At 35.3% G+C, this 55,727-nt stretch overlaps 1 protein-coding gene across 1 annotated transcript; it reads right to left on the bottom strand.

The window, feature by feature from the left end:
* Nucleotides 1–2,961: 2,961 nt before the first annotated feature.
* Nucleotides 2,962–37,169, bottom strand: LOC123529995 (sodium- and chloride-dependent GABA transporter 1-like). Its single transcript, XM_045310663.2, has 14 exons — nucleotides 36,611–37,169; nucleotides 33,583–33,717; nucleotides 27,870–28,014; nucleotides 22,956–23,126; nucleotides 22,193–22,325; nucleotides 21,285–21,419; nucleotides 20,048–20,151; nucleotides 19,353–19,477; nucleotides 10,473–10,585; nucleotides 9,209–9,346; nucleotides 8,362–8,464; nucleotides 7,680–7,780; nucleotides 6,884–7,054; nucleotides 2,962–6,490 (listed from the first exon to the last, which is right to left on the bottom strand). The coding sequence occupies exons 1-14, from the start codon at nucleotides 36,903–36,905 to the stop codon at nucleotides 6,365–6,367; spliced, it is 1,995 nt and encodes a 664-aa protein (XP_045166598.2). The 5' UTR covers nucleotides 36,906–37,169; the 3' UTR covers nucleotides 2,962–6,364.
* Between the last annotated feature and the right edge of the window lie 18,558 nt (nucleotides 37,170–55,727).

The raw sequence follows: 55,727 nt of genomic DNA, 5'->3' as shown, positions 1-55,727 counted from the left end.
GATGTATATTTTCATATACTAAATCACCCCGCTTTTGATTTTTTTAATCATTGATGAAATATATTATACCATTGAATATCATACAAATGACCAGGCCTTTTGCCGATGTTAATTTCAAGCAAGAGTGTTTGATAAAGCTCATCTTTATTTATCAACAATAATTGCTTTAACGTAAAACACATGACTGTCATAACTGTTTAGACCTAATACAAGTTACAAGCAGACTGATGAGAGAGAGAGAGAGAGAGAGAGAGAGAGAGAGAGAGAGAGAGAGAATGTCTTGCATAACTAAGAGACAGTGGATCTGTCGTCTGATCTTTCCTGGATTTAAGACTTATAGTCTTATATAAGCTACTGATACCAGGTTTTGTAGGTGCAGCGAGATCTAGCAGAAACTTTACTTAGGTTTGAATTTTAGGGTATCAAAAGTGTATGCTTTGCTGTTTTGTTTTAGGTAAGTGCATTTGGTGCAGTCTATACGCAGTATTATATATGTATGTATACTATGGATGTAGGTTTGAATTTTAGGGTATCAAAAGTGTATGCTTTGCTGTTTTGTTTTAGGTTGGTGCATTTGGTGCAGTCTATACGCAGTATTATATATGTATGTATACCATGGATGTAGGTTTTTTTTTTAAAGGTGTGTGTGTGGGGGGAGGGAAGTGGATTGCGACAGCGGGGAAAATTATGTCATTTTGAATGCTAAAGCATGCAGTCTGCTGAGTTTGATATAAAGACATTTCTGTCAAAAACTGAAGTTCCGCAAGTCTTTTACCTGAAGAAAAGGTAATATTATAACAGACTTTTATTATAAAGAGTTAAAAGTGATAAATGTTATTTCCCTTTTTGTCCATGTGTTTGAGAACAGCTGTTTTCAATAAAATGGTCATGTTAGAAAGTGCTGTATCATTTCTGTAGGAATTGGGTACAGGGATCTTCTTCCTAAAAATGAAATTTGTGAATGCATAGTCCTTATTTCTAGATGATTTCATCTCTAAATGCCCTCGTCGAAAGTCTGATGAAAAATGAACACATTATATCGGCCTTCCTCCAATGTGGTTCTGTTGTTACGAGTTTTTATCAAGGTGGATTTTACCATCGTTATTTCTGCTTTTTATTAGCCAGTGCTTCAGCAACTGGCTATAGCTCTAAATCAACTACCAAGCGTTCAACCCCGCGTCGTTTGAGTTTCCTTCTATTTCAATGTGACCGCATCACACAAATATTCTGGACGTGCAAAAATAGTCCCATATTTATTTTTATAATCTTGGTATTGAGTGTGTGAGCAACTGAGGACTACAGTTTAAAACAATAATTATTAACTTTATATTCATATTCGAAATATTCGAAATCACTCCGCCCTGGTTAGGGTTTAGGTGTTATTGATGGGTTAATTATTGTAAATTGGCCAATCTCCATGCGGGATGCAGTATACTCTAGCTTGTCAATATGAGGTTGCTATAAGGGAAGAATACCTTAAATTAATCGTTTTTGTCCTTCGAAGATAGATACGAGGGGCCTACAGGTAGTTGAGAATACGTCTTGCGCATGTTAGCATTTTACTAGAGGGAACCTCCACAGTCGTCAAACATGACAGACCAAAATGCTCAGGCGCTGTTGATTCTTCAGGTAGTTAGTGGAAATATGCTCAATTACACCTAGCTTTAGATCATATAGCTTATGATTATTGATTATAATGCATACGTTTAAAGTTCCACTCGTGTTGGTCATATACGAATGTAAGTCGCTGACTTCGAATCACGTCCTCTTACGAATAATTGAGAAATACATAGAATATAACAAATCCACAAGGTCACGTCAACACGCAAACACGAAAATTGTTGGCAGTTGGAATTACTTTCATGGAAGTGTAGTGGATGCATGCACGTTCAACCTTCATGGGATATAAAGATCAACATACAATTAATAAGATATTTCGTAAATATCATGCTCAGTACCACGATTTTTATGTCAAAGTACGAATGATAACAGTATTAAGTTAGATTAGTATCATACATAAGAACATAATAATTCAAACATTCATGGATCTACTAGAAGTTCAAGTATCCAAATGTAAACGAGTATAAACGCTACATGTAAAATTGTGATAGTAATAATCACGTCGAGTAAATGTACTTCACGTATAAATTTATTTTAGTGAATGTAAAAGAACATTGTACATAAGATCTAAATACTCGTGCATTTTTTACCGCTTTTTATGGGATTGAACCATTTAATGTTGTATGGTCATGTACTCTGATTATTACTATTTTATGAAAACGTACCATTGCATTAGGTCATTTTTCCATGTGAATGTGATTAAATATGTGAAGATAAACAAAGTAAAGTAATTGTTTGTTTTTGGTATTGTATTCACAATTGAAAGTACCATTCAACGTTGTTTTGCAGTTATTGAGCACCATTACTTCCCGTTTCCGACTTTTTAATGTACCAGGCAGGTAGGCAATCTTTAGCTATTATTTGACCTATTGAGCGTCCACTAACCGGTGGTCTCTCTGCAGTAACAAGACCAGCCTCTGACGGGATTAGAACCTTAAATCTCCCGCGACAGGAGCCTTGTCCAGTTGGGCCACCGCAGCTTGGGTAGGTATTATGCATAGGGTAATAAATAGGAGAAAGGCTAAAATAAAATTATTTTTACTAGAACAGTACGTGTGGAAGAGTATGTAATCAGTTTTGCATCCAGAAATGTGCACTGGTTCTTTCGTGGAAGGATATTTCGCTCATAAAGTCGCGAACGCGAAATATTTCCGCTGCAAAACACAGCTAGGCCGTTTTATCTCTTTTTACTGATCAACCACGTTTTAGAATATGTTTCTCTCTTCCTCTGAAAAAAGTAGAAGAGTAGTGGCAAACGTCATTGCATTCATGCGTCATAATTTGTTTCCAATGTGAAATGTGATGTAAATATAGTGAAAGATAAAACAAATAACAAAAACATCGATTAATTTTGTTTTATGCGTATAAATGCTACGTTCACAAATTGGAAATGTATCCATTTTCAACAATGATTTTACACACAAAAGGGCTTAATGCTAAGCAAACATAAGGGCTCCTATTACCGGACCGCTAAAATTGTCTTTGTGTCCAATTGACTAAAAAGGATTTATTCTTTTGACGACTTTACATAAGGCTGAAATCATTAAGCTTTCATCAATGCTACATGTGGGGAATTGATCAATAAATGCGCAGCACCATGAGAAAACCAACATAATGCATTTGCGACTAGCATGCGCATCCGCACAGTCTGGTCAAGATCCATGCTGTTCGCTTACGGATTCTCTAATTGCAATTGGGTTTGAAAGCGAACAGCATGGATCCTGACCAGACTGTGCGAAGCTGAAACGAGCAGCTGTATGTTAAAATCTTGCATGGAATAGAATAATTGTGACTAGTACATAATATTGTAATACAATAGTATTCGATATAATGTCAATTCCGACAAAGAAAGAGGAACCCCATTTATTTCATCTTCAAATTTTGAAATGTACTCACTTAAAACCCCATTCGAATTGGCCGTTTTGGGAAAAAATTATATTTCATACAGAGGAAATTTAACGACTTTACAATACAAGAGGGCCATAATAGCCCTATATCGCTCACCTGTTATCATTGCACTTGAGGACAAGAAGGTCCTCAGAAAAAATATCTAATCCAAAGGACAGTAACGACAAAGGAAAGAAATTTAACCAAAAAGAAAAAAAAAATTCTTACAAGGTACAGATATGTCAAAATACACCTAAAAATTGGAGGTACCATCCATGTTGTACCACAGAAAAGTGGTCTCGATTTTTCCCTAAGGCCAATAATAAAAAAAGTTACTAAAATAAGCTATTTATAGTTACGTAAAAGGGAAGTAATTAAAAAGAAAATTATTGTAAGTGATCAAGAGAAGGATCTGCCAAATAAATCTGTTGAAATAAATGAAATTTCAGATCAGTATCTTCATTAGTTACGGAGATATACCCATTTTAATTTGAAATAAAGGGAGGTAATTTGACATAAAATCAGTCCATAGTTATCTACTTTGATTGGCTCAGTCCAACTAATGACAACAATGAAATTTCAAATAAGTCCTATAAGTACTTGCTGATATAAATCCATTTTGACTACAATCAGGGGAGGTAATCAGATATAAAATAACTCTAGAACCTACGATTGGATCTAATTTGTCATGGAATCCAAGATTTATTGTTGTTGAAGATATTTTGGAAGTTTGTATTAAATTAAACCATAAATGAAGTCTCTATATGGCTGCAAAAGCCAAAATAGCCAATTTTGGACCTTTAAGGGGCCATAACTCTGGAACCCATGATAATCTGGTCAGTTCAAGAAAGGAGCCAAGATCTTGTGGTGATACAACGTGTGTGCAAGTTTGGTAAAAATCAAATCATAAATGAAATTGCTATTGTGCAGACAAGGTCAAAATAGCTAATTTTGGCCATTTCAGGGGCCATAACTCTGGAACCCATTATGGGATCTGGCCGTTTCAAGAAAGGAACCGAGATGTTATAGTGATACAAGTTGTGTGCCAGTTTGGTAAAAATCAAATCATAAATAAAGCTGCTATTGTGCAGACAAGGTCAAAATAGTTAATTTTGGCCCTTTCAGGGGCCATAACTCTGGAACCCATAATGGGATCTGGCCAGTTCAAGAGTGGAACCAAGATCTTATGGTGATACAAGTTGTGTGCTAGTTTGAATAAAATAAAATCATAAATGAAGCTGCTATTGTGCAGACAAGGTCAAAATAACTAATTTTGGCCCTTTCAGGGGCCATAACTCTGGAACCCATAATGGGATCTGGCCAGTTCAAGAAAGGAACCAAGACCTTATGGTGATACAAGTTGTGTGCCAGTTTGGTAAAAATCAAATCATAAATAAAGCTGCTATTGTGCAGACAAGGTCAAAATAGCTAATTTTGGCCCTTTCAGGGGCCATAACTCTGGAACCCATAACGGAATCTGGCCAGTTCAAGAAAGGAACCGAGATCTTATGGTGATACAAGTTGTGTGCAAGTTTGGTTAAAAAAAATCATAAATGAAACCACTATCGTGCAGACAAGAAATTGTTGACGGACGACGGACGACGGACGAAGGGTGATCACAAAAGCTCACCTTGTCACTATGTGACAGGTGAGCCAACAAATATTTGGAAGACACCGTTTACTAAAAAAACTCATAATTGATGTCAGTGGAACTATTAATAATACCAACGACAAAGAAGAAGAGAAAGACCAACCAAAGACAGCTTTACATTTCATCTACCAGAGTGTCAAGCAGTTACTACGTTCACCCCCTTATAAATTTATATTTAAATGTGGACTGCCCTAAACGATGTTTTTATGATACAGTTACAAAGAATGATCAAATTGGAAAATGAGACATTTCTGACGTTGACTCGGAAATTATAAGCATAGAAATTTGGTACGTCACCCACCTTCGTTGTTATAAACATTTTGACATTTGGAAAAGGAAGATGTATACTGTAAACCCCGCTCACTGCAATATTTTATACTCCAGTATTCACAGAACTAAATGAAGTTTACAACACTACCAACCTTTGTCTCGATAGAAGCCAGCTACACACCAAGTTTGGTGACAATAGGTTTACCAAAATTAAAGATATTGAGTGAAAACTATTATAAGTTTTTAGTAACAATGACCTTGACCTTGACCAAAGTGACCCCAAAGACAATCCCAATCTTTGTCTTGATATAATCTATATACACAACAAGTTTGGTGACAATATGTAGACCGATACTAGTAATGAATTGAGACTATTTTTCTATTTCTAACAATATGACCTTGACCCCAGGTCATCTCAACCAAAGCTACCTACACACCAAGTTTCGCCACTGTATCTCATTCTTAACTTAAGATATAGAGCGGAAAACGATTTCTATTTTAAGCGACAGTATACCCGAGTGACCCCAAATACAATCCCAGTCTTTGTCTCGATAAAATCTATCTACACATCTAGCTTCGGGAAATATACCCAAACTAAAGATAATGCGCGGAAACCATTTTTCTAGTTTAGAAACAACGGCATTGTCTTTGAATCCAGCGGCTCCAAATGACACCCTAACTATCATCTCTACTTGAAACTACCTACAGACCAAGTTTGGCCACCTACTTTTTTCAGTAACAGTGACATGACACCAGCTGCCCCAAATGTAATTCCTACTGTCATCTCCAACTAAACTACGTTCAGACCGAGTTTTTCCATAATTATACATATATAAAAACATAAATGAAAATACTGCAAATTTATAAAAAAGCAAGCGTTAATTGTCAAATGTTCGTATAATTTGAACGTTGGTTAGTCCATTTTCACTCGTTAATTCAAATGACTTTTGCTGGTCCCTCATTTGCTTCCGTGTCGTGCTTAACAACTTCCGTGCCGACAACTTCTGTGCCGTGTTTTATCTGATGACTTTGCAGAACAGGTTTTATTGTTGCTTGCCATCGCTGAATTTTAATAAACAAAACACGTTTATATGAATTAAATGCCCGAAAGTTAGTTACTCAATGCAAAAACGTTAATTACAAGGGCGATGATTTAAATTGATTCTGATTTCAGCAGTATACTAGTAAATTTAGACATGATCCTGGATAAGTAATTATGACACCGATTGTGAGCAAGCCTAAAAATAAGTTAGCCCATCCATTCCAGGTCTAGACTTTCGTAGCCTATACATGAGTTATATAAGGACCTTTAATTTTTACTTTCTGAAACTTGCCCTAAGCTATATAACTTATAACACGGTAATAAATCACTAGGAAGCGGCATTTAATCGTATATATGAAATGTACATGTACCTGCTTCATCTGCCTTTACTAATACACATGGTATATACGTACCTCTCGGAGAGTACCTTTCGCCCTATACATAGTGTATGCGAAAGCTAGAGGGACACAAATCATTGACACCAGTCCCATGCAGACACCGATACCCTGGGCCCAGCCCGGATACACATAATCCTTGCCGTATGTCAGTGGTACAAAGTCAAACACCATAAACAGAAATATTCCCTAAATGATAAATGAAATAACAAAGTCAAATTCAATGAACCAGAAGCATTTCCTAAAATCAAAACTTATTTTCTAACATATTCAAGTGAAATACCAAAAACTGAACTATAAAAAGAAGTGTTTTCTAAAACGATAAACAGAATTATTTCTTGAAATGACTGTAATGATATGTAAATCTCAAAAACGATTAACTTCCCATCTCTACTCACAGATAAACAGATAAAAAGATAAAAGAACAAAATTATAAAATGTTTTTTTTTTTAAAAAATCACTTATCTTAGTAACAACTTCTGATCACTTTAGTCAAGACAATATCAAGACTAAAGAGTAAGTTGGGACTTAAGGATGTTTTTGTCATGGAAATAAGTAACTCGCTAAGTTCCACGTCCGGCTGATTTCGGCATATCATCGCCGCAAAGAATGTAAAATTCTTTCATGAGAATTAAACAGTTGTTTTGCCGGTCAGTAGTTCTACCGTGGTGCCCACCCGTACCTGACATGATATCCTGAGGTGCACCTGCATGGGGCCTTCTTCAACCAATAAAGCCAGAAAATCGCTAGTTTGTCAGTGGGAAAAATAAAACTCAAAATCAACAAGAACAGCAACAACCAACCAACTACTTACTAAGGAGACAACGGGAGTTATGTATTTCCAACACAGTATAAAGTAGAACGGTAAGCGCCTCCCTATCATCAACTCGATAGCATCCTGGAATTTAGACGACCCTGTAACAAAAAATAAAACTGTAAGTCCCCTATGTCTTTCTTGGTTTTGTTCGGTCTTTGCAAAATATGAGAATAGAGATGAACTTGCCATGGTTGCCATCTGAATTAAGCAGTCCTTTACATTAAGTAGCCGCGTACATTGTCATGCACCGGGCCTTTTGAAAGAAACAAGTGATAAATGAAGATTTTGCTTCCCGAACGGGAAGTAAGTTACTATATTTAGTATCAAATTTCCTTTGGGTGAAGAAGGAAAAACCCTTAGACTGTTTCTTGAACGGGAAATTTCCCCTACAGTGTATGTAGGTATTAGAACGTAGCAAATCTGAAAATTTCTAAAAGGGTCTTTAACCTTTAAAGCAGCTGAAGACAAAATGTTGTTTATTTAAGTGTGATTATGATGACATTTCACTCTATCAATAGATTGATATGTAACATGTTTTAGAAAAAAATCTAGTCTGAATGTCTTACAAGAGATGTATGGAGATGTATGGATATACGGTATAGTATTATAATGTGTTTTGTAATGACCCTTTCCACGATCTGAGGATCAATTGTGTTCAAGCATTATGAAGTATTTTTACCAAACACCCAGCTCACAACGACAGCTTCAAAGAAGACAATCCACAACAAGACAAGTCCACTGGAACAATAGAAGTCAAACAACTGAAACACGTACATCCCGCCCTGAAATTATTGTGCATGAATGAGATATTTTGGATACATAATATAAGGTGATAATACCTGTCTCCTCTTTGAGCATTAAACCTCATGAACTGGTAAATATAATACTCTACAAGATGGTATCATTTTTTTTAAAATCTGCATGTGTCCATATGTGTATAATAATGATAAGGCAGGTGTTTTTAAAATAGAACGTAGAAGTAAATGTCAACGTACTAGTGTTACTGAAAATTATGGACGGTACTTTATAATCAAAGGGCCATAACTCAGCAAAAACACATTCATCTGTAAAACCCGTAGTATGTATATACGAAACTGGACACATATATGAAATAAAAGAAGTAGCCCAGGCAAATGTTATAAAAACGACTTTTAAGAGGTTAAAACGACTTTTAAAGGCATGAACAAAAATAATCCGAGCTGGACTTACCAACGGTAGGCACATAAACAGCTAAGCTTTATATCAATTATTCATGTAAGATTTTTTTTCACTGAAATCGGACAACCAGAATCCTATTAAATCATTTAAATCTCTCTGACAGTACATGTCGTGTTATAAATAAATTGTAAGATAATAAATTTTCAAGTAAGCATTCTATAGCTGAACGAAAAAATACATTAACTGGCTGTCATAAGAATGCAACTCGAGGACTGAGCGCGAAACTACTGTAACTTGTTCTTTATTTGTTCTCAGTTACAATAGTTTCGCGCTCAGCCCGCGAACTGCATAAACCGTTTGCATCCTACCTCTGTGACCATACACAGTCCGAGTAAGAATGACCCGGCACAGTACACTGCAGTCAAGAGCATCCTGTTTTTCATGCCATATAACACATCCGGGAAACCGTCGAAAACTGGTGTCAGGAAACCTTCAACTGCAACAAACTACAACCCAATCTGACTAAAGTACTTGATCTTCTAAACGAAGATCTGAGAATGACCCATTCACATTCGTCTTCTGTATATTTTGGATTTCCAATATTGCTATTTTTATTTTCGCAAACCTATTTTGTTTGAACAAATCAGACGACTTGTTTCAACAAGCATTTGGCTGAACCATCGAAATAGCGTCAAATGTCAAAGAGTAAGAAAAATGTGCAGTCAGTTCGGGGCTCGAACCCGGGACCCCTCGCTTACAGGGCGTGTGCCCTACCGACTGAGGCCCTACCGACTGAGCTAACCGGCTTTCTGACACTTTACGTGACCAAGTCCGTAGCATGACATACGATTTCTCTCAAAATACGAGGGCGTAGCCGCGATGTGGTCGTCATAAGTTTTGTAAATATGGAAAACCCAGGCTAAATATAGATTTACAAAATGTTGTAAGTAAGGCTCTGAATGGCTAGTGAAAGGGTCGTCAGAATAAGGCTATCAATAGCACGTCTTCAGATCATAAGCGTAGCGTAATAGGAGATGTACTTTAGTCAGATTGACTACAACCAAGCTTATATCAAAATACACCTTTCAAAAACGCCAGAAAATCTGCATAAAGATAAAAAGCATATTTTAAATGGAGAATTTCAAAAGGAGCTTAGAGCTTTGTACTCAATCCTCTATGCTGTAATCTGTTATTCACTTTGTTAACAACCGTACAAATATATTAATAATATGAACTATTGTTTAACAAACACGTTTATGAACACAAATTAAATGAAATACCTAGAGCCATACAACTGTTATTTATAAAACGAATAAAAGAAACATGGGCACATCACCTATATCTTTTACTATTTTTCTCAGATAATCCTGCCGCCTTATTACATGTTAAAAAAGATATAATTCTCGATGATTTAATAACAAATTTAACTGACCGAAGACTACTTCACTGGCTACAATAATGTAATAGCTAAACAAAGCTTCGAAGGAATATGCCTTCGCTAATCAAAGTGCACGTGGCCGAATGTAACTGAATTTTATACATGCTTCTATCACAATTCATACTTCCCCACACGAAAAACAGAGCGCATTCTTCACATATTATTTTGCAATGTTTATTTTAAAAACATTTTACCTGACTATCGAGACCAACCAGTATGACCATTATGAAGAACAAGATCGCCCAAAGAGGTGATACTGGAAGCTGAGTAATTGCCTTCGGATACGTTAGAAATACTAAACCAGGTCCTGATGGAATGAAAGTACACAAATGTACATGTAAATATTCAGATTTCTTATATTTTATATTATATAGTTTTTTTTTGTATTCTCTCTGTTAAAGCAAGAATTAAAACAAGCTGCAATTGTTATTGCATTTGTCTGGAATAGTCGTGAGAGTTGCATTTGTCTAGAATAGTCATGAGACAAATAATATACATTGTATTTAGGTAAACACTAGACTGAACTTTTTTTTGAGGCCCTTAATGTTATCCCGTTTAGTATTCATGTAAATGGTATAATAGGGGTTGGAGAGCCATCCACCATTAACCATACAACACAGTTTTGTAGAATATAAATACTGAAATTGATATTTCTTTTACGATAGAATTTTAGAATCTATCTGAACAGCCTTAGAATGCAGAGCAGTTAGCATAAAACGCAACCAAATAAAACAATAGCAACCTCGACCATGCAAAAACAAATCAATGTTACTTGTAAGGCCAAAAAAAATGTATGTTTCCTGTGACATGCCAGAAAAAAATAGGGTGGGTAGGTAGGTCGATCATTTTTTAGGATAGAGCAGAATACGCATCTTTACAGTAGTAGAATTCCCTTGTCTTTGCTTTTACCTATTGTCTTATCAATACATATATGTCTGTACTAGATGGTAGATGCTATACACTTTAAATACACAGGTTTTTATATACCCTTTGGCTTTTAGTGAAATTATTAAATACATGCCGTCAGAATATTTCAACAGATGCACCTTTGGTTGTCCGTTGGTTCAAGCCTAGCTTAGAATCATGATTTTTTATGTGCAGGGGTGTAAATTTTTTTACACACCACTTGCCCTGCAGGACTAGTAACCACTAAAATCTACTAGCCCTTAGTGAACAGTCACTTGCCCTTATAATTGACATGTTTAATATTGTCACTTTTATGAAAGGAGTATTATACATGTACAATAAGTAAATTTTAAATGTAACACATAGTAGACAAATACAATTCTCTTGTACACTACATTTCCTTTTTAAGGAGGCATATTTGTTCTTCTTAAATTTTCTTTTCACAGCAGACATTTTTATTTTTCTTTCCTCTATTTTTGTCAGCAGCACCAGCCAGTTGCTCTCCAAAATAACTGCAACGATAGTAATAATAAAGTCTATCCCCTACCGTATTTTTCTAAAGCGTTAGGACAGCATAAAATATTTAGTTAGTTTCATTTTCTCAAGACATGTTGCACCTCTAAAACTAGAAACGGGTAGATATGAGAATATTCCTGAAAACCTGCGTCTTTGTCCTTTTTGTAGGAATAGTGTTGAAAATGAAATACATGTTTTATTCCACTGTAATGCCTATCAAAGTTTCCAGACTCACCTATGTACCAAAGCCTGTGAAGTTAATAGTAATTATAATAACCTAGGTGATGAAGAAAAAATAGTATTTGTACTATCTGATGAAGCCATGATAAAAATAAGTGCCAAAACCTGTTATATGATTTTAAAAACCAGAAACGACATTCTGTATAGTTAATGCACCGTAAAGCATCAACATATGTTAATTTCTATTACTGAAGATCGATATTCAATTTTGAAAATTTCAATTATTAACTGTGATCTATCGAATTATTTAAAGTCCTTTATAATTTTGTATGTAGGATCAAATGATTGTATGTGTTCAAAGTGGGACTTGATTTGTGATGTTAGGGGCTAACGTGGCACGGTCATTGCTGGCTTTGTCATTCATGGCAGTGTTGTTCTTTCTTTGGTGGATGGGACTGGGTCTTGCACTGAACAGTACAATTATTCACTAAATCTTAATTTGATGCTTTGTGGTTCATGTTAGTTAATTTTAACTGTAATATATCTATAATGTGATATGTAAATACCACTTTTATAGTTAAGCTTCATTAGTAATGCAACAAATTGTTTAAACCATGTTTGTTGAAATCTTACAAGATTAAATGTTGTAAAAGTATGTTTTAACGAGAGGCTGGTATTAATCAGTTTACAACAGATCTGATCTGTTATAATACTTGATTTTTTAAACTGTTTTTTAAACTGTTTTTTACAAGATACACATTAGTGTTGTTTTGGCCTATCAGTTTTTTAGGTAACTGAATCGTTTTATGGCAGTTTTTAGGCCAGTGAAAGGCTCAGATTAATGCCAGTTTCTCGGTTTTTACACATAGTTTTTAGCTCGACTCTTCGAAGAAAATGTAGAGCTATTGCACTCACACCAGTGTTGGCATACTTGTTGGCGTGCCGTTGGTTAAAGATTTTGATAAATATCTCTGTTACTATCAGAACTATTGACTTAGAATTTAAAATTATGTAATTATTATCTATTACAGTCTGCACCAGGAGAGACAATCCTCATAGTTATGATTTGAATTTTGAAAGATTTATGCCCCTTTTTAAGTTTTTATATTATAAAGTCAAGTATCTTTGTTGCTATCAAGCTTTTGACTTAGAACTTCATATATTTTTCTACTATCAAAACCTACCCAAAGAGAAACAATCCCCACAACTCTGATTTCAGTGTTGACAGAGTTATGCCCCCCCCCCCTTTTTTTTAAACTTAGATTTTTCTTTACCTTTTACATAATGTCCAAGATCTCTGTTGCTATCAAGCCATTGAATTGATAATTAAATACTCGTTTACTATTAAAGGTTACCCATTATAAACAACTCCCATAGTTCTGATTAGAAATTTGAGAGATTTATGCCCCTTTTAATGCCAAAGCTCATATTCAGAGGCAAACATCGTGAAAAGTCGAGTATTGTTATTCATGAATCTTAACTGTAAATTATTTGAATATTTTATATGATATGTACAGAAGTTATATTATATTTGTAGTCTCTTATAATTCTTAAATAGAATGGTCTTGCAATAGTTTGTTGTAATTGTACACTGTAATTATATGTCGTATGCAAGAATGAGACGTAGATAAAGATATAAAACTGAAACTGTTTCCCGAAAATAATTATTTTGAAAAGTGTCCCATGGACACAATTATCATCATCCACACACCCGTTGTGAAAGCGAAAAAACAAAAACAAACAATTATCAGAAATTATTCTGTTTATAAGCTAAGTATTGGCCTTGTTTTCATCATTAATTAACACCCTCCAAAGAGCTAAAAGAAGTGTGTCGGTATCATGGCATCTGAAGTGGAGATGAAAGCGGTATAGTTGCCCGAGATTGTCATCACACTGGCCATAGCTTTCGCAGAAGCGGTGGTTCCAACGCAGCGGTGGTGGAGGATTCGTCGCAGAAGCGGTGGAGAAATATGGCCGACTGACTATATTTACGCTCTCATCGGTACATTTTCTAACGAGTGTTTCACGTTTGACTGAAAACAACCAGTGAGACAGAGCCCACATGTGTATTCTTCCAGCCACAAGCACTTGTTCAGTGCAATTCTTTGTCATTAATGTAAACACTTCTGTACAGTTTGACGAAGGACTGCCGTTTTTGTAGAATTTCTATCAGAAATGGTAAAATCTTGTACAAAACGACCCCTGACCACGTTTGCATCAAAATGTAAGTCTGACATTGTCAAGCAAAAACTTTTTCTCAGTAATCGGAGATTTTTCATTGCAAGCATACAAAATAATCAACCAAAAATCACCCCAACGCAGTGTACGGTGGGTACAGTTGCAACGCATTACGGTGGATCTTGTTTCTTTAATGCTCGCTATTGGCTTTAAATTGGAGTAAACAGCATTTTCCTAGAATTTTGGTAGGGCCATGAAATCACTTTGACATTAGGTAGCGACAGAAAGTGTATAGAATAAATATGACATTGATTTGCACATCCGTAAATACATAATATCAAGTGACAATATTAATTTTCTGATTTGATCACATGTGACTTTTGCATCGTATGATAAACTAATTTGACTAAAGTACAATACAATTACTAATTAGTAATATGTAGCATACCTTAACAAAATGCAATTGAGCAGCTGTGTTACTGGAGTTAAGACTTTTTACAAGTAGGCTAATTTACCTCTTCTTCAACAATATCCTTTTATTTTTAGCCGTTTACCACAGAATCTTAGTGACAAGATGGGATTATTTGATTGCCCTTCGTCCGTCGTCCGTCAGTCGTCTGTCCGTCCGTCGTCCGTCCGTCCACAATTTCTTTTGAACACGATAGAGACCTCATTTTCAACAGATTTAATCCCCGAAGGAGCCAAAATGTTCACCTTATGAACATGTTAGCAGTGACATTTTACTTTCGACTTTAACTACATTTACACACAAATTAAGTCACAATAAGATCTCGGTTCCTATTGAAAAAGCCAGATTCCATCATATGTTCAAGAGATACAATCTGAATAAAGTACTTGATCTTCTAAACGAGGATCTGAGAACGACCCATTCACATTCGTCTTCTGTATATTTTGGATTTCCAATATTGTTTTTTTTTTATTTTCGCAAATCTATTTTTATTTGAACCAATCAGAGGACTTGTTCGAATGTCAGAGTAAGAAAAATGTACAGTTAGTCCAAGGTTCGAACCCGGGACCCCTCGCTAACAGAGCAACTGCCCTACTGGCTGAGCTAACCGGCTATCTGACCTCTTACGACATAAGAATTGTAGATATCAAAAACCAAGGCTTTTTAAGCGTGCAGAATGTTGTAAGTTAGCTTTTGATTGGCTAGTGGAAGGGTCGTCAGAACGAGGTTTTCAATAGCTCGTGTTCAGATCCTAAGCGTAGCGTAATAGGATATGTATTGTGCTATTTTTTAACGTGTCAAATGTGCATATATTACACGCTCTGTACATTCGATATTATAATATTTGGCCCAACTTCGGTGCTATCCGTATGTTTTACGGAAAGAAATTTTGGTTAGGTGTCCACATTTCATCATTAGTATTGTAAGTGAAACACGTACTCGTCGTTCGTATCTGTGGCTCAGTGGTTACCGCACATGACTCTGATGCTTGAGATAGCTGGTTCGAGCCCATTAGGGGGAAAACATTTTTATTTTTCATTTTTAATTGTTTATATGATTTATAAGACTACGATGACAGCAGTACCGACACCGCGAGCGGAACTGAATGATGAATTTAGCTTGTTGTAATTTATATGCATGAAATTTGTAATGTAGTAAAATGAACGGTGAATAAAAATAACATAAACATAAACATATATAAAAAATGAGAAATTAAAAAACGAGATAAAAATATTTAAAAAATACTTGTGAAAATACAATGAACATTGCATAAAAATGTACATGTACAAAGTGTTTCTTGAAAATTGTTAAGGAAAAAAAAAAACGAAAAAAAATCCCCAAAAAACAACAGACTCTGAACGGTTTCGAACTTAAGATCTCCAGGTTTCAAGCTATTGACGATGACCACTGACCTATCGTGACTTCCCTACCTCCGTATACACGCTTTAAATATAAACCATTTTAATTGCTGGTTACCTTCCGTATACTATACGGAAAGTACCGAATATGAACCGAAGATTAAAGTATTCTGTGCACCTCCCATGTAATCAATATGCATTTGACAGTTCAATAAAATAGTACAATACTTTAGTCAGATTGCAAGAGATACTACCCCTGAAAGGGGCAAATTTTCTATTCTGCCCCCCCTCAGCCATATAAGGTTTCATTTATGCTTGGATTTGATACAAACTTGCACATGTGTGCCCAATCACATGATCGTGCTACGTCATTTAAATTTGAGCCCGAAAGTGAAAGTGGAAACGTAAACAAAAATTATAAATAAGGGCGTAAGTTTATTATTCAATATATTGTGTTAATATCATGTACATCGTTCGAAACCTATTTGAAAGTGCTAGCCCCGGTACTACAATTGTCCCGCCAAAACATTCTCGTTTTAACGCTATTCCTGTTCAACCAATTTCGACAGTATGCGCTCAATGTGCAAGTCAAATGAACAGGAATAGCATTAAAACGAAAAGCTTTTGGTGGGGAACCCGCGGGGATAGCACTTTCAAATAGGTTTCGAATCATATGCACGATATAAACACAATATATATATATATTAAAAAATACGCCCTGATTTTCAATTTTTGTTTACCTTTCTACTTTCACTTTCGAGCTCAAAATGACGTAGCGCGATCACGTGATTAGAAACACTGTGCATGGAATTTTTTATCTTAATAATCTCTAGGTCAAGTCCGAAACTTTGTCATGTGGGGTCAAAAACTAGGTCACCAGGTCAAATCAAAAGAAAAGCCTGTTAACGCCATATGCCACATTCATAGCCTTATCTTTAGTAATGTTTATCTTGATGATTGAAAGATAAACGGAGAAACAGAGTACAAATCACTAACAACAGACAAGCAGAAAGAAATGTTACAAAAAATGAAAGACAAAAATTTCATTTTCCTCTGAAAACTGTCATAGCGCCAAACAAACATATTAAGAGACCTTTAACTCCTTGTTCTAGTGCCAAGAGGACGACAAGGAATCAACTCATTTCAGTTATTCTTATTATAACAACTGAAGAGAAACTACAGCTGGGAATATACTTAAATATGCTAAAACATGATTAAGAAAAACTAAAAAAAATGACAAATGGTTGCAGCAAGTGCAGTGTGTTGGAAAATTCTCCCCGCCCCCACCCCAATGCGAACCTGACTTCGATATTATATGGCCAAAACAAACAAAGGGACAGCAGAAACCCTGTCAGTTTTTATATTAGATAAGTTGGTCTGTTCTATGATGTAAAAGTCGATATTTTATATATAATAAGGGAAATGAAGAAAACTTTCATGCTTTAATATCAATAATTATATTGGGGTGTATTTAGTACGAAAGAACATGGCGTTATTATCTGGCAGTTGATTTAGTAAAATACTTATGGTTTAAAATAAAGCTTTTCGTGTGTGCATTCAACAGAACGGAAGTGCAAATCAATAGCATATTATTACTTAACATTAAGTTTCTGTTGCTGTCTGATGTCAAAGTGATTTCATGGACCTGCCCATATCAAAACCCCAGGAAAATGCTGTTTACTTAAGTTAAAAGTCTATAACAAACATTAAAGAAACAAGATCCACCGTAATGCGTTGCAATTGTACCCACCGCAAACTGCGTTGAAATCATTTTTGGTCGATTTTTTCATATGCTTGTAATGAAAATTCACCTATTACAAAGAAATAGTTTTTGCTTGACAGGGCCGTACTTACGATTTGCTGCAAATGTGCTCAGGGGTCGTTTTGTACAAGATTTTACCATTTTTAATGGGAATTCAACAAAAACGGCAGTCCCTCGTCAAACTGTACAGAAGTGTTTACATTAATGACAAAGAATTACACTGAACAAGTGTTTCTGGTTGGAAGAGTACACATGTGGGTACCTGTCTCACTGGTTGTTTTCAGTCAAAACGTGAAAAGGTCATTAGAAAACGTACCGATGACAGCATAAATGTAGTCAGTCGGCCATATTTCTCCACCGCTTCTGCGACGAATCCTCCACCGCCGCTGCGTTGGAACCATCGCTTCTGCGAAAGCTATGGCCAGTGTGGTCATGGCATTACGTCACGTTTTCGCGCCATGTGAAACATCACTGTTTGATCGTACGCCTCGCTTCTTTAAATTGTTAAGAAGAAATCAATAAAAAAGTCTCTTCTTTAATTCTTTTTAAAAGCGAATGTGCAATATCACGAATGAACTGACAGGTAAATGTGTCAAACGATTATACTGGATATCCTACCTCAGTACACCAGTTACCCCTCAAAGAATTTACATTATTGTTAGAGAAGAATATCTTACAAAGTGTCGTGTCAAAAAAAATACTTGTACGAAGATTCATTTAAAACTTAATTAAAAACCGCAACACCATCATACTGCTTTATTCTAAAGCCACATTTCTATTTACATTCACGAGGTCACGTAACCTATTCTGCCGCTAACAGAAATCTGTTTGCGAAAAATCGTTTTACTCCATGTATTTAAATTGCTGCCGCGTTTTCATTATTTAAGATTTTTTAATTCTGTTTTTCATACTTTCTGGTCAAAAGTCTGAATTTTATGACCATATTATGTATCATTTATTTACTTTAAGAAAGAAATAAGTAATTAAGATCGCGCTGTTTGAAATTTTACAAGTGATTATATGAAAATTCGGCCGTTTTTATAGAATTTTGCCTACATTTTTGTCGATGTCATATTAAAATTATTATAGAATTCAAACTGTATTACTTCTCAAGCGGTGTTGAAAATTTGAAGCGATTATATCAAAACGCGCGTTTTTTGTGTACGTGTCGATAAACAAAAGTAACGGCGATGTAAATGAGATATTACGATAGGTCGCACGTGCTCGTGGAATGGAAAATTTACCGGCATGACGTTTTGATATCTTTACGATTCGCGGGTAAATTCCAGTCAATCCAGGTATTTTTTTGTGATATAATTTCTGAATTTGGTACGACGTAAAAACCACTCGCCCGATCGGTCGAGTATACAGCGAAGTCCACTCGTCCTATCCAGAATTTTAAAACTCGCCAATGTACGATGAATGTGAATACAGAACTGTCGGATCCTTCCCAAGAAACTGCCTGTCGGCGGGTGGACTTATTCAAAGAGCTCGATGAATGTCCATCGATCCGATGTTCCTAAATGAGAGCATATAAATTTTTTCGTACCCGCAAATTTTCGCCCGAAAAAAAGTTTAGGATCGGGGGCTAAAATTAGGGTCGGTCGGGTCACCGGAAACATACATATTTTTTTTTGCCTAACTAACGACGAAGTATAACCCATAAGCGTTAATATTATGCATGCTGTAAAACTGGTAAAGTTACCCGAGGTTGCAACTTCGGCAACTGTAACGTTCTGTTCTTTAGCCATGAACCCAAGAACGGAGAAGACAGCAAATCCTGCATACAGACTTGTACCACAGTTGATACTCGTGATGATAAATGTATCCCTGTAAAAAGCGACCATATTCAGCAAGCCTATCAGTGCTATATATCACAGCTATAATATTGGGGTTCCCCAGCCATTTGGTTAAACCGCAGACTTCCAATCACTTGCGCTTTACCACTATTGGTTCTGGACCCCGCAGGGGATGTATCTTTCTCCCAAGGAAGGCCGGTGGTTTCACTCAGGTGCCTACTCGTAGCTGATATAAAATTGAAGGTGCATCTAGGCCCTTCGTCCGCTCAAAATATGGAATGTCGTCGTGTGGCCTTAATTCAAACCTGTGTCGATTTGTAAGACTCATAAAATCCAATAAAAATCTGCCATTTAAAATACTTGAAAAAAAAACAAAACTTAAGTGTAGATTAATCAAAGTTTCATTTAAGCATGGCTGTAAAACTGCATTGGAAAAACAGGAGTGGTGGATTCCGACGGGACACTGTCATATCATACCCCTACGCTAACTGTTTGTCTGAAAGTACGGCTTCATACTGAAAGAATTCAGCTTATGTTAATAAAACAGTTAAATAGAAGTTAAACAGGTGTACTTTTGTTGAAGAAAATCAATGTAAAGTACCTGTAGAAGTTATTGTTGAATTTACTGTAACTGCCAAGCGTAATGACGGCACCAATAGCAAGATCAAAAGAATACAAAATTTGAGTACCACCGTCTATCCATACCTAGAGAACACAAAATTAGCAAATCTTGCATGGGTAAATTGTTCATAAATAGCAATGCATCTGTACGTTACTTATATATACTTAGTACACTTAAAAAGGAAAACCGTTAAATGAACATGTTCTTAGTTCATTTTAAAAGACAAACAAGTAGTATGGCGCATTGTTGCAAATGCTTTAATTAACATAAACTATCTGCAAAAATTTGCCTTTTACAAAAATATTTGAATCATGAAAACACAATACACAATTTTCCCCCAAGGTCTCCACATATTGCTGTTCGTGTACAGCAAGAAATGTTAATGATGTAGACAACTGAGAGGGCAATAATTATGTAATCATACAGCTTGGAATTCATTTGTACATAAATACCGGAATGGTATGTGCAATACACCAATGAGCAGAAATGTCAGTTCAAATATAACCGATTAGGACATAAAAAGTCCTCTGTCTAATTGCAGCTGGTACACCAGTTACACGTGAAACAAAATGTATTGTATTTGACAGTTTTAAATCATGAAACAGAAACTATCATAGCATTAAACATTGCATATAGAAAGGATATTACATGGCTGTCTTTTTCACATTGAATTTAATAAACGAGCTGAATGAAATAATAAAATGCTCTGCCAATTAAGCATTTTTTATTGATTTTATTCAACGACTTTCATAAGATGCAGATGTGATATTCTTTTTATCATACGTTACTTTTTCCATGATGAAACATCAAAGTTCTTTCATTCTTACCTGTTATAGACAAAGTCAATTCGACCAACATCTCCTACACTTCAGGCTCGACATTTAGGACTGCTCGGTTGCACGGTTCAGGTAAAAGTCGAGACTGGGCAGGCAAAAGGTCGGAGTAAATTGCCCGCCGGGCAGGTAAAAATGATTATGTTAGGTTATTCTTGGAAACTGTGTCATCCCCTGTTGTTTAACTTTCCATTCTTTTAAAAATACATTATTATGATTTATACTAGTAGACAACACGTAAATAATTCATTTTCCATCCTCAAAGAACGTTCAGTATTTTTCTTGTATATGAGTATTTTAATCATATCATGTCCTTAACAAAACAGAATAACTACAAAATTAATGAATAACAGTATCATTTTCATATTTTTGAATGTTTCTACCTGTGGATCAGCTAATCTGGAGAAGTCTGGCTTCAGATAAAAATAGATACCGTCTGCAGCGCCATCTAGTGTCACACCCCGGATTAACAAGATTGTAAGAATAACGTACGGAAACAGCGCTGTAAAGTATACAACCTAAAAAAGAACAGGTATAGAGGGATGCTGACACCAACTCCGAAAATCTAAGATATATTCCACAAATAAGAATTACAAGTTTCGAAGTGATGATTCAAGCCTCTTATGCAAGAGATAATCGATTGCCAAAATCGTGTATTCAAAAAAGAAAAGTTTTAATGTTTTGTTCTGCCCAGTTTTAAAGCAGTATGTCATGCACACGAATAGTGTATCCGACGTGTTAGAAATTTGTAGGAGAAACAGTTAAAACCAAAGGAGTTTTTTACTAAATGTAAAAATTCCGGAATGTGACCATAAAAACTATTCTGTGGCTGATAGTTCTGACAAGCTTAATGAAATCGCATTAACCATATACAGTTGAAACTCAGTATCTCATATTCTGAGGGCTAGTGCTTTTTACATCGAGATAACCGAAATTTGACTTAAAATGATATTTTATGCACGTGTTGTCGGAATGGGACTTGAAAACGTTTTCAAGATAACCGGATGTTTGATAAGGTAGCTCAAGATAACGATGTTCAACTGTCAGTGTTCTTCAACAGACTAGAGATGTGCATACATGTATAGAGACCATGTGGGACTTTTCAATACATTCGGTGCAATATGCATTCCTTCCAAAGTGACACTTTTAAGCTTGTTTTAAACTTTTACACCTCTTTGACTGTGCAGTCGAATAGATTCATCAAAGCAGCTGAATGATGCACGGGGGTGCGAATCATTTCACGTGCATTTAAAATCTATCTAAGGAACATGTCTACAACAGTTCATTATACCTTTCCAGACCATTTGACACCTCTCCACACACAGAAATACACCAACACCCAAACAGCCAACAGAGACAAAGCCAGCTCCCACACCACACTACCAGGTTCCTCGATTCCATTGGATATATGTAGAATTTTCCTCCTGTGAACAGTTGCAGACGACATTTGAGCCGTGCCATGTGAAAACCAACATAGTGGGTATGCGACCAGCATGGATCCAGACCAGCCTGCGCATCCGCGCAGTCTGGTCAGGCTCCATGTTGTTCGCTTTTAAAGCCTATTGGAATTGGAGAAACTGTTAGCGAACAGCATGGAGCCTGACCAGACTGCGCGGATGCGCAGGCTGGTTTGGATCCATGCTGGTCGCATACCCACTATGTTGGTTTTCCCATGGCACGGCTCATTTAATGCATACATCGAAAACAAAGAGTTTCATTTAAACCTTCAAAACGCTAATTATTGGGATACTTAACAAAGACGATAAATATTACAAACGATCGACGATAAACTGGTACATTATGCAAACTACCTAAAACAGAATTTACAACCACCGGCAAAATTTAAATTAAGCAATATATTAGCATAAAACACTACTTCCTGCTCAGTTTTGACAATCTGTTTATTATCTTTAGGCTAACCTAATAAATTTACATAATTAGTGTAAACAGATTTCATGGGATTCGTATTTTATTTTCAACCTTTGATTGAGAAAATTAAAATTTACACCATCGTAATCTTATCAAAGCAAGTACAATGATAATAAAAGCCTTACTCCCAGAATTCAATTACGGCATCCACCGTCTTGTTCGTTCCTTCTTTCGCTGTCGAGTTTGCTACTGCGTCATTAACACTTGCATTAACAAGATCAGTCACACTTGAGGAATTTACAAAACTCTCTGCTGACGCGTTTGTAACTGGCATCGAGGATTTACCTGCGAAACAGCTGTAAAAACATGAGATACGACGAATTCAGAAATGTAATTCTCATTTCATAAAACAGCTTTCAGTATGCATCTAACGACGAAAAAGATATTACCTTTGGATTGTTTTAATATATTACCATAAGAAAAAATTGCACAAAGAAAGCATTTCATTTTGCTTGATTTCTTCTATGAACTAATCTACCACTTGTAGACGCAGATGGGAATAACCGGCTCTCAGGTACCGCCAAAAGATTTACATTCATTCCGTATAGTCCAGTCACAGTCTACAACAAGTGTCACGGGTGGTAAACGCGCAATCCAATTCCCGCTGGGAATACGCTTAAAATGGGTTGCGCAACATCCGGTGCTGGTGTTGCGCGTATGATAAGACGAAATTGAGGTATGTGAAGTTATGATTTTGCTTAGTACGAGACAAGAATGATTTTTTTCGAAAAAAGCAAAATGCTGTTCGACACAAATATGATAATACATCATATGTGTAAAATATCTGGTTTGCAAGTTATAATTCGGCTCTATTATCACGAAAACTCAGGGATAAGAAGCGTGAAAAAGTATGAAATCAACAAAAATGGACGTTTCTGACCTCATATGTCTAATCTGAGGACATTTGATGCTTTTCATGATAACTCAGCTGTTTTAAAGTAACGACTATCTAAATTATTTGCTTTAAATTCCTGCTTACGGGGACATAATTGACAAAAAAATAATCGGGAATGGGGTTGCGCACCGGGAATGGAGTTGCTGGTATCATAATGTATAATATATACGCGCAACTCCATTCCCGGGGCGTAACCCCATTCCCGATCATTTTTTGCCAATCTTTACCCCAAAAGCAACATTACATTCAAGTGTTTGTAATATTCATGACTGTCGTTCACGTGTTTGATCATTAGAAGCGTCACATTTCCAGAAAGAAGGCACAAGAGTTAGAAAATTGGCAATTTCATGATTTCATGCTTTTTTGACAGTTCGAGCCACCAGAGTTTTCGTGATAAAGAGCTGATTCTTAAATTAAGAAGTTGGTATTTCACACATATGATCTTTATTCATTTTTGTGTCGAATAGCATTTTGCTTTTTTCGAAAACATTTGTAAATGTGTCAATATTTACAAAAAACAAAAACCCACCTACCTCAGTTTTGTATATATTGATGCGCAACACCAGCACCGGAAGCTATGACGTACCGTTTGGGTCAAAAGTCTGAAATCGCTCGAGCGATACCATAATACACGGTTAGCGTGTAAATTTACACGCTTACCGTGTATTTCAATCGGTAGATCTATAAAAGTACACGCTCACCGTGTATTTTTACGCGTTTACCGGGTAAAATATACGCTTAGCGTACAAATTTATACGCTTAGCGCGTATCGCTCGCTTGAGTTACACTTTTAGATAAATTAGCCAATCAAAATAAATGTTACAAAGGATGATATTTATAAAGTTTATGATTGAATTATTACTTTTAAGGAAACATACATAATATTTTCATTATATTACGAAATGTTTTGCCACTGTAAAGATGATTTCAGTCAAGTAATTTATTCTACTGTATATATGTTTTGATTAAAGACATGTATATTTTTTTATTATATCTTACCTGAAAAGCCTGCTTTATTCTTATTTTCGTCAGAAAAGAACAAGCATTTCAAGTCTAATTCCACACATCATACACATATAAAACTTGTACTTTACTTTTTAAAATGTCATTTGTTATCATATATCTATTTTTCTACAACTTCAAATAATATATATATAAATAATAATAGTATTTATTTTTCTCCGACTTTAATGACATGTACATAATTGGGGAGGGGTGGGGGAATCGAGCGGCTCCATGTTACTGAAGTTGCTGTTTTAAGTGATCTACCGGAAATCATTACGTAACTTTTATGCAAAATGACATGATAAAACATACGTCACCTAGGTTATCAGAACAGGAAATCCTTTCGAGGTTCACTAATTAGAGCGGATCATAAAATTTACTGAAGCATATAAGATGGCTTTGATATGATATAATTTAATGCTTTCGGTCATCAATGCCACTATATATGAACGAACACGGATTAATATATCACGTGGCGGAGCTGTCTTGTGAAAAGAAAATAAAAAATTCACAGGATATCTAGTATTCTAAAATCTGTAAGAATATATTTGGAAATTTAATGGACATTTATTTTTAAAACGATAAACGTGTAGTAACAAAAAATGTAAATTCGTTAGATATGAATTAATCAAGGACTTAAACTACTACTGATGGGAAATACCTAATATCTGGAACAACTGATACGTATTAGACCTTCCTGCTAATATAAATCTATAATTTTCTGTTTTTTAATTTACAAGCTGGATCATTTTCATATTGAAACTGTATCGTGCGCAAAGTCATTATCCGTAATTTAATAGAATAATTATGATAAAGCTGAATTCCGCAAAAAAATAGAACAAGATTTCAAGTCTAGAACACTCTTCCCTGCTGCTACACGCCCCTCCCCCCCTCCTCTCTCTCTCTCTCTCTCTCTCTCTCTCTCTCAAATCTGACCGCTGCCATTTCATATTTTCAAATAAAAACTTTCAGTTCGAAGAATCAATAGAAATGATAACAAGATGATTACTATTTTTGAATACGGAATGAATTCATCCTCACTTTAGTATAAGTGGATACAATATGAAAGGCTGGACTTAATTGAATATTTCATTTTCAACTTTTTAATTATATTACAAGTATCATGCAAGCTTATTGCGGCAGGTTGTAAGTTCTGCGAGGTCGAGCAAGGAAATAAGACAAATACTTTGGTATAAATAATTGATCTTTAAATGTTCCATATATAATTATTTTCCATTTAGGTAATACAAATTTTAGCCATTTCGGCTATGAAATAATATTCTCCATTTCGTTGTATTTATGATCCATTTTAGTAATAAGTTTGTTAGTTACATGTACTTGTGGTCCGACCTATTTGTTTATTTTCATGGCTGTACATGTACATTTTTAATGTTTGTTAGTATAAATGTAAACAGTAATAAGCAATAAAATATGATTTAACTCGGGGGAAATAAAAAAAAAACAAAAAAAATAACTAAACGCATAATATACATTTTCTAGGCTTCGCGCGGCCGGTTGCCGGCTACCCAGAAATAAATATTATCCATTTCGTGAATGAAGTTATTCTCTATTTCGTTTTAGTTATAAATTATTATTCATTTTAGTAATAACTTTGTTAGTTACAGGTACGCATGATAAATATTATAGGATGTTCGCGCGGCCGGTCGTCGGCTACCCAGAAATAAATATTATCCATTTCGCCAATGAAATAATTCTCCATTTCGCTGTAGTTATAAATTATTATCCATTTCAGTGTAAGTTTGTTAGTTACAGATACGCATCATATACATAACTGGGACTTCGCGCAGCCGGTCGTTGGCTACCCGGAAATAAATATTATCAATTTCTTCAATGAAATTATTCTCCATTTGTTTTTAGTTGTAAATTATTTCCCATTTAATAATATACACTCGTTTAAGAAACTACTGCTGTATGCATTCTTTTCATATTGATACAGAAGACGACCATACTACTAGTCCGCTGTGAATGCAGTCATTTTTGCAGTTCTAAACTAAATTTTGATTGGTCTATTCGCTCGAATTCTAAATTAGGAATCGGGTCAACGAAAATACACGTTGAGCGTGTAAATTTACACGGTAAGCGTGTAAATTTACGCGCTTAGCGTGTATTTTATACGCTAACCGTGTAAAAAACACGCTTAACGTATAAATTTACACGGTGAGCGTGTAAATTTACACGCTTACCGTGTATTATGGTACCGCTCGAGCGATTTCAGACTTTTGACCCAAATGGTACGTCATAGGAAGCCGCGCAACCCATTTTTAGCGTATTTCCAGTGGGAACTGGATTGCGCGTTTACCACCCGTGAGTGTAGGATTATTACATTCTGATTGCTTAAAGCGAGTGGCTGCTTAATGTAGGTGGTTACTTAGGCAGGTTCAGCTGAACTGACAAAATACAATAAACACAAATGACAACTTTAAAAGTAAAAGTAGAACCACTGACCAAACGTAACCTGAACCACATTTTTTTTCCGTACAACCAGCCAATTCCGAATTAATTTTGGCTGTAACGGACAGAGTTGTTTATATACCAGTTATCTACATAAATAGTTTCTAAAGAAAGTATTGTTTATAACAATATATGTACAATATGGAATTTTGGTTGGAAAGAAACATAATAAGTATGTAAATGATATGGGCAAAAGGCGTAAACTGTGGGTTTTAATTGCCAAAGAGGCCGATCAGAAGGCACTGTTTATGCCACTACGGGTTAATCTGTTCATGATTTGTACCTTCACTTCACTGTTACATACGAAGGATTGAATTTATATTATTATGATAGAGGACCATATGTTAGACTTGCTATAGCCAAAATCCTGCACGTTCAGTGTACAATTTGCTGATTTAAGTGAATAAAAACAACACAAAACAACTTTTGATTAAGTCTGAAATACCATTTTTTGGGAAGAAGGAACAATTGAGCTTTTTTTCTCATGTCATGTAATAAAGCACTTAATGGATAGCTTGACGGTCAATAGCTAAAACAACACCCTTGGTCGTCAATACACAAATAACCACAATACATTCATAATAAGTACGTTTCTATAAAATATCGGGGCTATTTGTCATCGGAGGCACAGTGATGCTTCTATAAAATCACGTGGCTTTGATCTTACTTTTCTGTATTCCACTCATTGTTACAGTGTGACCAAGGAAGTACTGTAGTAAAAGACATGAACAGGTAATACAGTGCCCATGCCAGAATGACAATGTAGTAGAGGTTCGCCTGGAATATCACGGCAAATGATGCCATCCCAATACCTGTAACAACAAATAAACAAGAGGACCATGATGGTCCTGAATCGCTCACCTGTTCCCACATGACCCAGTTTTGAGTATGACGTCCTTTTTTCTATTATTTGACATAGTGACCTAGATTTTGAGCTCATGTGACCCAGTTTTGAATCTGACTTAGATATCATCAAGATAAAAATTCTGACCAATTTTCATGAAGATCCATTGAAAAATATGGCCTCTAGAGAGGTCACAAGGTTTTTCTATTATTTGACCTATTGACCTCGTTTTCAACAGTACGTGACCCTGTTTTTGACTTGATCTAGATATCATCAAAATGAACATTCTCACTAATTTTCATGAAGATCTCATGAAAAATATGGCCTCTAGAGAAGTCACTAGGTTTTTCTATTTTTATACCTACTGGCCTAGTTTATGACCGCATGTGATCCAGTTTCGAAACTGACCTAGATACCATCAAGGTGAACATTCAGACCAATTTTCATGAAGATCTATTGAAAAATATGGCCTCTAGAGAGGTCAAAAGATTTTTCTAATTTTAGACCTATTGACCTAGTTTTTGACTGCAGTTGACCCAGTTTCAAACTTGACTAGATATCATCAAGATGAACATTCAAACCAACTTTCATACAGATCCCATGAAAAGTATGGCCTCTAGAGAGGTCACAAGGTTTTTATTTTATTTGACCTACTGACCTAGTTTTTGAAGGCACATGACTCAGTTTCAAACTTGACCTAGATATCAGGAAGATGAACACTCTGACCAATTTTTATGAAGATCCATTGAAGGGTATGGCCTCTAGAGAGGTCACAAGGTTTTTCTATTTTAAGACCTACTGACCTAGTTTTTGATCTCAGCTGACCCAGTTTCAAATCTGACCTATATATCATCAAGATAAACAGTCAGACCAACTTTCATACATATCCCATGAAAAATATGGCCTCTAGAGAGGTTACAAGGTTTTTTCATTATTTGACCTACTGACCTACTTTTTGAAGGCACGTGACCCAGTTTCGAATCTGACCTAGATATCACCATGATAAACATTCTGACCAATTTTTATGAAGATCCATTCACAAGTATGGCCTCTAGAGAGGTCACAAGGTTTTTCTACTTTTAGACCTTCTGACCTAGTTTTTAACCGCACGTGACAGAGTTTTGAACTTGACCTAGATATCATCAAGATGAACATTCAGACCAACTTTCATACAGATCCCATGAAAAATGTGGCCTTTAGAGAGGTCACAAGGTTTTTCTATTATTTGATCTACTGACCTAGTTTTTGAAGGCATGTGACCCAGTTTCAAACTTGACCTAGATATCATCAAGATGAATATTCTGACCAATTTTCATGAAGATCTTATGAAATACATGGCCTTTAGAGAGGTCACAAGGTTTTTCTATTATTTGACCTACTGACCTAGTTTTTGACCGCACGTGACCCAGTTTCGAACTTGACCTAGATATCACCAAGGTTAACATTCTGACAAATTTTCATAAAGACCCCATGAAAAATATGACCTCTAGAGTGGTCACAAGGTTTTTCTATTATTTGACCTACTGACCTAGTTTTTGATGGCACGTGACCCACTTTCGAATCTGAACTAGATATCATCAAGGTAAACATTTTGACCAATTTTCATGAAGATCTTTTGAAATATATGGCCTCTAGAGAGGTCACAAGGTTTTTCTATTTTTAGACCTACTGACCTAATTTTTGACTGCATGTGACCCAGTTTCGAACTTGACCTAGATATCATCAAGATGAACATTTTGACCATTTTTCATAAAGGCCCCATGAAAAATGTGACCTCTAGAGTGGTCACAAGGTTTTTCTATTATTTGACCTACTGACCTAGTTTTTAAAGGTACGTAACCCAGTTTCAAACTTGTCCTAGTTATCATCAAGATAAACATTCTGACTAATTTTCATGAAGATCTTGTGAAATATATGGCCTCTAGAGAGGTCACAAGGTTTTTATATTTTTAGACCTACTGACCTAGTTTTTGACTGCACATGACCCAGTTTCGAACTTGACCTAGATATCATCAAGATGAACATTCTGACTAACTTTCATAAAGACCCCATGAAAAATGTGACCTCTAGAGTGGTCACAAGCAAAAGTTTACGCACGGACGCACGGACTGACGGACGGACGACGGACGCTGCGCGATCACAAAAGCTCACCTTGTCACTTTGTGACAGGCGAGCTAAAAATTACTGTATACCATTTATTGTTCGCGAGAATTTCGTGTTTGTATAAACATGGTACATCCGAAGCATTTCTAGTTTCACTTTTCATAACGTCGCGAATTCAACGTTTCGCAAAACACACACAAAAAAAAAAAACAACAAAACAAAAAAAAAAACAAATCAGTGCAAAGTCTTAAATAAACTTGAAAAGTGTGTTATGGTATGACATATTCATCTTATCTGAGCGAATCATGTCCCCTCACATGGCATGCTTACAGAGTTACAGATACAGTGGTCATTTTAATCTAAATGATAAACATCATCATCAATGATCATACATGTGGAGAACAAGTATATGAAACTGCAACTTCCTATTCTTGAAATACAAAAAAATTGAGACGCACCATATGAAAACTAACATAGTGCATTTGCGACCAGCATGGATCCAGACCAGCCTGCGCATCCGCGCAGTCTGGTCAGGATCCATGATGTTCGCTAACGGTTTCTCTAATTGCAATAGGCTTTAAAAGCGAACAGCATTGATCCTGACCAGACTGCGCGCAGGCTGGTCTGGATCCATGCTGGTCTCAAATGCACTATGTTGGTTTTCTAATGGTGCGGCTCAATTATCTTTTATAGTTTGATTTCAGCACATTACCACGTAGTTGAATAAATCAGTAACATTTTGGCGGGTTGACGAAGAGAATCACAAACGTGTGTCATGATTCATACAACTTAAGACTCTTTCATGTCAGAAAACCCTTAAAATTTTTTTAAAAAATACAACGTGCAGTTACAAGGAAGGATTAAGGAAAATTAAAAAAAACAACAACTTGACACGCCTATCTGAGACAAAAAAGTTACACACTTCCCCATTGCATTCAACACGAGGATAATTACGTCCACTTATATTAATTACTCTACTTAGAAGAAAAACAAACACTTCAGTAATTCACTAGTCCTTCTGTTAATAACGTCCTTTTCAAGGAAACATTACGAAATAAAGTTAAGCACTTTATTAAGTGCAACCTTAAATAAAAATAATTTCCTTTTACTAAATAATCAAATAGCAAGATCTCCTCTAGGCGGGTCAATTTACGCCCGAAGTTCAAGATCAGAGAAGGAGGAACTAAAATTTAAAGAAAACTTTGTTTGTATGTGTTTGTATGGGAAGGTGATGTCATTGGCAGTGGTGGCGGTGGTTATGGAATACTAAGACCAAAGAAACTAAAAGTGATTTTTTGGGGGATCGGGTGGAGAGACTTATTGTGTGTGTAATTGAGGGGGAGGGGGTGTTATGGGGAGGTGAGTAATGTGAACTGTTGCCAGTTTGTCATTTAAACTCAATTTGGGACCTTGACCTTTGACCTACCGACATAGTTCATGCGCTCCGCACATTGTCTCATCGCAACCTATCTATATGCCAAGACTGAAGTCAATACCTTGAAGGGTTATTAAATTATGCTCTGGAACAAAATATGAAAAACAAATTTGACCTTGCTATAACCTTGACCTTTGACCTACCGACCTAGTTCATGCGCTCGAAACTAAGGTATAAGAATATATATATATATATTTTTTTTTTAGGGTGTTGGGTAGAGGAGTAATGAGGATTTTTGCACTCTGGTCACTCCTCAAATCACCTTACCACCACCAACGTGTATGCCAAGTTTAAAGTCAATACATTGAATGGTAAAACTTATGCCCTGGACGCAAAAGAAGACGGACATATTTGACTATATGTAACTTATCCTCTGGACGGACAGTCTTGACCTTTAGGCTTCATTTGTGACCTGAACCTTTGCACTAGCGACCTGGTTCATGCGCTCTGCTCACGATCTCATCTACCTGTACGCAACGTTTAAAGTTAATACTGTTGAATGGTTATTGAGTTTTACGGACAGACGGACAGACACACGTGCCATCACATAATACGTTCGTTTTTCAAAAACGGGCGTATAAAAATCAGTTATTTGTAAATGCTGAAAAGAAACTAATCCGGCCATTTGTTATTTTGTCAATATTTTAAAAATTGCTGAAAGAATTTCTTTGAAATTTTCTAGAATTAAACGTTATTGATACGATAATATGTCAAAATTTCAACAGAAACAAACAATGATATCATGATAAATTTACTCATTTTAAGACTTCAACCAATTTTTGAAAAAACACAAAATAGTGTAGAATTTACAAAGTAGCGAAAAGCATTATGAGGGAAGAAAATGACAACAGAAGTAGAAATAACGTCGTTGTGGTGTTATATCAAGAAGATCATTTGATACGTGTGTGATATTTCATAATTTTGTATGAAAAATCCAAATTACTCATTTGAGCCGCACCATAAGAAAACCAACATAGTGCGTTTGCGACCAGCATGGATCCAGACCAGCCTGCCGTCTGGTTAGGATCCATGCTGTTCGCTAATGGTTTCTCTCATTGCAATAGGCTTTGAAAGCGAACAACATGGATCCTGACCAGACTGCGCGCATGCGCAGGCTGGTCTGGATCCATGCTGGTCGCAAATGCACTATGTTGGTTTTCTCATGGCGCGGCTCATTTGTATATTTTATAAGCTGTTTCCATCCGTTTTCTTAAACAACTTTTGAAAAACAGGATGCGACCCTAAAAGGAAGTGAGTTATATGTTTGCGTGATTCAATTTTATTTATGTTATCAACAGGCTGAACTAAATGAATGATTAAATCAACAAAAATTTAACAAGAGCTTTCGGAGAACAGCAATGCTCGACAGTTAACAGCCTTGTCACTAAAGAAAGTTAAGTGAATGAAGATAAAATTTAAAAAAGAGGCATGATTTGTAAAAATACAGAACAGAGTTACAGAACCTGAAAAGATCATATCAGCCCATCACAGTGGACAAGTGTGTGTAGTTTCACACAAGTACTGAGATATCAGCTTACATATAAAAATGTAACCAAAAATTGCTAAGACTTAAAAGGGCATAATTTTGTAAAAAAAAAAAAAAAAAAAAAAAAAAAAAAAATAGAGTTTTAGAACCTGTAATTTAGTACATTACAGTGACAAGTGTGTGAAGTTTCAGTTAATTCCAAAAAGTGGTTACTAAGATACCAGCTCACATAAAAAACTCACCAAATTGTGACGGAGGCGAATGGGTGAGTGCAATAGCTTTACCTTTTCTACGAATAGTCGAGCTAAAAAGTGTTTAGTCATTTTCCAAGATATTGAAAAGGTTGGCTGTTTTGTGATATCACTGAAAAAATATGTTGTTTACTATGCATGACGATGTACCATGTACAGGTCTGTAATAAATTTCTTTTCTTTCTGGTTTATTCAGTATACATTTAAATATATCTATTACACGTTAGGCTTGGAATCAGTCTCGGAAAGTCAGTAACCTACCCTTAAACGCTGGTACAAGCCCTGACCACGCTTCTAGGCTACCAATGTTCATAAACTGTCCGATCGCCAGTTCCAACATAAAGATAGGCACGCCAGATGTAAACAGACATATCAAATACGGAATCAGGAATGCCCCTAAAATGAATAAACAGGAACTGTAGCAAACATAACCAATGACATAGCGATACTACTGTAGGTCAGATTAAACTATTAGTTGTTCCTGGCTGATTAGGCGTTAAGCTTATACCGAAAATTGACTGGAAATACTGGTATGAATAGAGGTTGGCATTTTATTTTCTAAAACATTTCCAGACAAATACTTACACCATTTATAAATATCTACGTTTATCTTCGCAAAGCTACTACTGACATTTTCCTAGAATGTTGAAAATTAAGAGTACGTACAACTATTGACATTTTCCGAGAACATTAAGTAGAACAGTAAAGAAATAGTGGCAAGTTTCGTCCAGGGAGGAGGTTCAAGGTGATTTTGAAGGTTACAAGTTTTACAAAAAATCTGAAAGCAATATTTTTTATTTGTCGCCTTACTCGCAAGGATGGTAAGCTGTTTCGTTCAACGAGGCGTATTTTTGTTGTTGTTGATGAGCTTAGAGTCACACAGACACAATTTAGGTTAAATGGCGGCTTTTCCAGCTTTTAATGGTAGAGGGACACCACAGGTGCCTCTTCTGGCATTATTTCATCACGGACGAGCACCTGGGTAGAACTACCGACTCACACGAAAATATCTTCACCCCTAGCGAGGTTTCGAACCAACATCGGTGGGAGGCAAGTGATCCAATGTCAGCGGCCTTCACCATTTGGCCATAAGGCCCCTCAGTGAGATGTAGAAGCTGCCAGTCCACATGGGTTTTATTTTCACCAAAGAGCTATAAAAATAAGTATTTTATATTTCTGTGTTTTCACTATTTTTGTGACCAGAACGACATACGAATTCAAAATTCTTCTGAATAATAAAACGCACTGAATCAGTTAAAACAACTAAATATACGATGCGCAAAATACTGATAATTCGAAAAGTTCTGTTGTCTCTAAAATCGAGGAAAAGTCACGCAAAAATTAGCAGTATTCAGTAACAGTGCCAATTAAAGTAAACAATTTATTTCCAAAGATCCTTATGTTTACTTTACATGACTCACAAACTGAAAAAAAAAATCATGAAACCATTCAAATTTAACGAAAGTAAAATTATATTTCCACACAATGAGAACAAAATGATCATGATTTTTTTTTTTGTAATTTCATAAAAAGTTAGTCGATATCATGAAAACATAAAACATCTGGAATTTATTTTCCACCATTTAATTTCCATGAAGCTTTTGCAACAATTATGACGGTTTTAATAAAAACTAAAGATATATCATGATAACAGATAAATTTTCCATGAATGCAAGATAAATATAAAAATAGTTACACTCATTGTGTCGAATAAAACATTCAATCGCAAATTAACTAAACTGATTAAATCATATACTTTAACCTTTTGATACAATACCGCATGTTTACGTGACATGTCGTCTGCACATGACGCTACAACAACAACTTTGCAAAGAAGTTAATTATCCTTCAAAATCAGTGGAAATTAACCGCCTTAGAACGAATCAGATTTTTATTTTACAAAAATGAAATAAATATCATTCAAAAGACAAGTTTATTGAGAGTAGGAAACCATTTGCACCTAAGCTTTCATATTAATGTTTTTTTTCCAAAAAAAAAAATACTTTTAAGAAACGCATGTATGAGAATTTTACAAATTTTATATGGAAAATAGAAGGGTAAAGATGACGAGATGATGGCATTAAACATCATGTTAGGAACGAATCAAAAATAAAAATAAAATTTAAGTCAAAAATACCGCGTGATGAATCAAATGTTGAACTTCGGTAATATTTTTGCACCTAAGGTTTCTTATTTTTAGTAATTTTGTTATTAAGTAAAATGTATACATGCCCTTCTTATTTCTATATAAAAAATGTGACCGCTATCGATTATTGGCCGGAGGAATGCACTTCTGATGACAGAACTGTATAAATTGTATCGACAAGATGAAACACGAATTGAGAAAATTAATAGTGGTTTGTCATCACCAGTGGAACGAATGCACGGCCTCTGTCTATGGGGAGGGAAGCCATTTTAAAGTATTAATTTGCAACGCTATATTTCCTTTCACGTTTTAAGACCAATCAAATGAGCCGATCGGGCAGGCTTGTAACCTCATCATGCACACAGCTTGTTTCGAGAACTACTGTTTGATAATGTTTTCACTTATAGTACACTGACATAAAATAGGAAAGTCAAATGGAAGCATTTATAAAGCACCACTTCTATAGACTGGTTAAATTTCCTCAAGGATTTATTTTTGCAAATATTCGCAATCACAGTGATACGCGAATTGAAAACATTCGTGAATATAACGCAAATATAAACAGCGCAATTTCTTAACAACAAACAAATCATGAAATTAACGTGACGCGAAAATAACTTGATTTACAATAATTGAATTTCATTTTATTCGACAAGAGTTGTATTTTTTTTAAATCTTAAACTGATAGCTTAAAGCGTATGCGTCATATTGTTCTAAACAAAATAAATGTTATACCACTCTGATTAAAAATGTCATCGTTTAAATTTGTAGATAACATGCTCTAATAGATTAGCGCGACAAAGAATGTTTATGACAAAGAAACGATGCAATTTCAAGGACGATTGGCAAAGTACATGATGAATGGAAGAGCAAATAATACCTTATCTCAATATGTTACCATAATTAATGCTAGTGTAGTTTCGATATTGACAATTTCCTGGGAAAAGGTATTTATATTTTGTGCTATATTTACCTTATTTACCTAAAAATCGATAGACAGACGCAAACATGCCATATTTATATCGATTGTTTTGAAAAATCTGAAATTAGAAAAAAAACCAAAACACTAGTAATATATATTTTTGAAATTAAAGTAGACAAATGAACAATTAGTCAAATAAGTTAATGATGAGCACTATTTACCTCCACCGTTCTTGTAGCACAGGTATGGAAATCTCCAAATATTTCCAAGTCCAACTGCCAGGCCGACGCATGCCAATATAAAGTCCAAATCACTTGACCAGTGGTCTCTTTCTGCGTGTTCATGCTCGTGCTTCGGTTCACCCGTGCCTTCTTCCGCCGTCGCCGTTTGCTCCTCAGTCACATCATTAGCGCCTTCTGCGAGAAGACCTCCGTCTTCACTTGCCGTCGGCTTTCCGTCTTTCTGATCGTCTATATGTTTAACATTTAACAATGCAACGGAAGTTTCAGTTTCCATATTCAAAACTTTAGAAACGCGCCCGTGCACACACTCAGTTTTATTTATTATAAACAACACGGTGCATTACGAGCCAGTCTGCACATAAGGCTGATAAAACACAATGATTAATTTCTACGCCTGTATCGTGTAACTTTACGCGTGGGCTTTCGGTTTTATGAAAAGATCAATGGCTGGAATAAAAACAAGGAAACAAATAAACAAACAAACAAACAAAAAAGGATAAAATAAACGCATAGTTAAACAATACTGCTTTGTAAGATTCCTGTATAATAGCTTTATTTTGTACAAACGCACTCTGGAATCGCAAAATGTCATAGCGCCATGTCATGATGACAATATATATCTGTAACAGATGTTTTCCCGTTTCAACGTAATACGATAACCTTCATCAAAATACTGATAGCACTACTTCGTATATACGAATAACAAGTAATTAAACGATAGGGACATCTATATATAATTTAATAACTTTACTTCCCTTGAAACAACCTTTTTTTCTAATGGAAAATTGATAAAAAGAAGAACGATAAAAATCTTTAAGATCGTGACTGGCGGTAGTTAAATGCTGCCCCGAACATGCACTTAGTGCAGTTATATTTTCTAGTCCTTTGGGTTAATGGAGTTCATACAATATTTCTTATTTAATAGAATTCTGCTTAACGCCATTGCTGGGGGAGGGAATGAGGGGCGTGTTGCACATCTGATTGCCTCTTATGAATAGATTCAATCATACCAATGACATTTTTGCCTGGTTGGGTTCCATCCTTCTCAAGGATTGTCTTAAAGATATCATTGATAAAAAAAAAAAAAATAAAAAAATAAAAAAAAAAAAAATAATAATAATAATAATCTGACTGACTCCCGGTCCATCCTCTTGGCATTTAAATACTATGGCGGCAGTGGGTTCTAGGAGCGAAGGTTTACCTAGTTATAACCCGAGTATGAGTCGAAAAAATACGAACACAATTGAAGAGAGGTGTTTGTTATTTTTAACAGAGATTCATAATTGTAGAAAGGTACGATGTTCTGAAAAACAAATAAAGACAAACAATAGTAATACCAAACTAAAACAAGAGCTGTCCGTAAGACAGCACGCTCGTCTTTTCTCAGTGCTTGACACTGAATTAGCGCTTTGCCAGTAAAAGGGGCATAAATCTGTCAAAATTCTAATCAGAGTTATGGGGATTGTTTCTTATGGTGTAGCCTTTGATAGTAAATAACTATTCTAAGTTTTAAGTCAATAGCTTTGATAGTAACAGAGATATCGGACGTTATATAAAACTTTAACCAAACATTCTAAGTTAAAAAGGGGCAAAACTCTGTCAAAATTCAAATCAGTGTTATGGAGATTGTTTCTCCTGGTGTAGACTTTGATAGTAAATAACTATTTTAAGTTTCAAGTCAAAAGCTTTGATAATAACAGAGACATTTGACTTTATCAAAAAACTTTAACAAAAAATTCAAAAACTTTCAAAAAAAATCTAAGTTATAAAGGGGCATAAATCTGTCAAAATTCAAAGCAGAGTTATGGGAATTGTTTCTCCTGGTGTAGACTGTGATAGTACTTAACTGTTTTAAGTTTCAAGTCAATAGCTCTGAGTAACAGAGATATTTGACTTTATCAAAAACTTTAATCAACGGCGACGCCGACGCAGACGCCGACACCGACGCCGACGACGACGCTTGGGCGAGTGCAATAGCTCTACATTTTCTTCGAAAAGTGGAGCTAACAAAACAAAAGCAATAAAAGCAAAGGCAAGCGACTGACAAGTAAAGAGAGCTTAATTACAAAACGAAAGATTACTATTTTCTGCAAAAATAAACTGGCAGACATGTTAAAAAAACCTGATCAATTATTTTTCATGAAAACTGGAATGATAAGAATTTTTAAAACCAATTCTAACACGATCCAATATATATACAATATACCCCATGTTTTGACATTTTCAAATGAAGTCAGTGTAATGAATATAGTATAAATCCCCTTTCGTTTTTCTCGGGCTTGCCACCTTCCCCGCCCCCCACCCCCCCCCCCCAGAATCGATTAAATTAATCGGTCCGATTCTGATCTCTCTCCGATTCGATTTTAATCGAAAGAATCGGATCGAAAGATCAATACAGACTTTTGTAATGTGGCAAAATGGCAGTAACAGCAAACCTTTCTCAAGACTTTAAAGGTGGATAATCAGATTTTGGCTAAGTAACGGATTTGTTTTAAACTTTAACATCTGATCATTAACACTCATTTATGTTCAGTTAGCGCTTAATACAAGTTAGGTTTTCACTGGAGATATTTTTAATAATTGGTTTTCCTATTGCAGTTGCCCAACCAAGATCGAGTTATTTTATCATAAGTATAAATGTGATAAACATACTTTACCTATGAAAATGTATAACTAACCGATATATTGTATTATATTCGTAAAATAACTGCATTAACAATTACATATATAGATTGAATTCATAAGAAATGCAAGTTTGAAAAGTTATTATTACCTCCCTTTGCCTATCTTGGTTGCGCAACCAAGATAGAATGGAAAAAATGAAATTCAGAAGCTACATGCATTTTAAAACCAACCTTTTGATTCAGATTGTTAAATATTTGGTATATCTATCCAATGCGAATGTAAAACTCGGAATTATATGGAAATAAAAAGAAATACCAAGCATTTTAAATATTTTCATATTAAAGGGGAGTAATTACAATTTTTTATGAAAATCAATAAAGTATACATTTCTAACAGGGATCTAACTCTAAGTAATGGGTATTTTTGTTTCTTAAATAAATCTCTAACAGAATATACAAAAAGTAAAAAATGTCACTAAATTTTGCTTAAATGTGATTGACCACCTTTAACTTTATTACTTTTTATGAAGAATTCTACGACACAGCTGCTGTACTGTACAGACTTTAGCAACAGTTTGGCAATTATGGCCCAGTTGTTCGAATCTTTAACCGGCTGTTAACCTATCTGCTGGTTAGATCTTGATTCAAAATATTTGTCTTGATGGGATTTTTATTTCACTAATTTCACTATAAAGGCAGTCCTTAACTCAAAGATTTGTTTTTCAAATTCTTCTAAAATGTCGACATATAACCTTAAAAGTTTACCAACCGATAGCTTAACCGGCTGTTCAAAGGTTCGAACAAATAAGTCCAAACTGCGATCTGGGAGGAACTATTGGATCAAATGCAAAAGTAACTAGAATTCATCTTTTCTCTATGACTCAAGGCCTGGGATTCAAGTCATGCTAGATGCACTCTGTCAAATTTGACATAGAATATAATGCTGGGGACATTGCAAGGAATAATAAAAACTTAACTAACCACAAACACAAGCACAAGTAAAAGATCTTACCAGCAATGTTCTGTTGTTGTTGACACATTTACTGTTGTTGTTGTACTTGTTGTTATTGATACATTAAGGTAGTTCTGCACGTCTGAAAAACCGGAAGTGATGGCGTAACGTTATTTATCCGGAAAACGAAGAATAAAGCCTGGATTCGGCGTACGGAAATAAAAATCAATTTATGAATTAATCGAAACCTGTGAGTCAGTTTATTACAATGGCACTGTTGCGATATTTCTAAAGTCAAAATATGATATAAAAACACATGGCACATTAAAAAATTCAAAATAATGTCTTAAAATTAGCGTGAAATGCCCGGTTCACTTTAATCATGATCAAATATCTCAAAAATAAGCACACGGACCTATACATATTATTTCACCAAATTATAGTCCATATGTTTATTAACAATCGTGAGAAATTTCATCGAAATCTACATTGTAGAAAATTTTCTATTCGCGAAATTGTTATGAAAGTTATGATTTTCCCATTGACTCCCATTATGAAATATCGCATGAGAGCCAAATTTTTCAAATCAGTCTAGCAAAAAATCAAGCACACGACCATATCTTTTTTAGTTGCTGATTTTTCTAGGTATATTCTGAAGTTTTGAAAAATCGGAGTTTAATCAAATTCTACATTGTAGAAAAAGTTTCAATCCAAACGTGCAGAACTACCTTAACTGTTGTTGATACAATGTCATTTGTACTAGATCTAACATTGTGAGAACGAAGTGACGCAGTAAAAATGACGTCACTACTTAAATAATTTTAAGAAAATACGGATAGAATCTAGTCATAGATTTTCTAAATCATTTAGATCTAGTGACCTTCTAATGAAAAAAAGTTTGCAGGAACGCGGCGCAGCGAAGTGAAAGCATTTACTTAACCCTTTAAATATCTTGCAGGACACGATTGGTTCTGCCTTTGCGACCAGTGTAGAGCATGATCAGCCTGCACATCCGTGTCTGATCAAGATCTGCACTGTACGCCATTCAGTCAGCATCTTTTTGATTAAGCACCCCTTGTAACAGTTAATGGTACTGTCCAAATTGAAAGACGGACATGTTCATTATCAGGCCCAGAAATATTTGATGGTGGGGGGCACCAGTCTTGAATGAGGACGTCACCGCCCGAGAGCGGGTAATTACATGTTAGGGGGTCGTAGGGGGGGGGGGGGGGGGGGTTTCCCTGCTGGAAATGCAGGTATGAAATGGTGGCCTCTGGTGTATTTACTGGTAGGGGTTCTCCCCTCATTTTAGGGGCTGTCCCCCTGGAAAATTTTGAAATTGCTGCATGACATGGTGGCCTCTGATGCATTTTGGGGGATGGGGGATTACTCTCCTCTTCTTGATGGGGATGGGGATGGGGGTCTGGGTCTAAACTTTGAGTAAATTTACCTTTGCCAAAATTGTAGGATGCAACTTTGATGAATGTAGGTGACTATCAGCCAACTGGAGGTGGGGGGGGGGGGGGGGGCGGCACGAGTCTCCTCGGCCCGAACCTGGATCAGGGCCTGATTATAGAAATTTAATGGATCTAGCAGGGTTATGGTTAATTCATTAGAACTTCTATATTTATGAGAAATATACACTATGTACAATCAAAGAGAACTTTTGGTAAACAATAGCAATCAGATAGATCTATTTACTAGTATTTAGGGTACCCTACCAACCAAATGACATGCCTACTGGCATAGAACCTTATAAAAATAGTCAGTAATTCGAAAATCACTTGTTGTTGATCGGATGTTTAACTATGTAGTTAAAACTGAATGATAACTTGAAATGTCCGAAGTGTCGAATGACGTTTTATGGTCTTAAATTGTTTCAGTTCCTACTTAGCAAACAACTGCACTGAATAAACTTTCATGTGAGTTTCAAGACCTTATTACTAAGATTCTTAGAAGTTTGAAACATTACTACCAGTAGTTTATCATGAGAGCTTTAGAATCAATCTTTTATTGCTTTTAAAAAATCGACAAAGAGAGAGAGAGAGAGCCTCACAAATTACACCGAAACATTTTTCTACCGAATAGAACACAACTTTTATATTTTACCCTGTCCTAATTATACTATAGCCTAGAATGTAATGTATACACAGTTCAGTCGTAATTTGATAAACAAGCATTTGTTCTTGAAAATGAAATAAGGTTACACTGAGATACTTTAAAAACGCTGTAACTTTTCAGTTGGCATATTTCTGCCACGAGATAGTTAGGTAGCTATCACGATAACACTGTTAATTTTCTAGGAAATGCGTGTGTTTTTCTGAAAACGTCTTAGCAATAAATATTATTTTCTAGACATTTTATTTCTTTCCTGGAAATATTTTAGCATAAAATTTCGATTAATGCTTAAGCCTGCCACGATATGCTTGGTAGCTTTCACAATATTGTTCTGAACGTGCCAGCAAAATTGTGCACTTTTCTGAAGATACTTTCGCAATATTTTTTTTCAAGATACTAGTATGCTTTTTATTTTTAGGAAACTTTATGCTATTGAGAAAGCTTTTCAGAAAAGTTTGAAATAAAATCGAGATATACCTATGGAAGTTGTGGGCACTGGTGGCAAAACGTATTGAGGTAACATTGTAAATTATCGCAATGATATTTCCAGGAAACTTTCAAGTATTGATGTTATCTTTTCCGAAAACTTCTCTTTATCAAGATAACTCTTTTACCTATCGTGAGAGCTACCTAGCTATCTCGTGGCAGAAATATGTCCCTCATAGTAACGAGACATGAAAAAGAAACAATAACGCCAAGGCAGATACTTTATGGGAAGGAGGTTTAGTATACATTGGTTAAGATACAACCTTCAACTAATAGATTCTAAGTCTATATTAATATTCCCATGGATATATGAAGTGACATCGAACGTGCCATAGAGTATATCTCCATGTCATAACCTAGAGGCATCGAGAATTGTGGGAAGTGTTAAGACATGGAATTGGGGCTCTTCACTGAGACCTTTTGAAATTCTACAAGACCCATTTCAGACGAAGCAGTTTGAACACATCAGGTAAACGAGAAAGCGTCTGTATATTTGGAGTACAGCAAGGGTTTGGGATCGGGTTCAGGAGTCGTGAGTTCTCCCCGAGAAAAATTGTATTCTCGAAACCAAATGTTAAACCATTTCAATCAAAACGATCTCAGAAACCATCAAAACAATCGATGCCGTGTTCAACCCTACTAATTTGGGTAATTAGAGTACAGGTAGGGATAGACATTCCGAGGTCATCACCAAGATATTTTAAAATTCCGCAAACCCAAAATGGTGCATTTTAAAGCCATCACATTTTTAAACAAAAAAAAAAAAAATATCGAACAAATCGGTTTGACAAGTACACCTTACTACATAGCTTAAATAATTAGTATATATATGCGGGTTTAGGATCTTCCTTAGAAATTTTAAAATGCTGCAAAACGAATAGTGCATTTTGTGAGCAAGGGACAGTAAATTTGAAAATTCTGCAAAACTGCGCCGATACCAGTGCGAAAAAAATATATAAAAAAATCCAATTTTGAGGCATTCCAGGGAAGTGTTGAGCGGATGTATTGCATGTACTTAGCACTTCATATGTGACATTTTCAGCCTGCCGATTCCGTTGTTTCTATGATAAAAAATGAGTAATACTCAGGTTTCAGGACACAACTTTTGAGGCAAAAATGGCCCAAAATGCACACCTTGCGCGACCTGTACCGTATTATCTGCAAATGACTTATCTAAAATATATGTATATTTTTAAAGTATGTGGCCAGACGAAAAGAATGGTGGGAAGAAAAATGTCTCATAACCGTTTACTTTTTCCGCAAATTTGAGCTGAATCTGGATGGATGACCGTTTCCATTTCGTCTGACTTCCGCTACCTTAGGTAAGATTTTAGATCCGGCCGTCTACACCGATTCAAGTATACAATGTATATTTATTTTACACAATAATTACTCGTACGCAGGAATCCTTAGTTCTATAAACTTAATAAATAAACAGTTGAATATAAATGCCTTTTAGTACATCTACCTATTTTATTTAAAAACAACTTGCAACTTTTAAGACACAATTTCAGAGGAAATCCCCTTGTTTACACTATTTCGCCTTGACCTATTTCTGATCGACTGAAATCTGATCACATGTAATGCAGACTGAATGAAGTAGATAAGGGGAAATTGTGAAGGAAATCGGTTAAATGTGTTTTGAATACCACAATGACATGACCCATAAATAAGTGCTTGTTAACTCTTACAAACTACTAAATGTACAGACATTTTCCTGGATTTAAAGGTGGTCAATCACATTTCATCAACATTTAATGACATTTTTTACTTTTTGTATATTCTGGTAGAGAATTATTTAAGGAACAAATAGACCGATTACATAGAGTTAGATTCCTATTTGAAATATATATTTTATTATTTTTATAAAATTTTGTAATTACTCCCCTTTAATATGAAAGTATATAAAAAGCTGGGTATTTCTTTTTATTTCGATACAATGTCTAGTTTTACATTTGCATTTGATAGACATATCCACTATTGAACAATCTGAACCAAAATGCAAGTTTTAAAGCTGTGTGTAGCTTCTGAATTCATTTATTTCCAATCTATCTTGGTTGCGCAACCAAGATAGGCAAAGGGAGGTAATAATAATTTTTCAAACTTGCGTTTCTAATGAATTCCATCTAAATACATAATTTTTAATGCAAATATTTTACAAATATATGACAATATGTCTAATATTTATATATTTACTTAGGCAAAGTATGTTTATCAAATTTATACTTACGATAAAATAACTCTATCTTGGTTGGGCAACCAGGATAGGAAAATGAAATGTTAACAAGAGCTGTCTCCATAGGATGGCACATGCCCCCGATGGCACTTTGAATGAATAGTTATGGCCGATGTTAGAGTTTAGGACCTTTGACCTACGGACCTGGGTCTTGCGCGTGACACGTCGTCTTACTGTGGTACACATTCATGCCCAATAATTTTAAAATCCATGCATGAATGACAAAGATATGGACCGGACACGCCCACCAATGCACTATCATGAAATATGACCTTTAACGTCTAAGTGTGACCTTGACCTTTGAGCTACGGACCTGGGTCTTGCGTGCGACACGTCGTCTTACTGTGGTACACATTCATGCCAAGTTATTTGAAAATCCATCGATGGATGACAAAGATATGGACCGGACACGAATGCACTATCATGAAAAATGACTTTTAACGTCTAAGTGTGACCTTGACCTTTGAGCTACGGACCTTGGTCTTTCGCGCGACACGTCGTCTTACTGTGGTACACATTCATGCCAAGTTATTTGAAAATCCATCCATGGATGACAAAGATATGGACCGGACACGAATGCACATCATGAAAAATGACCTTTAACGTCTAAGTGTGACCTTGACCTTTGAGCTACGGACCTTGGTCTTTCGCGCGACACGTCGTCTTACTGTGGTACACATTCATGCCAAGTTATTTGAAAATCCATCCATCGATGACAAAGATATGGACCGGACACGAAAATTGCGGACACACCGACAGACTGACAGACCGACAGACCGACAGACGGTTCAAAAACTATATGCCTCCCTTCGGGGGCATAAAAATACCTCCAGTGAAAATCTAATTTGTATTAAGTGTTAAGTGAACATAAATGAGTGTAAATGATCAGATGTTAAAGTTTCGAAAAATCCATTACATGGCCAAAATCTGATTATCCACCTTTAAATCTAAGGAAGAATATAGAGTAAAACAAGTATGTTCGAGAAAACAAAACGAATCACCGTTTAGGTTATGTTTTAGCCCACCGTCTAATGATGGTGGGCTATTCAAATCACTCTGCGTCCTTCCGTCCGTCGTCCTTCCGTCCATCCGTCCGTCCTTCCGTCCGTTAACAATTTCTCGTTATCGCATCTCTTCAGAAACTACTGGGGGAATTTTGATTAAACTTTGTCAGAATGATGTATTGGTATCCTAGTGGTGTCCCCCTGAAAATTAGACTGGTTCAACAATTTTTGAATGAGTTATGGCCCTTTGTTTATTTTTATAATTTACATAGATTTATATAGGGAAAATCTTTGAAAATCTTCTTGTCCAAAACCACAGGGCCTAGGGCTTTGATATTTGGTATATAGCATCATCTACTGGTCTTCTACCAAGATTGTTCAAATTATTTCCCTAGGGTCAAATATGGCCCCGCCCCGGGGGTCACATGGTTTATATAGACTTATTGGGAAACACTTACAATTTCTCGTTATCTGATCTCCTCAGAAACTACTGGGGGATTTTGACCAAACTTTGTCAAATTGATATATTGGTACCATAGTTGTGTCCCCCTGAAAATCAGACTGGTTCAACAATTTTTGAGTGAGTTATGGCCCTTTGTTTATTTTTATAATTTACATTGATTTATATAGGGAAAAATTTTCTTGTCCAAAACCACAGGGCCTAGGGCTTTTGATATTTTGTATGTGACATCATCTAGTGGTCCTCTACTAGGATTGTTCAAAGTATTTTCCTAGGGTCAAATATGGCACCGCCCCAGTGGTCACATGATTTACATAGACTTATATAGGGAAAAACTTTGAAAACCTTCTTGTCCAAAACCACAAAGCTTAGGGCTTTGATATTTGTAATGTAGCATCATCTAGTGGTTCTCTACCAAGTTTATTCAAATTATCCCCCTAGGGTCAAATATGGCTCCGCCCCGGTGGTCACATGGTTATTTTCACTGTTTGCCTTGTTTTCGGTGCTTCCGAGGGATCTATTTTTCAGATTATATTATATAGACTTATATAGGGAAAAACTTTGAAAATCTTCTTGTCCATAACCTACAACATTCAAATTTGGACCACATGTTTAGTTTTGAGTGGCTTGATGAACCTTGACATGAGTTGACCTTGATCTTGACCTAGTGACCTACTTTCACATTTCTGTAGCTACAGCCTTCAACTTTGGACCACATGCATAGGTTTGTGTACCGAATTAAAATTTGACCTTGACATAAACCTAGTACCTACTTTCACATTTTTGAAGTTACAGGCTTCAAATTTGACATCACATGCATAGTTTTGTGTTCCAAAATGAAATTTGACCTTGATTTCGACCTAGTGACCTATTTCACATTTCTCAAGCTACAGCCTTAAAATTTGGACCACATGCATAGTTCTGTGTACCGAAATGAACTTTAACCTTGAGACTGACCTAGTGACCTACTTTTACATATCCGTAGCTACAACCTTCAAATTTGGACCACATGCAAAGGTTTGTGTACCGAAATAAACTTTGACCTTGAGATTGACCTAGTGACCTATTTCACATTTCTCAAGCTACAGCCTTGAAATTTGGACCACCTGCATAGTTTAGTGTAACGGAATGAACGTTGACCTTGATCTTGACCTAGTGACCTACTTTCACATTTCTGTGGCTACAGCCTTCAAATTTGGGCCACATGCACAGTTTTGTGTTCTGAATTTAAATTTGACCTTGATTTTTACCTAGTACCTACTTTCACTTTTCGCAAGCTTACAGCCTTGAAGCACATGCATAGGTTTGTGTACCGAAAGAAACTTTGACCTTGAAATTGATCTAGTGACCTACTTTCACATTTCTCAAGCTACAGCTTTCAAATTTGTGTACCGAAATGAACTTTGACCTTGATTTTGACCTTGAGCTAGTCATCCCCAGCTTTCATATATTTGACTGGCTAATCATAGTAGGTTGTCCCCCTTGGAAATTATCCGATAATCGATATTGGTTTCCCTGCTGATATTACTTTGAGCAATAGATTATATAGGAAATTTATTTTCAATGATTAATTTCAAATATGTCTTTTGGTTTGTGAATATTTTACCAGATATGACAGTATACATCAATTTCTCCTCTTCAATTTAATGTGAAAATATTTATTCTAACTAAACATCTTCTTGCTTCCAATTTTGTTTTAAAAGTATCACCATCGCTTATATTGAACATATAGTGAAAAACACTAAACTTTTCAATTTGTTTTTCTTTAGAGGCTAATAAATTATATTTTCCAAAGCATGACAATTTCTTATCACATATGTAGGTATTTTTGACTTTATAAACAATACAATAGTATAATTATAAGTGTAATAGTGTAAAGGCTTCTTGCTTCCATTTAACTTCAAACTGTATCAAGAAATAAAAAAACTTTTGGATTTCTTAAAGTTCTGATGAAACCTAAGCCGTGTTAATCTACGGAACTGCATATACCAACAACTAACGTACGATTCAATATTGTCTTTTGAAATAATAACGTTCATATTTGTCCCATTAGTCAAAAAATAGAAACAAAAATTAACAGAACAGAATAGAACAGAGCTTTGATTTTTCACCAAACTGTTTATAAGAATAATACGAATCAACATAAATTAATAATTTCCGACTGAAACCTAAATATCTTCGGAATATTGAAAAAAATCGTCGACAGGAGAAAAACTATGTCAAAGAATACTTTTCTTATGAAATAGTGTAATTTGCAAGTTAGGCGCTCATTGAAAGCTGGTGAGAGGGGGAGAGAATGTGTACATTTATTTAAACAAAAGACACAGCATGGTTTCCACGCTGTGCAAAGAAAGGGTTAAAGTAACAGACGCGCAATATCATGTCTATTTCAGAAAGGAAATCAAAGCTTGAAAACAAAACAAAACAAATAAAAAAAAAATAATAAAAAAAAAAAAAACATTTATAATAGCATGCTTTCCATGAGTTTGCACAGTAGGATTATCTCTTTAGTACGACCTACATTTTTGTCACGGTTTTGTTCGTGGAAAGCATGCAAAATAGCCACCTTTACAGCTAAAAGACTAAATAGTTTACACGATAAAATTGATTTCATGATTGAACTGTATAGTATGTACAAACACATACCTGAATGGCATATTTGATTTATATATATCATTGATTATACAAGTAACATAGACACTATAAATAAGTAGACAGGGTGAATCAGAGCTTTTTAAAAAATGAGTTCGGACCTCAGTGATACACGTACACCAATGCTGATAAGAAAATCGGAAACTTGATTCATAATTAAATAGATTCTTTCTTTCCTTGATTTCTATGGAAAACTTAGGATCAAGGACAGTGTGTGCGTGTTTTTTAGTAACATATATGATCTTTAAGTTTGTTAAATTGCTCCGGTTGTTTTGCCATTGCCTGTCAAATACAGTATTGCTTAGTTTATTACTTTATTTTATCATGTTTTAAAGAGTAAACCTCTAGGCATGAAAGTTAAACAAAAGAACCGTTATATGGACAAGAACAATCAAACAAAATGGGAATACATGTATTTCACACAAGTTTCGTTTTTGCGGGAAAGCTCGTTCATGAAATAATTCTCAGATAGCGGGATTCAAAGCACATGTTTTTGTATCTTAACAAGAATAATATTTCTATATGAATCTATTAAACAACATGATTTATATCAAAAACTGGCAACATGTTTTGTTGCTTTCTATGGAGTAACATGCGAGCTTAATTTCCGTGTATTACCCGAAAGAAAATTTTAGATCAGTGCAAAATCCATGACAAAGAATTATTGACTTGGGTCATGAATGATACGACTTTTGCTAATGTAAGGGAGACAATCCAATTTGAAAGGAATTGCTTTAACACAGTCAATAATTAAGGGAGAGAATTCTTGTAAATTCTCTTTAAAAGCTGACCATACTTGAAATTTGGAACATTCAAAAATGGCTTAATGGTGGGCGCCAAGATCACTCTGTGATCTCTTGTTCTTAATAAAAATATTTTGTCGTATAAAAGTTTTTGACTTTGTATAAGTTCGAAGAAGTGAAACTAAATGTAGAAAAATGAAAGTACAAAAACATCGCTGAATTGGCTATATGTACTCATTTGTGGATGGTATTTTCAGATGTCAAATAACGTATGGTATACTGTTCCTGTCATCAAGGTTTGCACACAGCATACAGACAAGGACTTGATTTTTTATGCTTAATCTTTTCGCGCAGAATTAAACTTGTTGGAAATTTTAAGGATGTTATTATCGCGCAAACTACAGGTTATTGACCTCTTCTCGTTCATATATACCAGAAATATTAACTCTATAATATCAGAAATTTAGCGCTGAAAAGTATCTGGGTTATCTCAATTTAAAACTTCGCTCAATGGTTTCGACCATTTTACTGAGTACTTATATAAAATAAATGTTTTGGTAATGACCTAGATCAAGTCAAAAAGCTCGTCTGGTTTCGAAATTAAGAGCATTATCCAGACTATTATTTTTCTCTACAGAAAAAGGAAGAAACGTTACTTATTTTAGGTTTACAAGCACTATAGAACGGTTATTTGGTTGATTTTTTCACTGAAATTCAATTTATTTTTATTCACTGTGGAAAGCGTCTAGAAGAGTAAATCGAGCTGAAATCTTTATTGAATGCAGTTAAATTAGTTGTAAAAGTTATTTATTTACACAGACAAAAATTAGAATTAATGAAATCTCCCTTGAACGAAATTTATTTTTTAATAGTGGTGGCGCTATCGCATCAGCGCTATTCAGTAGTGGTTGCGCTACGGCGGACTGTTAGCATTAGAATATCTGACTAAATATAAATTTATCTATTCACGTAAAAATGTGGTGTGCAATTAAATTTTTACTCCGATGTCTTAAAAGTCATTTTAGAGTTAAGAGAAACATGTATGTGTGCGTGTGTGTGTTTGTGAACAATTAGTGAACGATTAATTTTTCAATCACACTAGATTCTATACAACTTTATAAAGTCAAGTATGATAAGTTCTGCATACAATGTTTATCCATTTCAGATGGAAAGTTTCAAGCGAAAAAGGAAAAATGGGCCTCAAAGAAAAACAATATCTTGCCAAGCCATGTTCTCCGAAATGATTATTCCCAATAAAGTACAAATATACCACGGAAGGCAAGTTCTACAACAAGAAAACAGACTCTATAAACAATAGGTACCGTCAAAAGGTCTAAATTTGTTCAAAGACCAAAATATATATCACGGTACTAAAATCACATTCTTAATTAATAAAATAAAGCTATTGACAAGTTATTCACTATCATCAAGAAACATTTGTAGATATGAGACGAGACGATTTAAATGCTGACAATAAATATGGAGAACAGGAAAGCAGGAATGTGACAAGTGTATGTATTTGGTGCACATGAAGACTGATATAAGTTAGTCAAGATTGTATTTACACTGCAATAACATGCAGGAGTAGTGTTGTATCGGGCATAGTGTACGGCAGTCACGGTTCCTTATCTTTGCATAAAAATGATTAACTGCAATTATACAGCGTCAATACTGGCACTCTATAGGCTATACGAGTATGCCATTTAACATTTATACAGGCAAAATGTCAAGATTTTGGAAAGTATACTTTTCAAGAACTTTCACCAGCTTTGACCTGCAGTTCATCTTGTTTGAACTATTCTTATGAACAAGAACTGATAAAGATTAAGAATATTCCAGACTTAAAGATTTCACAAAAATAATGCGACTGAGTTTTCAGCCTTAATATTTTAACCAAGTCATGAGACATTATGATATGCATTTAATTTACAGAGATCAAACCGTACTCAATGTGAGTTTCTACGATCGGTAACAGGCGCGTAACTAGGCTTGAAATGATATTGCATCCCAATAAATTTAGGAATCATAGTAGATGGTCATTTGTTCTTTAGTCTGTAGCCTGTTTACCCTCTAGCATCCACTACATTGAAGCAGTCTAATCCAAACGTAGACACGTTTAGCTAAAATATCTCATTCTAGTCGATTATTGGGAGAATGTGGACATCATCAAGAGTTATGGCCCTTCATTAATAAGAAAATGCCAAATTTTACCATTTCATTCTCCCTATGGCCGTTATTTCTATTTTAGGGGGAAGGGCCGTTTACTAATGTTGGCAGAACTTGTGGTCCGACCCTATTGCTATAATTCAATCGATTGTTAATATCCATATGTTAATGTAATGATATAAATACATGTATTATAAGCAATAAAATATGTTTAAACTAATTTCTATTTTAATTATGCTTGAAGTGGCATTATGCACATCTTACTGTACATGGTGTGTTTTTGGTGAATGTTTTATAAAAACAACTTCCGGTTGCTATGCATTTAGATTTGTTAAATTAACGATAATGCCGCATAAGTATTTGAAGTTGATGCTTTAGAAATAAAGAAATCGGACAAATGAAATAATAGTTATTTTCTTCAATCTTCTACTCAGTGATCTCCCTTACCTATAGGTAGAGATTTCGGAAGTTGAAGGGAAGCAACTCCTGCGAGCAGTTTGACATTTCTTAAAAAGACAATAAGAAAAGTCATTATTATTTCGTACTGGTAACAGGAAGAGTTTGGTATATTGGGTCAAAAGCTATCATTTTCTCCACCCGTTTTACACACATATCTATTTCAACTGGATTTTTCATTGAAAAATGAGCATAATTCCACTTTAAAACGAAAAGGCATGACCTTAAGATCTCGGTGAAATTCAGTTATGAGTCTAATGAGAATTTGAACTTAAGGTAACTATCCGATTCACAAAAAAGTTCTATGCCTGGTGATCCCATGCTTTTTAGTATCATTTGAAAGGGTTGCGTCTGCTGAACAAGAATTAGTAAATAAGATGACCATAAATAATACTCAGGAATCACTTAAGTCATGTTTTTGCCTGCGAAATGACAAATCTTACACTGAAATAACTGGATTTCTGTTGACTGAAAATTTTAGATTAAAAAATTAAAAATTTGAAACATATTTTTATCATATTATTTATATTTTCTTTTTCAGTAGACAATACACTTTCAAATGATACCAAAATTATATGAGCTTACTATGCAACAATATTTGATAAATTTCAATAGCACTGTTATATAAAACTTGCTTATTTAAGGATCGGATTTCTTAATCTGTGAACAGTTCAAGAAAAGGTTCTTTTACAAGAGTATGTTCACCAGGAACCTGCTCTAAAACAAATTCTTGCTCCTGAACGTATGTTATTGATGTGGCTATTTTCTTGAATTTACTTTTTTCTAAAACATACTGCATGAATGTTTGATAATAGCATAATTGTTGCAATATTTAATTTTTGAAATGCACTACATTCATGCTTTATGTATGAATATTTATCATAAAAAGTTTCCAACATAACTGCTGCAAGAACATAATGGAGTCTCACGAAAATACGTTGGAAGTTCTGTAAAGTTGTAAAATGTGGGGGGGGGGGGGGGGGGGGGGGGGGGGCGTACATAGTTCAGGGTATACCCTTGATAATATTGGTAATTAATTAATATTTGATCGATAATCAAATGTCGATAAGATAATCAAATGTCGATAATCAAATGTCGATAACATAATCAAAAGTAACTTGTTATATTTATTTTCAAACATGGTCGTTCCTTTATCACGTACATTAAGTTGGAAATTTTATGTTGTTCAAATGACCCTTATTTTTAAGATTCAACCATGTGGCTATGGCATTACACTTTTCCATTTTCGAACTTCAACCGTCGCTTGCCTGTCGAAATTGGACATAGAATAATATTGTCAACGGGTTGCGTTATATGTATAGAATGTAAGCCTGACCAAGAGAATCTCAATTCAAGTAAATACCACATAGCTCTGCTAATGCATGTAAATTTCAGATATCATGAATTCCCTTCACTCTGTTGGTCATATTGCTTTCTTTAGCTGAACTTACCATGTTTTTTAATATATGGGTTATGAGGTTTGAAGTGTAGACATTTAGAGTCTTATCTAGACTTCTCGTATATTTTCATGAGCTGCACACACAATCGTTTTGCCTCTAATCTCAAACGAAACTTTATCATGAATACTTTCAAGTGGCGAACATCCCAATTTTCGTCGTCATGTTGGAACTTGTTTAATTAAGTCTTTAATTGCTCTATATATACTGTATCACATAACAAAGAATCCCCCTCATAGACGGGGAGACTTTTTAAACCTTTAAAAAAGATGCTGTTATGACTGATTTTGAAAGAAGCTTGCTCATTATTTAGATCTCAAAATAACTTTATCAGATGTAGTACCTTATGTTTGAATATACATATATTACCCTATGGCAGCTTACATAAATGAAATATTCCACATTCCACATACTAAATGTGTGAGAGTGATGATGTTGGTGTAGAATTGTAGAACTTTTAGTTGAATTTTAACATAATTTAGGTAGTCATACTTACCCAACAAAGAACGTTAAACATAACTTTATTTACGTAGTTCAAGACTTACATAAACTGGCTGGTTAACACATCTATCTATTTTTTGACATGTACACGTCATTTTTATATATCATAGTTCTTTCAACAATTACCCACATAAAATGCACTATATGACAACGATAACTATATCAGAAATTCATTGTGTTTCGTGTGGCATTCCCCAGGTTTTACGTACAACCGAACAAAATGTTTAAGTAAGCTAGCATTTGTAATTGTCGAAGGCTGCAAAACAACCTACCTCACAAATAATCGAAATACAAGTGTTTTACGTGTGTTAGAGATTCACCTGGAGAGGATTACTTTACACTGTCCCGTGTCTTTGGAACATGGTGGGGGGTAAGAGTGAGGTTGGGTGCGCACCATAAACCGGTTTAAGCTCCCCAGTGGTGTTTTTGCCACTGACCGTTGCAAGGCGGTGCCCCACTGTGTTCCTTTGTTTGTTCGTTTTGTCCTAATGTGTTGGCTTTGTGTGTGCGCGTGTATGTGTGTGTGTGTGTGTGTTTGTGGTGTATTGGCTTTGTGTGTGTGTGCGTGTATGTGTGTGTGTGTGTGCGGATGGGCACGTCTGCGTGCTGTAGGTTTCGTTTTGGGGAGGCTGCGTTTTTGGTGCGTGGCATTCCCTGTTTGATATTTGTCTTTGTTTTTTACAACTGCTACTTTCAGATTTTCTAATTCAAAAGTCGCTTATATGAGGTATGAATTATTTGACTATCACTTCAATCGATATCCGTCACACCACTGTGAAGGAATGGAATTGTTATTAGACAAGCAAAATTAGGTAAATAGGAACAGCTGTCAACACTTTTTTATGCGTTTATCCATCCTCATTAACGTTGATTAAAGAAACATCTATAATTCGAACAAGATGAGGAATTACGTGTTCACTTAAAAGATCCACTTAAGGGATCCTTTGTTGCATTTTTATACTAAATATTGTTTTGAGAGTTCGCTCTGTTGCAGATTAATCTCTTTTGCTGATACCGGGGTTTCAGGTCGGTTCATGGTATGCTGTACTCTCATTTTTGTTACCATTGTACGATAACGCTATAAGTTTCCCATCATCAGTACGTTTTCAACTTCGACTCTCAGAATTTAGCTTCCGTAGTGGATTAGTCTTGAATTTACCAAAGCTATTCCTTTTAACTTTTCCTGGCTCAAAGAACCTTTGATCTGAGCTCCAGCGATACAAACTTGCAAATGATTGGAT

This window comes from Mercenaria mercenaria, chromosome 13 (assembly GCF_021730395.1).
Source record: "Mercenaria mercenaria strain notata chromosome 13, MADL_Memer_1, whole genome shotgun sequence".
NCBI lineage: Eukaryota > Metazoa > Mollusca > Bivalvia > Venerida > Veneridae > Mercenaria > Mercenaria mercenaria.
The sequence above is the reverse complement of the archived record's forward strand: the minus strand, read 5'-3'. Positions and strand labels throughout refer to the sequence as shown.

Coding starts and splice junctions, on each gene's coding strand:
- LOC123529995 (XM_045310663.2), bottom strand. CDS start 36,905: ATGGAAACTGAAACTTCCGTTGCATTGTTAAATGTTAAACATATAGAC. Junction 22,326..22,955: donor GCCGTAATTGAATTCTGGGA/GTAAGGCTTTTA, acceptor AACTGTTCACAG/GAGGAAAATTCTACATATAT. Junction 6,491..6,883: donor CGAAAGGTACTCTCCGAGAG/GTACGTATATAC, acceptor ATTAAAATTCAG/CGATGGCAAGCAACAATAAA.